The sequence below is a fragment of the Euphorbia lathyris genome, chromosome 3 (assembly GCF_963576675.1).
Source record: "Euphorbia lathyris chromosome 3, ddEupLath1.1, whole genome shotgun sequence".
Lineage (NCBI taxonomy): Eukaryota > Viridiplantae > Streptophyta > Magnoliopsida > Malpighiales > Euphorbiaceae > Euphorbia > Euphorbia lathyris.
The window spans coordinates 10,247,566-10,319,654 of record NC_088912.1 but is presented as its reverse complement, the minus strand read 5'-3'; the positions used below and the strand labels follow the sequence as shown (position 1 = coordinate 10,319,654).

The 72,089-nt window shown below is 37.4% G+C and overlaps 2 protein-coding genes and 1 non-coding gene across 4 annotated transcripts; 2 read left to right on the top strand and 1 right to left on the bottom strand.

The window, feature by feature from the left end:
- The first annotated feature begins 30,214 nt into the window (after positions 1–30,214).
- Positions 30,215–32,395, top strand: LOC136224839 (beta-1,6-galactosyltransferase GALT29A). The gene has a single exon (XM_066013267.1). It carries the CDS (start codon positions 30,960–30,962, stop codon positions 32,268–32,270), a length of 1,311 nt encoding a protein of 436 aa, XP_065869339.1. The 5' UTR covers positions 30,215–30,959; the 3' UTR covers positions 32,271–32,395.
- Positions 32,396–34,364: 1,969 nt separating this feature from the next.
- On the bottom strand, positions 34,365–44,476 carry LOC136224180 (protein ADP-ribosyltransferase PARP3). Of its 2 annotated transcripts, none has more exons than XM_066012446.1 (18): positions 44,378–44,476; positions 41,353–41,642; positions 39,945–40,143; positions 39,743–39,856; positions 38,880–38,937; positions 38,726–38,795; positions 38,415–38,589; positions 38,202–38,335; positions 37,845–38,106; positions 37,610–37,737; positions 37,466–37,542; positions 37,244–37,404; positions 36,959–37,168; positions 36,777–36,879; positions 36,625–36,707; positions 36,400–36,543; positions 34,815–34,997; positions 34,365–34,708 (listed from the first exon to the last, which is right to left on the bottom strand). In XM_066012446.1, exons 1-18 carry the CDS (start codon positions 44,381–44,383, stop codon positions 34,637–34,639), a joined length of 2,469 nt encoding a protein of 822 aa, XP_065868518.1. In that variant the 5' UTR covers positions 44,384–44,476; the 3' UTR covers positions 34,365–34,636. The 2 variants fall into 2 exon arrangements, with proteins under 2 accessions (XP_065868518.1, XP_065868519.1); XM_066012447.1 differs by having other exon boundaries at positions 37,869–38,106.
- Positions 44,477–48,804: 4,328 nt separating this feature from the next.
- TRNAR-ACG (transfer RNA arginine (anticodon ACG)) lies at positions 48,805–48,883 on the top strand. Its single transcript has one exon. It is a non-coding gene; the product is annotated as a tRNA-Arg (tRNA).
- Positions 48,884–72,089: the final 23,206 nt, after the last annotated feature.

The window sequence follows — 72,089 nt, the reverse complement described above, 5'->3', positions numbered from 1 at the left end:
TTCATCTCAAAAAGACTGTCTACCAAGCTTACGTCACAGATTGAAAAACATCAATCTAAAAAAAAATCACATGTCATAACCAAGCTCTAAGAATAATAGCTGTTATAAGTGACTGGAAAAGATAAACTCACAGATTGAAAATGGTATTGTTGTCGGTGTGACTGCATCTGAACAGTGACTGATAATGCTACTAGTGTAGATGAGAAAGTAGAGAGAGAAAGATGTAGAGATAGATAGATAGAGAGAGAAAAAACTTGGAGAGGGAGAAACAAATTAGTTTCTACGATTTGTATTTGGAACTATGAATTCCTAATTTTCAGACTAGCCAAAACTCAAAGCAACCAATAAATGTTTTTTTATACGTCTTGTGAGTTGTGATTAGTTGACAGTTAGAGTCGCTTATAGGCTATGAAGTCTTTATATATAGAGAATAATAATTATTTAGGATAGAACCGACTTTTCTATGATCTTGTGTTCATAGGGACGACTTTAGTATTATAGAGGCCATAGACGATGCCACATGCAAGGAAAGGGGACAATTGCCCTTTGAAAAACAAGTAAATCTGGTATATATAATTTTTACTATTAGTTTTAATTAGTCAAAATTACCTATTTACTGTTTCATTTTATTATTTTTTACCACGTTCTTTCTAATTCTAATACAATAATTATTGTACTTAATTGAAATAATTTTTAAATTGGAGATCGGCTTAAATGGGAGGCCCTAAGTAGAGACCTAGGTTGCATCTTCCTATAGGCACCTATGCTTGTTCGGGTAAATTATATCCATATCCATAAACATTAAACTTTACTCACGGTATGACTATTAAATTTCAAAACATAATATAAAAATCACTCAACTTTATATTTTCTAACATTATGACTCTTAAACTTCAATCAACGCCTTAAAATAATCTTTGTCGATATCAAAATAAAAAATGTCAAGAATTAATGATATTCTAAGCAACTGTGATTCTTCAAAATTTTCATTTTAATGTCATTTAAGTGTTGTTTGGTTCGGAGAGAAAATCAATTTTTAGAGAGAAAAAAACTACACAAATAGTGATTTTGGAAAATAAAAAATATAATTTCATGGTAAACAACTTTAATCTTTGAATATTTTTATTTTTAAGTTTAAAGGATCAATAAAATTTAGTAGCTATAATATTAAAAACTATAAATTTAACTGCATTTTGTTTCCAAAAAATAAAATAAATTTAACTGCATTTTATGTTATATTTTTTAAGTTTAGTGGCAATATCATCAGGGCCGGCCCTGGGCCTAAGTTGAGAGTGCGGCGGCCTAGGGCCCAGGGCTATATGACCCAAATTTTTTTAGATCTATAAATATATTGAGTAATTTTTTTATATACATATATTAATATTATTTAGGTTTTTTTTTTTTTGAAGAAAATACTATTTAGGTTTTAAAGGGTTCAAATAATTCACATTTTAGACTTTAAAAGGACCCAATTGAATTTTTAAATATAGGTTAAGAGTTAATTTTAAAAAATTATTAAATATTTTTGTGATTTTGGATAAATATAAGTATATTTTAGCGAACTTAATAATACATACCGTACAATTATTAATTTGTTAGAATATATTTTAAATTTTTACGTATAAATTTTTATTATTAAAGAAACTATTATTTCTTGTTACGCCAACGATCTGTAAATTGTCTGAATCGGTCTTGAATACCATAAAAATGAATAAAGTTAAATTGAAAAAGTATAATTTATCCAAAATCCACGTCAGCGACGTCAATAAAAATCCATGTAATGTATTTGGTAGTAGCAAGAAGGAGTATAATGGTGTGTTTTTTTATGGGTGTATTTTATGATGATGTGGCACCCATTTAAAGAAGAACTTGTTACAACCACTCTGATTGCTCTTAGGCATATTACTGTAAAAGTTAAATCATGTCTTCAAAAAACAAAAAGTTAAATCATATGTATCATTTTAATCAGCCAAGACATTAAAATATCGATTAAAGGTCAGCTAAAAAGGATTTTTTTTTTTTATTATTATTTTTTTAAATGCAAATGACTTCTACAAGTTTTGTTAGATTTAGGGTCTGTTTGGTTCAGCTGTTAGCTAATAGCTGTTACGGTTGCTGTTAGCTGTTTGCAGTTACAGTAAGCTGTTAGCGGTTGCTGTTAGCTGTTTGTTATTAGCTGTTTAATTACTAGTGTTTGGTAAAATTATATTGAACTGTTGCTGTTTGGATTTAAAATGTCTAAAATGGACATGTTTTAAATTAATCAATGATAAAATTATAAAAGGGAAAATGTAAAAAAATGCTTATAACATTTACGACTAGGAATAATTTTACTCTTAACGTCTAAAATGGTGCAAATTTACCCCTAATGCTGGCAGCTAAGAGCAATTTTACCCCTAAAATTGACAAGTTGGGTGCACATGTGAGATGTAGATGACAATATTTATGACCATGAAGACTGATAAATTATTTTTCAAATTGACCCAACTTATCAATGTTAGAGGTAAAATTGCTTTTGGCTTGCCAACATTATGGGTATAATTGTACTATTTTAGACGTTAAGGATAAAATTGCTCCTAGCTATAAATATTAGGGGTATTTTTGCACATTATCCTATTGTAAAATAAAAAATGTGTTACACAAATTAATAAAAATAATCTATATAAAAAATAAAAAATTTATTGAACGCAACAAAACCTTGTTTTTCCGGTAATTATGTTGTAGAAATATAAATAATGTTAAAGAATAAACATATTTTGTGGAAATAAGAAGGATAATTCTGTCAATAAAAACTAACTACAAACAGCTGTTTATGAAAAGCTCCAAATAGGAGCTTTTCGTGAAACGCTCCAAAAAGCTGCAGTTTCCAGAGAAAATGCTAAACGTTGCGGTTATATAAACTTAACCAAATGCTATATTTCCCGCGGTTTGGAGTGAAACGCTAAACGCTCCTCCGAAAAGCTGAAACAAACACCCTCTTAATATGAATTTGACATTTAAACTAACCATTTGCTTTTAGTTGAATTGATTTTCCATATGTATTAGAATTTTTTAATAAAGTAATTTAGAGTTCGAAGGGTATTAGATATTAATATGAATTACACTATTAAATTTTCAGTTTAAATCTTTAGTTTAATTGGTCTATGACAGTTTTAACGTCGGAGATCCAAGAATGAGTTTGGAGCAACTTTCAATAAAAGAGTTTGGAACCATAAAACCACACCCAATCATAAACATGTTTGTAAAAAGATCCCTATCAACATTAGCTTTAAGGAACCCAACAAGCAGGGGCAGAGACAGAAAGGGGTTGGAGAGGGCTTGGCCCCTTCGGCTGCCAAAACCACCTATACCATGGATGGTCGGCGCCCCCGGCCGTTGGAACTCTCCTACTATGCATGGTTCAACTCCTTATTTTCGACAAATTAATGCTTGGGGTGGTTAATTAACCCATTAAGTTTGTATTTAATTTCAAAATCCAACTTTATTAAATATAGGATATGCGATAAATTTCTTTAAATCTGTTCAAAATTACTCAATTTTAATTTTATAACATGTATATATATATACACATAAAAATTGGACGAGTTCGATTTAATAAACAAGTGTTTTTTTTATCTACACACGTGTAAAATTGACCCTTCCAGTAGATAAATCTTGTATTCCCACGGGCAAAAGGAGGCTTGGACCAATCGTTGAGACCAACCGTTGATAAAGGGATCTCGAATGAAACAATTTTGCTTGAATCTCACGATATTTCGCGAGAAAGCCAATAAAGAGACTAACTAAGACATATACGTATTGGTATTAATGGATTTTATTAAACAATATCGTTCCAACAGAGCCAAATACCCTAAAGAAAGATTACACAAGAATTTGTAACACGACTCTCGTTTATGATTAAGCAGTACCCACTTATAAAAAAATCAATTCTTCGTTTATATTATTTTCAAATTAATACAAATAGTCAAAACCGTTTCACAATGAGTTTCTCCATCGAAGAATTGTCAAGCAACAAGAAAGATTAGACAACTAGTGGTGAATAAAACATGTTAACATACACTAGTCATGAAGTCAGAGTTAGTAAAAGAAATACTATAGGGATACTCTCGCATCGGATCTCTACCAACTTCTGGACCACTTGTTGGTACTGGTTATATCGATCCATCTTAGTCCATTAGAAACTTAGAGAGTTGGACATCCGGCCTTCGTGAAAGGAGACGGATTTTCCATAAGGTGGAACCCTATGAACACTTTGAGTTTCGCAATTAGCTCATAGTGCGGGTTTTTTTTATAAGGCGATGAGGCCTTTTAATAGGAATTGGCTGACCGATGATTAAGATATGATAGATTTTTTCATAATAAATTTAGTCTTCAAAGTCAGTATAAGAAATACTATAGGGATACTCTAGCATCGGATCTCTGCCAACTTCTGGACCACTTGTTGGTACTGGTTCTAGCAATCCATCTTAGTCCATTAGAGACTAAGAGAGTTGGGCATCCGGCCTTCGTGAAAGGAGACGGATGTTCCATAGGGTGGAAACCCTATGAACACTTTCGGTTCCGCAATTAGCTCATAGTGCGAGTTTTTTTATAAGACGATGAGGCCTTTTAGTAGGAATTGGCTGACCGATTATTAAGATATGATAGATTTTTTCATAATAAATTTAGTCTTCAAAGTCAATTAGGACTTTAAACTATTAAAAGAATCAATCAAAGTCTAAACTAAGTAAAAATCATAAATTGAATTCTCATCCCAAATAAAAATTATCAATTGAGTCTTTATCGAAAATTATTCAGTTGAACAGTTTCAGATCTTTTTTCCCAAACTCATTTTGAATCAACACAGAGACCAGTACAATCTATGTCAAATAATCACGGTTTTTTTATTTTACATAGAATAACAATCCAATTGATTTTTTTTACTTAGTTCAGAGATCAAATTGATGATTTTAATAGTTTAAAGTCTTAATTTAACTGAATTTATAGTTTAATAGTTTAGTTCAGAGATCAAATTAATGATTTTTTTACTTAATTTATTTTTAAATTTTAATTCTTGCATTAAACTATGCCTTTATTATTTAACTGAATTTATAGTCAATTAATTGATGGATTATCTATAGTGTAAAATATTAAACTTTTGGTGTGTATATAAAATCTATAAGTGGTGGCGCGTGCACTACACGCATCCAGTCTTATGTTGACACTTGTCAGTACCTGTCTGGTATGTGTACATTTGCGACACGTATCCTTCCTCGTTCTAATCGTTTTTTGGCAGATTTTTGCTCCCAAAAATGTATTTATAGTGTAAAGGCATTACACCGTTTAGGTCCTTCAATTAAAGTTTTAAAATCAATTAGAATCTTAAACTATCAAAATCATCAATTAAGTTTCTGAATTAAGAAAAAATCATCAATTAAATCCTTATTTTATCCTAAAATTAAAAACTGCAACTATTTAATATAGACTATAATAATCTCTGTGTTGGTTCAAAATAGGTTTAGGGAAAAAATCTAAAACTGTTCAACCGAATGATTTTCGATGAGACCTTAATTGATGATTTTTGTTTAGAATAGGGACTAAATTGATAATTTTTGAACTTAAATGATGATTTTAATAGTTTAAAATTTTAATTAACTTTGAAACTTTAATTTAGGAAGCTAAATAGATAATATGCCTAGTGTAAAATATTCTTGTTTCTTTTGACTTGTTTCAATGAGCGGGATATTTTTGTGTTGACCTAAAGTTAAAAATAACCCTATTTAAGATTATTGTTCAATTTCATTCCCAGTTTCTTTGAAAATTTCACCAAGTAAAAAATTATTCATTAAACCTCAAAATTGATTTCGAAAAAGTGTGTTATGGAACTTTTGGAGAGAACGACTCACTGAGATATTGGAAATTCAATTTCGTCCTTTGGGGAATAAGAAATTGTTGACTTTGACTTCGTAACGAATGATTTTTTCGCAATCCATTTTCGATCGTATTTTTCAAACACCCTTCAAAGATTTTCATTATAGAACTCAAACTCCGGTGACTACAACCGCCTAGGAAGTGCCTAAGACACCTTGAGACCTCCTAGAAGTCGTCGAGGGACTGCCTAGGAGCCGTCTGGATGGCGATCAAAACAAAAAAAGTTCTTTTTTTCATTATTATATTTTGATTTTTTTTGTTTTATTATTGTTAGCGATATTTTACGAATATGCTAATTTCAACCTTGTCACGTGTGGTTAGGGTGCGGGCGTGCTAGAGAAATTATTTCTCAAAATATTAAAGACGGTTAAGTTTATGGAATTGCGCGCCAAAACTTGAAATCTTAAACGAAGCGATTGGCGAGGGACGCAAGGATTGAAAAAGTCCCTCTTGGGTCTCTCGCGCCGTTATAGAAACTTTGCGAGATAAATTGTTTTTATTTAAGCTAATGCGGGTAAATTGAAGACGAGAAAATAAAGGAATTTAAAGTGCGAAATTGACACAAGATTTAGTGAAAAATTGGTATTTTATTGATTGAATAAGCGTTTGAAACATGAAATTGAAAATGAATTACAATTGAAAAACTTCTATACTAAACATATAGCTAATTCAATTGAATTGGAAAAACAAATCAAATACGAGGAATTGAAATGCAATTAAATTAAAATTGGAATTCAACAACAAACTCGGAGCCACAATAGCTATCTCGGATTGATGTTGAATTTTGACGTCGGCGTGAGGTCCTTGGAGAGCTGCAATCGGTCGGGCCCGTACGGTATGTGCTTGGTGCAATGGCAAAACGTTGGTAGGCAAATGGGGCAGATTTAGACCTTAACTTCGGGAGCTTGGTTTGGGTGTTTAAGAATGCGGAATTAGACGAGTAAATAGTGTAAATTGAACTTCAGAATGTCAGGAACAACTTTGTATAAGGGATCGAAGGCTAAAACGGACTTTAAATAGACGTAATTGAAGATTGAAAATGACTGGACGAATCTGGAAAAATTGGGCAGAATAGCTAAACGAATTTGGGGTGCAAAGATTAATTTGTAAATATAGTTTCGGGACACGGAATTGGGAAATTAAATACACTTGATTGAAATTCAGGACGTTAGGAACAACTTTGTCGAAGGGATCGAAAGCAAAAAATAACGTTAAATGGACGGAATTTGGCTTTGAAAAAGGTTGGACGAATCTGGAAAATTAATTTGGAAAATGGAATTCTAATTGGAAATTGAGCAGAGTAACAGCTTAGAAATGCTAAATTGAATTGAAAAAACTTGAAAAGAGGCTATTGGAACTTGAATTAGAGCTAAAGAAAGCTTAAAAGAGAATCGAAGTTAAGAAAAGCGAAGAACGAAAAAGAAAAACTTGAAGAACTTGAAGAACTAGAAGCTAAGAACTTGAAAACTAAGAACTAGAAAAGAGAAAGCATTGAAATGGACCTTTAGGAAGGGGATTGTGTTTGTGTTGAGTGTGAAAAATAAGGAAGGGGAGGGGGTCTATTTATAGTTTTTTAGAGTGGCATTTTGGTAAATAATCAGTGGTATTTTGGTAAATAATCAGTGGTATTTTGGTAAATAGTCACCAACTAACTTAACCAAACCTAACTAACTCTAATTAACTAACTTAACCTCCTCAAACTGCCGTTAACTGCTTCTGGACGAGACGACACGCCCCGTGTATGCTCTGCTACGCCCTGCGTGTTGGCGGACATTAGGCCTAGTGCGTTTCATTGATGGTTTTCATGCGTGGCGTCTCTGGTGTCGCGTCCTGCGTGAAGGATTACGTCCCGCGTCTTGTAGATACGCCCCGCGTCTTCAAGCCTCTGATCTTGGCATGCTCCACGAATGCGTCTTACGCACGGCGTATTGGAAAATACGTCCCGCGTGAGAAATTACGCCCCGCGTAAGGTGAAGGACGCGCTGCGTGTTTGCGTTTTGACGTTGATTTCTCCGGACGCCTTGTTTACGCGCTGCGTATTGAGGACACGCCCCGCGTGGTGCCGGATTTTCCCACGGGTTGAAGCTTAGCTTATACGTGTATTATTTCTAGAAAATATAAACTATATCCTAAAAACATAACCTAAGCATTTATATACATAAAAAATAAAATTTATTTTATTTTGGGCCAACAATTGCCCCCCTCTTTTGTGTATAAATTGACTAGAATTGAAAATTTGTACACAAAAGAATGTATTTAGGATTTTTTTGATTTTTTTTTTTTTTAGTGAAAAATCCTTTTATTTTTTTGTTTTATTTTGTTATACCAATTGCATCAATCTCCTGGAGGCTTCGACTCCGTTCGAGTAGGTTTTGAATGGTTTCTCGTTTGCCCGGACAACTTCCATGTCCTCTCCTTTCCAAAATAGAAGGAGTTGGTGCAAAGATGATGGGATGCATGAGTTGGAGTGAATCCAATCTCTTCCTAAAAGCGCTTGATAGCTTGCAGTTGAATTTACTACGAAGAAAGCAACTGTGGTGGTGTGAGAGCCAATGGTGAGCTCCAAAGGTAGGACACCGTATGTCTTCATGATTTCTCCCGTGAAGGCTGAAACTGATGCTTCTGATGAGATTATGTCCTCCTTCGATTTGCCTAGGGCCAAGACCGTCTTCATTGGCATGATGTTAACAGCTGATCCATTGTCGATGAGCATTCTGGATATTGTTTTGGCATCTATATGAGCCTTAACATATAAAGGTTTATTGTGGCGAGTCATCCTTGGAGTGGGCTTGTCAAAGTAAACCCTCCTCATGGCGTCTTCGACGGACGCCTTCGGTGTTGGATCTTCTCGCTCTTTGTGCTCGAGCTTAGGGGCTTCCTTCTTAGTGCCTTCACCTCTAAAATTTGAAGGTAAGGTCAAAGAGGTGGTTGCACAATCTGTCTGGATGATGAAATCCCCCACACGGATTTGGATGCTCTTTTCTTGGTTTTTCCCTTTTTCTTTCGCATTATTAGAGTTAATGCTGGATGATTTCCTTTGACTATTTCTTTTCTTTGCCTCTCTTTTTCTTTCTTTTCTTTTCGCATTTTTTGAGAGAGGTCTTGGGAACTTCTTATGGTTGATTATCTGCCACTGGTCGATGGGTAACGTCTTTGGAGGCTTCACAAAACATGGTAGCCGTTGCTGCGTATCTTTCTTCTTTGAGCCCTTCGAACTCTCCTTCGACTTAGATGTTGATGATATCGCCCTTGGTACCCAAACTCGCCGGGTCCTTGGGTTGGAACACTCTTTTCCCTTGCCCCCCCACACTAGTGAAGTGGCATTGATCATGTTGGCTACCGGGAATGGATCATCATCGATCAACATGCTTTCCTTCTTTTCCGGGAATTGGAGTATCCCGCAGTTTATCCTATCCTGCACGGCATTTCTAAAACTAAAACAAGTTTGAGTATTATGGCTCCAGTTGTCGTGATACTTGCAATAGTCTCGTCCACGTATTTCTTCTTTAGTTGGAATCACATGTCTAGGTGGTAGTGTGATGAACTTTTCCTTCAACAAATAATCGAAGATTTCTTCCGTCTTTGAGACGTCGAAAGTGTACTGAGTGGTTGGACTCCTTTTGACTACGTCTGGTGTCTTAGGGTTCTTTAACAAACTGGGGCACGTCCGAGATCCGGTGTTTTCTAAATCGGCAATAGCTACCTCATGTGTTTGCATATTTTCTTGATAGCTCCCCATAGTGCTCTTTTTCCGCCAATGATCCTCCTTCATCAACTCTTCGTACTCAGATACTTTAGCTACCAACTCGTAATAATCATGGAATTCGATCCCTTGGAATTTCTTTCGGTTTTCGAATTCCAAGCCTCGTTGAGCAATTTTTACAAACTCGATTTCGGGAATGTTGATTCGACATCGATGTTGCATCTTCTTAAATCTATTAATGAAAATTTCAACCGGTTCCCCATGTCGCTGCACTATATGGGAAAGTTCTGCCACACAGACCTCGGACTCCGTTCGATAGAATTGGTTATGGAAAAGCCTTTCCATTTGTTCCCATCCATGAATGGACCCGGATGGCAAAGTGGTGTACCAAGAGAACGCTGGTCCTGTTAATGATCCTGGGAATAGGCGTAAGCGCAACATGTCGAAGTTCATAGCCATGCTCAAACCACTGCATTGAAAGGTGAAGCGTGCCACATGCTCTATGGTGGACTGCCCTTCCTCTCCTGAAAACAAGGTGAAATCAGGGACTCTAAAGTTGTGAGGTAAGGGATATAGTTGATCGTACTGCGGTGGATACGGTTTTTGGAACTCGGGTCGGTACACCTCTCTTACGGCTGGCCCATAAATCTCTTGGACGATGTTTCTTATGCATTGGGCTTCTCCCAAGTTGTTGGCGGGCTCCATGCGTGTGTGCATCGTCCGTTGTGGGTGAAAGCTGGTTCCTCTCCCATTGCCCCCCATATTACGAGTATGGTTTTCCTCATAGTATTCGGCATGGTTACTAGGCCCGATATGAGACCTAAAATGCTGTTGAGGTGGTGGGACCTGAACAGGTTCTGGGCTGATCCTATCGCCGCGTTCATTAAACCTGAGACTCTCCTCTCGGACTGGTGGCGGGATGTACCTTTCGCCAGCACCTGAGATCGGTGTTCCCTTTCCATTGTCCGCTGGTCCTTGAGATGTTGACTTTTGTGAGAACAGCTCGGCACATTTTTTTGGGATTTTGTCGATTTCTCCGGTTAAATCGACAATCCTCTCCTCGAGAGCCGGAACCTTATTGGAATTGTTTACCGCCTCATTGCTGGTTTTGAACAGGGTCTCATTGATAGCTTGCATTGCGTTGCATATAACCTCATGATTCTCTTTCATGGTTTGTGAAAATCCATGTAGGAATTGGCTGATTTGCTGCTCCATACTCGCTAATAGTGGTGTTATGTCGAATATGGGTGGGCCTTGAGGTGGTTGTTGGTTTGCACTTCCGCTATTGCTCACGGTCTCGGCTACAAAGCCTTCAGGCATGCCGGGCTCATTGTTCTGATCTCGGGTCTGATTCTGACTTTCTTCTGGATCGGATGGAATTGGATCCTTCCCGGTGTTCTTCCTTGGAGGCATTCTCTGTGAGTATTTATGGGTGAAAATGATGAAAAAAGTTAATGATCGAGTTTAAACAAGAAAGGACAAGAAAATAAATGAATACTTATTAATGGAATAATAACATAGCATGAAAGACAATTGGTTTAAGAACTGAATAAAAATATATACGTGGTACGAAAAGAAACAGGCTTTTAAAATTTTTGGCTAAGCTAAAAAAACAAAGGTCCCACTGGGCGTGCCAAAAATTGTTAGCGTTAGCTAATAAATTTTGGTATGGTAAAGTGGGGCGAGAAAAGTGCAATACGAGGTCCAAAAAAAAAATAAATTGTGTAAAAAAGAAAGTTCTAGGTTCTATATGCAATTTTTGGTAGCCTAAAAGAAAACAAAAGGTCCCACTGGGCGTACCAAAAATTGTTAGCGTTAGCTAATAAATTTTGGTAAAGTGGAAGTGGGATAAAGAGTGTGAAGAGAAAAAATGTGTGTGATGGGTTTTCAATTTTTGGCAAAGCCTAAAGAAAATGTCCCATTGGGCGTGCCAAAAATTGTTAGCGATATTTTGCGAATATGCTAATTTCAACCTTGTCACGTGTGGTTAGGGTGCGGGCGTGCCAGAGAAATTATTTCTCAAAATATTAAAGACGGTTAAGTTTATAGAATTGCGCGCCAAAACTTGAAATCTTAAACGAAGCGATTGGCGAGGGACGCAAGGATTGAAAAAGTCCCTCTTGGGTCTCTCGCGCCGTTATAGAAACTTTGCGAGATAAATTGTTTTTATTTAAGCTAATGCGGGTAAATTGAAGACGAGAAAATAAAGGAATTTAAAGTGCGAAATTGACACAAGATTTAGTGAAAAATTGGTATTTTATTGATTGAATAAGCGTTTGAAACATGAAATTGGAAATGAATTACAATTGAAAAACTTCTATACTAAACATATAGCTAATTCAATTGAATTGGAAAAACAAATCAAATACGAGGAATTGAAATGCAATTAAATTAAAATTGGAATTCAACAACAAACTCGGAGCCACAATAGCTATCTCGGATTGATGTTGAATTTTGACGTCGGCGTGAGGTCCTTGGAGAGCTGCAATCGGTCGGGCCCGTACGGTATGTGCTTGGTGCAATGGCAAAACGTTGGTAAGCAAATGGGGCAGATTTAGACCTTAACTTCGGGAGCTTGGTTTGGGTATTTAAGAATGCGGAATTGGACGATTAAATAGTGTAAATTGAACTTCAGAATGTCAGGAACAACTTTGTATAAGGGATCGAAGGCTAAAACAGAATTTAAATAGACGTAATTGAGGATTGAAAATAACTGGACGAATCTGGAAAAATCTGGGCAGAATAGCTAAACGAATTTGGGGTGCAAAGATTAATTTGTAAATATAGTTTCGGGACACGGAATTGGGAAATTAAATACACTAGATTGAAATTCAGGACGTTAGGAACAACTTTGTCGAAGGGATCGAAAGCAAAAAATAACGTTAAATGGACGGAATTTGGCTTTGAAAAAGGTTGGACGAATCTGGAAAATTAATTTGGAAAATGGAATTCTAATTGGAAATTGAGCAGAGTAACAGCTTAGAAATGCTAAATTGAATTGAAAAAACTTGAAAAGAGGCTATTGGAACTTGAATTAGAGCTAAAGAAAGCTTAAAAGAGAATCGAAGCTAAGAAAAGCGAAGAACGAAAAAGAAAAACTTGAAGAACTTGAAGAACTAGAAGCTAAGAACTTGAAAACTAAGAACTAGAAAAGAGAGAGCATTGAAATGGACCTTTAGGAAGGGGATTGTGTTTGTGTTGAGTGTGAAAAATAAGGAAGGGGAGGGGGTCTATTTATAGTTTTTTAGAGTGGCATTTTGGTAAATAATCAGTGGTATTTTGGTAAATAATCAGTGGTATTTTGGTAAATAGTCACCAACTAACTTAACCAAACCCAACTAACTCTAATTAACTAACTTAACCTCCCCAAACTGCCGTTAACTGCTTCTGGACGAGACGACACGTCCCGTGTATGCTCTGCTACGCCCTGCGTGTTGGCGGACATTAGGCCTAGTGCGTTTCATTGATGGTTTTCACGAGTGGCGTCTCTGGTGTCGCGTCCTGCGTTAAGGATTACGCCCCGCGTCTTGTAGATACGCCCCGCGTCTTCAAGCCTCTGATCTTGGCATGCTCCGCGAATGCGTCTTACGCACGGCGTATTGGAAAATACGTCCCGCGTGAGAAATTACGCCCCGCGTAAGGTGAAGGACGCGCTGCGTGTTTGCGTTTTGACGTTGATTTCTCCGGACGCCTTGTTTACGCGCTGCGTATTGAGGACACGCCCCGCGTGGTGCCGGATTTTCCCACGGGTTGAAGCTTAGCTTATACGTGTATTATTTCTAGAAAATATAAACTATATCCTAAAAACATAACCTAAGCATTTATATACATAAAAAATAAAATTTATTTTATTTTGGGCCAACAATTGCCCCCCCTCTTTTGTGTATAAATTGACTACAATTGAAAATTTGTACACAAAAGAATGTATTTAGGATTTTTTTGATTTTTTTTTTTTTTAGTGAAAAATCCTTTTATTTTTTTGTTTTATTTTGTTATACCAATTGCATCAATCTCCTGGAGGCTTCGACTCCGTTCGAGTAGGTTTTGAATGGTTTCTCGTTTGCCCGGACAACTTCCATGTCCTCTCCTTTCCAAAATAGAAGGAGTTGGTGCAAAGATGATGGGATGCATGAGTTGGAGTGAATCCAATCTCTTCCTAAAAGCGCTTGATAGCTTGCAGTTGAATTTACTACGAAGAAAGCAACTGTGGTGGTGTGAGAGCCAATGGTGAGCTCCAAAGGTAGGACACCGTATGTCTTCGTGATTTCTCCCGTGAAGGCTGAAACTGATGCTTCTGATGAGATTATGTCCTCCTTCGATTTGCCTAGGGCCAAGACCGTCTTCATTGGCATGATGTTAACAGCTGATCCATTGTCGATGAGCACTCTGGATATTGTTTTGGCATCTATATGAGCCTTAACATATAAAGGTTTATTGTGGCGAGTCATCCTTGGAGTGGGCTTGTCAAAGTAAACCCTCCTCATGGCGTCTTCGACGGACGCCTTCGGTGTTGGATCTTCTCGCTCTTTGTGCTCGAGCTTAGGGGCTTCCTTCTTAGTGCCTTCACCTCTAAAATTTGAAGGTAAGGTCAAAGAGGTGGTTGCACAATCTGTCTGGATGATGAAATCCCCCACACGGATTTGGATGCTCTTTTCTTGGTTTTTCCCTTTTTCTTTCGCATTATTAGAGTTAATGCTGGATGATTTCCTTTGACTATTTCTTTTCTTTGCCTCTCTTTTTCTTTCTTTTCTTTTCGCATTTTTTGAGAGAGGTCTTGGGAACTTCTTATGGTTGATTATCTGCCACTGGTCGATGGGTAACGTCTTTGGAGGCTTCACAAAACATGGTAGCCGTTGCTGCGTATCTTTCTTCTTTGAGCCCTTCGAACTCTCCTTCGACTTAGATGTTGATGATATCGCCCTTGGTACCCAAACTCGCCGGGTCCTTGGGTTGGAACACTCTTTTCCCTTGCCCCCCCCACACTAGTGAAGTGGCATTGATCATGTTGGCTACCGGGAATGGATAATCATCGATCAACATGCTTTCCTTCTTTTCCGGGAATTGGAGTATCCCGCAGTTTATCCTATCCTGCACGGCATTTCTAAAACTAAAACAAGTTTGAGTATTATGGCTCCAGTTGTCGTGATACTTGCAATAGTCTCGTCCACGTATTTCTTCTTTAGTTGGAATCACATGTCTAGGTGGTAGTGTGATGAACTTTTCCTTCAACAAATAATCGAAGATTTCTTCCGTCTTTGAGACGTCGAAAGTGTACTGAGTGGTTGGACTCCTTTTGACTACGTCTGGTGTCTTAGGGTTCTTTAACAAACTGGGGCACGTCCGAGATCCGGTGTTTGCTAAATCGGCAATAGCTACCTCATGTGTTTGCATATTTTCTTGATAGCTCCCCATAGTGCTCTTTTTCCGCCAATGATCCTCCTTCATCAACTCTTCGTACTCAGATACTTTAGCTACCAACTCGTAATAATCATGGAATTCGATCCCTTGGAATTTCTTTCGGTTTTCGAATTCCAAGCCTCGTTGAGCAATTTTTACAAACTCGATTTCGGGAATGTTGATTCGACATCGATGTTGCATCTTCTTAAATCTATTAATGAAATTTTCAACCGGTTCCCCATGTCGCTGCACTATATGGGAAAGTTCTGCCACACAGACCTCAGAATCCGTTCGATAGAATTGGTTATGGAAAAGCCTTTCCATTTGTTCCCATCCATGAATGGACCCGGATGGCAAAGTGGTGTACCAAGAGAACGCTGGTCCTGTTAATGATCCTGGGAATAGGCGTAAGCGCAACATGTCGAAGTTCATAGCCATGCTCAAACCACTGCATTGAAAGGTGAAGCGTGCCACATGCTCTATGGTGGACTGCCCTTCCTCTCCTGAAAACAAGGTGAAATCAGGGACTCTAAAGTTGTGAGGTAAGGGATATAGTTGATCGTACTGCGGTGGATACGGTTTTTGGAACTCGGGTCGGTACACCTCTCTTACGGCTGGCCCATAAATCTCTTGGACGATGTTTCTTATGCATTGAGCTTCTCCCAAGTTGTTGGCGGGCTCCATGCGTGTGTGCATCGTCCGTTGTGGGTGAAAGCTGGTTCCTCTCCCATTGCCCCCCATATTACGAGTATGGTTTTCCTCATAGTATTCGGCATGGTTACTAGGCCCGATATGAGACCTAAAATGCTGTTGAGGTGGTGGGACCTGAACAGGTTCTGGGCTGATCCTATCGCCGCGTTCATTAAACCTGAGACTCTCCTCTCGGACTGGTGGCGGGATGTACCTTTCGCCAGCACCTGAGATCGGTGTTCCCTTTCCATTGTCCGCTGGTCCTTGAGATGTTGACTTTTGTGAGAACAGCTCGGCACATTTTTTTGGGATTTTGTCGATTTCTCCGGTTAAATCGACAATCCTCTCCTCGAGAGCCGGAACCTTATTGGAATTGTTTACCGCCTCATTGCTGGTTTTGAACAGGGTCTCATTGATAGCTTGCATTGCGTTGCATATAACCTCATGATTCTCTTTCATGGTTTGTGAAAATCCATGTAGGAATTGGCTGATTTGCTTCTCCATACTCGCTAATAGTGGTGTTATGTCGAATATGGGTGGGCCTTGAGGTGGTTGTTGGTTTGCACTTCCGCTATTGCTCACGGTCTCGGCTACAAAGCCTTCAGGCATGCCGGGCTCATTGTTCTGATCTCGGGTCTGATTCTGACTTTCTTCTGGATCGGATGGAATTGGATCCTTCCCGGTGTTCTTCCTTGGAGGCATTCTCTGTGAGTATTTATGGGTGAAAATGATGAAAAAAGTTAATGATCGAGTTTAAACAAGAAAGGACAAGAAAATAAATGAATACTTATTAATGGAATAATAACATAGCATGAAAGACAATTGGTTTAAGAACTGAATAAAAATATATACGTGGTACGAAAAGAAACAGGCTTTTAAAATTTTTGGCTAAGCTAAAAAAACAAAGGTCCCACTGGGCGTGCCAAAAATTGTTAGCGTTAGCTAATAAATTTTGGTATGGTAAAGTGGGGCGAGAAAAGTGCAATACGAGGTCCAAAAAAAAAAATAAATTGTGTAAAAAAGAAAGTTCTAGGTTCTATATGCAATTTTTGGTAGCCTAAAAGAAAACAAAAGGTCCCACTGGGCGTACCAAAAATTGTTAGCGTTAGCTAATAAATTTTGGTAAAGTGGAAGTGGGATAAAGAGTGTGAAGAGAAAAAATGTGTGTGATGGGTTTTCAATTTTTGGCAAAGCCTAAAGAAAATGTCCCACTGGGCGTGCCAAAAATTGTTAGCGATATTTTGCGAATATGCTAATTTCAACCTTGTCACGTGTGGTTAGGGTGCGGGCGTGCCAGAGAAATTATTTCTCAAAATATTAAAGACGGTTAAGTTTATAGAATTGCGCGCCAAAACTTGAAATCTTAAACGAAGCGATTGGCGAGGGACGCAAGGATTGAAAAAGTCCCTCTTGGGTCTCTCGCGCCGTTATAGAAACTTTGCGAGATAAATTGTTTTTATTTAAGCTAATGCGGGTAAATTGAAGACGAGAAAATAAAGGAATTTAAAGTGCGAAATTGACACAAGATTTAGTGAAAAATTGGTATTTTATTGATTGAATAAGCGTTTGAAACATGAAATTGGAAATGAATTACAATTGAAAAACTTCTATACTAAACATATAGCTAATTCAATTGAATTGGAAAAACAAATCAAATACGAGGAATTGAAATGCAATTAAATTAAAATTGGAATTCAACAACAAACTCGGAGCCACAATAGCTATCTCGGATTGATGTTGAATTTTGACGTCGGCGTGAGGTCCTTGGAGAGCTGCAATCGGTCGGGCCCGTACGGTATGTGCTTGGTGCAATGGCAAAACGTTGGTAAGCAAATGGGGCAGATTTAGACCTTAACTTCGGGAGCTTGGTTTGGGTATTTAAGAATGCGGAATTGGACGATTAAATAGTGTAAATTGAACTTCAGAATGTCAGGAACAACTTTGTATAAGGGATCGAAGGCTAAAACAGAATTTAAATAGACGTAATTGAGGATTGAAAATAACTGGACGAATCTGGAAAAATCTGGGCAGAATAGCTAAACGAATTTGGGGTGCAAAGATTAATTTGTAAATATAGTTTCGGGACACGGAATTGGGAAATTAAATACACTAGATTGAAATTCAGGACGTTAGGAACAACTTTGTCGAAGGGATCGAAAGCAAAAAATAACGTTAAATGGACGGAATTTGGCTTTGAAAAAGGTTGGACGAATCTGGAAAATTAATTTGGAAAATGGAATTCTAATTGGAAATTGAGCAGAGTAACAGCTTAGAAATGCTAAATTGAATTGAAAAAACTTGAAAAGAGGCTATTGGAACTTGAATTAGAGCTAAAGAAAGCTTAAAAGAGAATCGAAGCTAAGAAAAGCGAAGAACGAAAAAGAAAAACTTGAAGAACTTGAAGAACTAGAAGCTAAGAACTTGAAAACTAAGAACTAGAAAAGAGAGAGCATTGAAATGGACCTTTAGGAAGGGGATTGTGTTTGTGTTGAGTGTGAAAAATAAGGAAGGGGAGGGGGTCTATTTATAGTTTTTTAGAGTGGCATTTTGGTAAATAATCAGTGGTATTTTGGTAAATAATCAGTGGTATTTTGGTAAATAGTCACCAACTAACTTAACCAAACCCAACTAACTCTAATTAACTAACTTAACCTCCCCAAACTGCCGTTAACTGCTTCTGGACGAGACGACACGCCCCGTGTATGCTCTGCTACGCCCTGCGTGTTGGCGGACATTAGGCCTAGTGCGTTTCATTGATGGTTTTCACGCGTGGCGTCTCTGGTGTCGCGTCCTGCGTTAAGGATTACGCCCCGCGTCTTGTAGATACGCCCCGCGTCTTCAAGCCTCTGATCTTGGCATGCTCCGCGAATGCGTCTTACGCACGGCGTATTGGAAAATACGTCCCGCGTGAGAAATTACGCCCCGCGTAAGGTGAAGGACGCGCTGCGTGTTTGCGTTTTGACGTTGATTTCTCCGGACGCCTTGTTTACGCGCTGCGTATTGAGGACACGCCCCGCGTGGTGCCGGATTTTCCCACGGGTTTATACGTGTATTATTTCTAGAAAATATAAACTATATCCTAAAAACATAACCTAAGCATTTATATACATAAAAAATAAAATTTATTTTATTTTGGGCCAACAATTATAATTAACTTTCGAACATTGTCACGTGTTGCTAGTAAATTTTATTTATTATTTTCGGATAATTTTTTTTAGTTACATTCTCTACTTGTTTCCATGATACTGAAGACTTTTTTTCGTAGTCTTCGGTTAATTATAGTATTTATGGATATTATATTTTACTTGTTTTAGTTGTTTTAAGGATATTGTTATTGAAATATAGTATTACATGTTTTTAAGGATATATGTTACAAATAAACATGTTTTTATATATTAAATCACTTTATATTATTATTTTCAGATAGTATAATACATATTTTAATTGTACTTATATAAGAAAATTTAAAAATATAAATTCGATTAATCCCTAATTAATTTTTGACTAATCTCTGATTAATCTTTAAAAGCTCTATTCACCCGACTAGTGTCTAACGTTTTTTAGAACACTGATATTGCTGATAGCCATTGTGCTCAAAACAAATATGGAGAAATTGGTCGCTTTTTCAGAGCCACACTTGGCCTAACAAATACCAATTCATTCATGAGACATAATTGATGTTAAAAATTAAATGAATATACATGGCATTATTTGATTGAATGAATGTATTGCATCGAGAGAGTATAGTAGAATTTCTCATCTTTGGAACCTCAATTATAAGAACGAAAAAGGACATTGACAGGGTCGGATGTAGGGGGTCAAAGGGGGCATTTGCCCCCCCCCCCCCCCCCCCCCCATTTTTTTTTAGTCCAAATGTTTTGGTTCCCTTCAAAACGACACCATTTTACCTTGTGGGTTATTGATATAAAAAGAAGGGTTAAGGTGTAAAAATAACCCTAACATTTTGGGTCAGGAGCAATTTTACCTCTAACGTCTAAAATGATGCAATTTTATCCCCAATGTTGGAAACCAAGAGTAATTTTAGCCCTAACATTGATAAATTGGGTCAATTTGAATAATAATTCATCAAACTGTCTTCTCGGTCATGAATCTTGCCATCTACACTTCACACATGCGTTATTTTATCAGTAACAAATCACAAACATATGTTGGGATGTGAAAAAAATATTAAAAATATAATGTCTTTTGTACGAATTAGACAAAAAAATTCAAAAAATTCACCGAATTTATAAATATTAATCTCCAATTTTATTATTAAATTACAAAAAATATTATATCTTTTTTTTTAGAACAAATTGATATGCAATTGGTAAATACAAAATGGTCATGTTAATCTGTTATTCTATTTGTCTGTATATACCAAATATAACGGTTAAAAATCTAGAAAAAAAATAGATAAAAGAGTCAACAAGTTAATATTGATAAGAGATATGGATCTTATAAGGTGTTTTTTAAATTAGAGGAACTAAACAGTATGTTAGGTAAAAATAAATGCACTAATAAATAATTTATCCTTCTAAATAAGATGAATGCAAATGGATATGTCAGGTCACAGTAGAATCTTTTTTATTAGAATTATTGTTAATTATAGTAATTATGACAGAGTTGTGATTTAAAATTTAGATAATAAAATTTCTTTGTCCATTTATAAATTAAATACTAAATTTTGAATATTTTGATTTTATATATTTACCTTAACGAAAACGGTGTAGGAGTTATATGCTCGTACTAATTCGAATTCAGGTAAATTATGGATTTGAGTTTTATCTAATGATGTTATACAGATAAAAGCCTTTTTTGATAAACCACTTAATTGTTTAAATTAAAATGTTAAGCACTTATTTAATTTAAGTGCGTTTGATAACGGTTGTGTTTCCACCACTTAAATTAGTTAATTGAGTTAAAAACCATTTATTTTGATAAGTCAAAATATTTAACTTATCATTTTAAGTTAAATATTATCAACTAATATTTTTTTAAAAAAATTAAATCATTCAATATTTTCAGCACTTATAATATTTAGCACTTAAAATTCAGTACTTATTTTTTCAGCACTTAATTTTCAATTTTATCAAACAGCATCTAATTTAGTAATTGTTTAATCGGAAGAAGTTGAACTAATAGTTGACTTAGGAATCACATTGTCTAATCCTTATAGAATAAGGAAACTTTAGCTTATATAAAAGTATCTAGGTTAGATATAAACACAGAAAACTTAAAGAACAAATTTTATCTCCATCTCTCTAGAAATCAGCACCTCTCTCTCTCCCTCTCTCTACAAGAAGACTTCATTTGTATATCGTGGATTAATCGTTCTTCCTCCCGAATAATTTTGGTATGGGAACAACATAACCGATAGTACAAATTCGTGGTTCGAGTTCATTAATTAACTACCTACTCAACGTTAATTTGTGCTTTAAAAAATAACCCAATAACCCGTGTTTGAACATGTATGATTAATTGACTAGAAATCCTTCATTGGTATCCTGACTAATTAATTTATTTTTAGAAATGATGATTTTATACATGTATATATTAATTGTATGTGTTAGGGTTAATTTAAATATGCTTAGAAGGTGTTTAATTAGGTTTCTAAAATCAAAGCGATTTTGGAATTTTAGAAAAACGATTTAATTAGAAACTGTTTTCGTCTGAGATTTAAAATTATTTTGAATCATTAAAAATACATGGGGCTACTGTAATTTATTTTTAAATTCCAGAAATTTTACGTATTTAAATCAGATTTAAAAACGTTTTTTAACTGTTGCATTTGGAGCAGCAACACAAAGTGTTGCATAAGAGAATAAATAATAGAATATTTTTTATATTAAGATAGAAATATTAGTATATATACACTACATAAAATTTTCATTACAAATATATTAATTAAATTTAAAAGATAAGTTTTTATTTATATAAAAGGCTTAATAGGCACCAAACCCTCTAAACTTGTAACTTTTTTTCACCTGATCCCCTTAACTTAGGGGACAACCTCTCAACCCCCTCAACTCTCCAAAAACATCACATACAGCCCCTTACACCCTTATGTTCGGTCAAAATATTGACCCGTATAGAAAACGCGCTTGACTATTGACCACACCAATACCACATGTCACTTTTTTATTAAATTTTTCCAAGTGATTTCATCTCGACAACCACTACCGCCAACCTCAGCACCTCGATAAGGCTGCGACGACAAACAGCGACAACACCTCGCATACAATAATCACTTGGAAAAATTTAATAAAAAAAAATGACACGTGACATTAGTGTGGTCAACAGTCAAGCGCGTTTTCTACACTGGTCAATATTTTGACCGAACATAGGAGTGTAATGGGCTGTATGTGATGTTTTTGGAAAATTGAGGAGGTTGAGAGGTTGTCTCCTAAGTTGAGGGGGCCAAGTGAAAAAAAGTTACAAGTTTAGAGGGTTTTGTGTCTATTAAGCTTATATAAAATAATGGAAATTTTGTACTCCAATGTGCAAAAATATATAGAGATCCAAAACATGAGATCAGGAAAGGAGAAGAGACTGTAAACGAGGAATTACCGATTTCAGTCATAACAAGCTCAACGGCAGATAGACGGACTATATTGAAACACATGACTAATAATTTTTTTTTTTGTTTTTTGATTTTATAAATAATAAATTATTTATTTTAAAATTAATTAATTTTCTTGTCACGAAATAAATTAACCGTGGCATAAATAATTTTATGCTGCGAGTAAATTTTTTTTATGGCACAAATAGATTTAGCCACGAAAAAATTATTGTGGTAAAATTCGTGGCATAAATATTTTTGCCATGAAAAACAATTACATGTGGCATAAATTTATCAAGTAAGCAAAAGTTCATGCTGGAATTTCTTTTTCCTGTGGCTAAATGGAAATATGCCACAAATTTTGAATTCTCATGATATGATTCATAGCGCAAGTGATGATTCGTTGTAGTGATGAGACTTCATTCTTAGATTGTGGATTCTTTCTGAATAACTTTGATATGAAAATAATGTGATCGGTAATATAGATTCGTAGTTCGAGTTCTTTCGCTACCTACTCAACGCTAATTTGCGCTTTAAAAAATAACTTGATAATGCGTATTTGAACCCTATGATTAATCGAGTAAAATTCCTTCCAACAGCTTTATTTAAATATTATATGTTAAATTTAATATTTAACCAATAGCATATTATTTCATTCAATCATGTGGGTAGAAGAGTACCTTTCATGTATTATGTAACCTTTTAATTAAAATATCAATTCTAAATAGGGTAAAGTTCAAATAAAACTCCGGTGATTTCACTAATTTTCAGATAAAGGACTGTGGTTTATTTTTTGTCAAAACAAGGATTGAGGTTTCAAACTTGGATTAATGCTATTAAAATCATCTTTAACGACCTGAAAATGAAAATTTTCAAGAATTAAAGTTGTTCAATTTCATATTTTCTATGGAACTACATTTTCGATTTTCGAAAATCATCCTTTTTGGAACTCTCTCTCTAAACACTAACTTTCTCTCTCTTTACCAAACATCATCTAAACAATCTCAAAATAAAAAAGTTGAAGAATTAAAGTTGCTTAGAACATTAGTAGTTCTTAAAATATGTCATTTTTGAAGTCATCAAATGTGATTTTAATAGTATCAATCGAAAAACTCCTTATTTTGTTAAAGTTAAAAACCTCAATCCTCGTTTTGACAAAAAGTAAACCACAGCCCTTTATCTGAAAATTAGTGAAACCACAGAGTTTTATTTGAACTCTACCCTTCTAAATATTATATATTTTCTTGGAACTAATTGTATATTGTTCAATGGAATCTTCAGTGAGAAACTATTTTTTCTAAAGTAGAAATTAATCAATTTTTACTAGTTTATTGGAAAATCAAGATAGTGTTTTTTTTGTTGTCATCAAAGATCTTGAGAGTTAAGTATAATTGGTATTTCGTATCACTTGGCGAACCATCAATTCGTATCAAACTATATTTCTATTTAATAGAAAAAAAAAAAGGTAAGATCTCTTATAATATAATATATGTGGAACCATATTACACATGATATAATATGTGAAAAATCTTCTATTTAACATGAAAAACCCAGATGCTTCAAATAAGTTACCGTATAATAGAATATGGGCTAAATAGTGACTGCGGACCGTTTGTGAGGAGAGCCGCGGGGTGCTTCCGTCGAGGTCGACGTCCCTATGTGGGGATCGGTCTCTGGTACACTCTGACGATCAAGTTAGTAAGTGTTCTAAACCAGGTACAAAGTAGTGGGCTAGGAGAGAGAATATGCATACCGAATGTGGGTTCCTTTGGTGGGTATTTATAGGCGGTGCTGATGGACCTGCTGTGCTGAGCCCATCTGGGGAGTTGGGGCTTTAGTGGTTAAAAGTTAATTCAAATAATAATTATGCTAAATAATTAAAATATCCTAACAAAATCTTGAAATGTCTTATTATTATTATTATTATTTAAATTTGGAATGTTCTCATTATGTTAAATAATTTAAATATATTTTATCTTATTTTAAATCATATGAAATTAAAATGGCACTTGTTTAAACCTTTTTTTGTTATTGAAATTTATTTATTTATTTTATTTTTTTTAGAAATGTTTGTAATTTCATTAAATAAAATATGAAGAAATACAGCAAACAAATATAAGGAATAAAACCTCACATGATTACAGACTAAAATAAATATAATATCCACGAAGGGATGAAAATGATTACAAAGAGCAAAAAGAGCCCATAAAAGGCACAAAAAACACAAAATAACAATATATTTCTCGTTAATCCAAATATGTAGAAAGACATCTGCAATCCAAACTTCATCCTTTAAACCATTCCGAACATTCGGATCTGAGTCTTTTTTTTTGTTGCAACCACGTATATTTATTGATCTACAGAAAAGATAAACCATTTCCGCTCTTGCTAAATCCGAAAAATGCATAAATGACAGAATAATAGAGAGCAAATACAGAATAATAAAGATAAACCATTTCCGCTCTTGCTAAAGAGTTCCGATGAAATATATGAATACAGACTAAAAAAGCAATAAAAAAAATACAGAAATCTAACCCGGTGTGAAGAGGAAGAAGGAAGATCTTTCATCATTCTCAAAGTATTTCTAACCCGGTGTAAAGAGGAAGAAGGAAGATCTTTCATCATTCTCAAAGTAGATCAAATACAAAGATTGATAGAACAATGGAAGAGAAGGAAGAAGAAAAAGATCATAAACTTTTTTAACTACTTTAAATATTATATTTTATATTATCTTTACTTGTATTTGGCTATTTTATTGGAAAATTTGTACATATCTTCTATTTGGCTATTCTTGGGTAAATTTCAAATAAACCCTTGTGGTTTCACTAATTTTTAGATAAAGGACCATGGTTTACTTTTTATCAAAACGAATATTGAGGTTTCACACTTTTAATAAAACAAGGACCTTTTGAATTAATGCTATTAACACCATCTTTAACGACTGAAAATGAAAATTTTCAGAAATTAAAGTTGTTCAATATCATATTTGCTATGGAACTACATTTTCGATTTTCAAAAATCATATTTTTTGGAACTTTCTCTCTCTTTACCAAACATCATCTAAATAATCTCAAAATAAAAAAGTTGAAAAATTAAAGTTGATTAAAATATTAGTAGTTCTTAAAATATGTCATTTTTGAAGTCGTCAAGGGTGATTTTAATAGTATCAATTGAAAAAGTTCTTATTTTGCTAAAGTTGAAAACCTCGATCCTTACTTTGAAAAAAAGTAAATCACAATCTTTTATCTGAAAATTACAGTCACTGTCTCTATTTTCAATGTAGAATTCAGTTCATTTCGCTCGTCGCTTAGACTGCATCCAAGCAGAGTCTAAGTAGCTAAAAATCGTATAGGGATCAAACAATACCTAAAAGGACTAATCAGAAAAAATAGGGCAGAACCATCATTTTTTTAAACTCTCTCTATATATTACTCACACCGTTTCATATTACATGTCTTTTTACAGAGTCGTATAGAAATTAACGATATTGGAAAAAAGACATTGTTACTCCTTATTTATTGATTCCAATATTTATTCTATAATAAATCCATTATTCTAATTAATTTCCGTAAACTTGTGTTTTATTAGCAGAAAAAAGATGACTTAACGTGTACCGATCATATAAAATGACATCTAATATGAAACAAAGAAGCATCTCTAGAAAGACATGTAATATGAAACGGAGCTAGTATCAAGTAAAAAAAAAATTAAGTGAAAATCAATAGAATTGACAAATATAAATACTTTCATTACATTATTTGAATGCACATTCAAATCATGTTTTTAATTGATAAAATAATTAAAAAAAAAAACAAGTTTAAAGGTATTATTAGATTGTAATTAAAAATAAAACCCTAGAGATGATTTGTAGATACCAAAGTTGACTCAAATATTGAGTTGAAGTTTAGGTTATAGGGAATGTGCTGTCTTAACTTAACTTAATCCCCAATTAATATAATCATATATTAATATTTTCTTGTAATTGTCATTCATTTCCCCTTTACCCAACAAATACTCTAGTCTTTCTAAAAGAAATTAAAAAGAAATCCTCTAGTCATTGTCAAGTGGTCCATTAATTATAACAAAAATACAAAATACAAAATAAAGATGAAATTTATAAAGATTCCCCACAATCTGTTTTTAATAATTCTTTATAGTTTTTCCAAAAAAAATAATAATTCTTTATAGAGATTTGATTACCTTAGACAAAATTTCAACTTTCAAAATTCCTATTCTCGCGTAGTTTGTTACGTCAGCTCTAAAAGGATAAGTTGCGTTGACATCGAGAAAGTTCCGTGAACTTTATAATTGCATAAAAGGAGTCAAAGTAGTGATTGCGGCGCGTCTAGGCACTTCAGAATGGGCCGGCAGGCGGGCGAGACAGAATGGGCGGGTATTAACCAAGCCAAGCCTAGTTCTCGCCGATAGGCGCTGGTAGCTTGCTTCCAAGCCTTGCTCAGCTGGTGGCTCTCTCTGAGCTAACACGGCAGAAATAATAGCAGATCCAAGATCATAACTGAACTTCTTTGCTCAGTTTGGCGTGGCAACCTTCGCTTCCAAACCCCCCAGATCACGAAGCGCTATTTATTGATTTATTAGCGGCAATAAAATAAATAGCTCACTGAGCGATGATTGATGCAGCCCCCACCTATGAAAGCTGAAGGAAGGCAATGCAGTAGAAATTCAGATGATTTTGATCCGGTTAATTAGTATTTACGGTTACCTTTCATCTTCCACTTTCTTTTCTATCGTTTCAACATTCCATCTCCCACTTCCTGTGTATCAGTTCATCTCTCCCATTCCTTTACATTTTACGGAATCACCTCCATTTTCTTTATCATCATATTTGTCTCTTCTTCCTCTCTTTATCTTTTGATTCTTCATCTTCATGTTTCTAGAAAATTAAGTCATGGTTCTTCATCTTCCTGTTTTTCTGCGTTATTCGTTGTTATTCTGCGTTTATGGTTATTGTTGATTTCAATGGTAAAAGGTGGAAATAATGTAAGTATCTATTATTTCATCTTCATATTTTTTTTTCCAGAAAATGGCTTCGCAAAATGAGTTTTGAAGCATGCGAAGAAAAAACAGGCTGAAAATGACGATTTTGATACGCAGAAAGCAATTATAGGAGTCTGCAATATGATTTTTTCACTTCGCAGACTTCACATTTTTTCTTTCTGCGAAGCAAAATCGTTATTTTTTTTGCTAAATTTCTCTTCGCATGCTTCGCAGTTTCGCTAACACGACTTAATTTTTGTGAAGGTGGTTGAATACAAAACATAAAATTCAAGTATCCCTTTAGCTTGAATACAAAAGCATCAATCACAGTAGGCGATGTTCTGGGATATAGAGGAGATGGTGTTTTGCGATGTGGTGAAAGAAAAGAAAAATCACCATTATCATCCCAAAAGGCCATTGATTCTGTATGACATCGTCGATTTTTCTTGCTCCTATAAAGCTTGTGGTTTAGGGTTTAGAGTTTGAATTATTGTTGCAATCTTGTTGTAAATTTTGATAATATTATGATTTTAATGTTAGAATTATTGTTGAACTCTTATTGTTATGATTTGATCTTAATGTTAGGATTATTGTTGAACTCTTATTGTTATGATTTGAATGGTATATACCAATTCACATTTTTTTACAATTTATGAAACTTGCGAAGATAATACTGCTTAAGAACATGACTTTTACTTCACATATTGCGAAAACTGCGAAGTAAAAAGTCATTCTGCGAATTAGTATTACTTTCGCAGACTTCCAAATTGTGAAAAATACGAAGTAAATTTCATATTCTTAACTAGTATTATCTTCGCAGTTTTCGCAATATACGAAGCCTGCGAAGTCAAACGGAAGAGAGAAAGAAGAAAGAGTAAGAAATTTCTAAGTGTTATATATATATATATATATATATATATATATATATATATAAAGGGTATTTTAGAAAAGTCATAAAAAATAGTCTAAATAGGTAATGAGTTGGATAATTGATCTAAATATGTAAATGGATCTCCCATTTGGTCCAGTTTTATAACTTTCTCTATTTTTTATTTAATCCATGCATATTAATTAATTTTTACAATAGAATTGTTTTTATAATACATAACGTTTTCATTCACATTAATTAATTAAATATATCTTTATTTAAAAGGTTAATTACAAATAGTACCATGTGATTACATGGATTTGTAAATGGATATTTGTGATGTGTTTCTTTATAAACGCAGCATATGGTTTGCAAAATTTTGTTTTTTTTACTTTGCCAACTCTAACCGATAACGACTTTAAAAGGAAAATTTTCAAAAATTAAAATTGTTTAGTATCATATTTACTATGGAACCATATTTTTAATTTTTCAAAATCCCTCTCTAAACATTAACTTTCTCTCTCATAAAAAATAATCCCTAAATAACCTCAAACCTAAAAAGTTGAAGAATCAAAGTTGCTTAAAATATCAGTAAACTCTTGAATTTTTTTATTTCAGGGTCGTTATTGGTCAAATTCTGACAAAATGAACCCAAATGCAAAATTTTATAAACCATAAAGTTGCTTTTGCAAAATTTTGCAAACCATAAGATTGCGTTTGTAGAAAATAAAAATAAATACCACAGATACCTATTTGTAAATCCGCGAAACCACATATATCTAATTAATCCTTATTTAAATTGAATCTTTATTTTGAGAATATAAAGTGAATATAAAGATAACAAACTATTTTAATTAAAATTAATTAAAAGTCTAATACATTACTAGCTCCTGAATTTGTCCATAAAATTAGATTGACTTCCTAAACTTTACAAGTGTGTCACGAGCTTATTAAAACTGATCATTTCGTATCACGAACTCATTGACTCTCTATAAAAGTAGATTAACTCTCTAAACTTTATAAGTGTCTCACTAACTCTCTGAACTTGCTTATACCGTAAACACTAAATAAAAATTCTATTCTATTCCAGAGGTAATTTTTTTGGGTAAAGTTCAAATAAAACTCCTGTGGTTTCAGTAATTTTCAGATAAAGGACTGTGATTTACTTTTTGTCAAGGATTGATGTTTCAAATTTGGATTAATGTTATTAAAACCATCTTTAACGACCTGAAAATGAAAATTTTCAAGAATTAAAATTGTTCAATGTCATATTTTCTATGGAACTACATTTTCGATTTTCGAAAATCATATTTTTTAGAACTTTCTCTCTTTACCAAACATTATCTAAACAATCTCAAAATAAAAAAGTTGAAGAATTAAAGTTGCTTAGAACATTATTAGTTCTTAAAATATGTCATTTTTGAAGTCGTCAAAAGTGATTTTAATAGTATTAATCGAAAAAGTCCTTATTTTGTTAAAATTGAAAACCTCAATCCTCGTTTTAACAAAAAGTAAACTACAGTCATTTATCTGAAAATTAGTGAAACCACATGGGTTTTATTTGAACTTTACCTTAATTTTTTTTCTCTTCTAATAGCTTTCAATCTATTATAAAAGTTAACATTACATGTTTAAGAGATCGAATTAATGAGTATTGAGAGTCACTATTATGATTTTTATATTTAGTTGTTACGGAATAAACAAGTTTAGAGAATTGGTAGACATTTATAAAGTTCAAGAAGTTAATCTATATTTATGGACAAACTTATAAATGTCAGGAAATTAATCTATATTTATGGATAAGTTCATAAAGTTCGTGATACGAAATAATCATATTAAAGAGGCTGATGAGACACTCACAAAATTTAGAGAACTAGACAATTTCAGGAAACGGGTGATGTATTAAACCATAATTAAATTTCTTAATTTTTATGCACTAATTTGAAAACACATTGTGAAGCAAAATGATTACAAAAAATAGAGATTTTTAACTAATTATGGGGTGCTTTGGAATTACATAACATGTGTAGAACTCAAGAAACAACTTGGTTGATAACAACAAAGAAATTCTAATTAATTCACAAACTTTTAATCTTTATTTATAAAAAAGATAGAAAATTTAATCAAATCTCAATCAATCTAAGATCCCAACTCAACATCATCATCAAACATTCAAAATGATAAATTCCCCAATTCAGTCACACAACCAACCAACCACTCACAAACCCTGAATCAACAAACTATCAAACTTTAAAATCACACCTTTGAAATGAACTTCTAGTCTTTCTTTCTCTCATTCTTTCTCTGTTCCTTCAAATCTCCATTTTTAAGTTCTTCTTCAAAGTCATGAAATTCCCATTTCTTAACCTAACCTCTCATCCACATTTCATTCCCATCTGTAATGCTTACTTCACTTTCTTGTAGCACTAGTTCATACCCACTTCTCTTTATAGTCTTTTTTTACTGTTTTGAGATTTGGGTACTTGAGATTTCATGGAAATTAGTCTGTTTTGAGCTGTAAAGTTTTCTCCTTGAAGTCAATCTGAGTCCTTGTTCTTCAGGGATTCATGTTTCCCCCAAAATATCACTAACCCACTTCTCTTTCTAGTCTTTTTCTACTCTTTTGAGATTTGGGTACTTGAGATTTCATGGAAATTAGTCTGTTTTGAGTTGTAAAGTTTCACTTTTAAGTCAATCTCAGTCCTTGTTCTTGAGGGTTTCATGTTTCCCCCAAAATATCAGTAACCCACTTCTCTTTCTAGTCCTTTTTTACTGTTTTGAGATTTGGGTACTCAAAGTTTCTTTGTTTGATTTGTAAATTTGAAGTTTGGATGCCAAAATTCATAGAATGTGAAGATGGATCTAACACTGATTTCTGTAAGATTCCGGTAGCTTATCTACGGTGGCCGGATTTAGCTGTGGCGGCCAGTTTCATTGCTCCAATGAAGAGGTCAGTCCGTCCATTCTTTAGTGTTCTTCTACTGATCACTTTTGCTATCACTCTCAGCTACCGGATCTTACTCCGCCGTGGAATCGCCGGAGGCGGCGGCGCCGGGAGCTTCTACTTCAGCTCAGTTGAGCTGAAAAACAATGTAATACCCCATAAACCAGCCCCAATCTTCAACTTAACACTCCTCAAATATGCAGCAATTCAAATTGGGGAAGAAAAAGCAAAACATGAAATTGAAAGCTTATTAGAAGGTAAATTAGCAAATCAAGGTAAGAACTTTGCTACTTACAGAAGGTTCAATCGCCATGATTCCAGAGCTAGCACTTCCAGAGGCATACCTGTAGTGTTTAGATCACCTCAATTTTACCGTTATTGGTTAGATTTCAGAAGGGTATTGCATGATTGGGCTAGAATTAAGAAATACCAAGCTAGTATTATGAATGAATTGGGGAAACTTTTGAAGGACCCAATTGATAAACACAATGGGGTTTTGGGGTCAAAATTGAAATATACATCTTGTGCTGTAGTTGGAAACAGTGGGATTCTATTGCAGAAAGAATTTGGGGATTTAATTGATAGCCATGAGATTGTAATTAGGTTGAACAATGCAAGAATTGTGAATTTTCAGAAACATGTTGGGTCTAAAACTAATATTTCCTTCATAAATAGCAACATTTTGCATATTTGTGGGAGGAGATTAGGTTGTTATTGTCATCCATATGGGGAAAATGTTCCTATTGTTATGTACATTTGTCAACCCTTGCATTTCTTGGATTACACCATCTGTAATTCGTCGCGGAAGTCGGAAAATTCGAAAAAGGTGGCGCCTTTGATCGTTACGGACCCGCGATTCGATGTGTTGTGTTCGAGGATTGTGAAGTACTATTCGTTGAAGAGGTTTATTGGGGAGACGGGGAGATCGGTGGAGGATTGGGCGGGTGTTCATGATGGTTCTTTGTTTCATTATTCATCTGGTTTTCAAGCTGTGATGTTGGCTGCAGGGGTTTGTGAGAGGGTTAGTTTATTCGGGTTCGGGAAAGGGAGTTCGGCGAAGCATCATTATCATACTAATCAGAAGAATGAGCTTAGTTTACATGATTATGAAGCTGAGTATGATTTTTATCATGATTTGGAGAATGGTTCGATGGCGATACCGTTTGTTTCGGAGCGTTTAAGTTTCCGCCTGTGGTGATTCATAGATAGATAGATAGATAGATGTTGAAATCTGTGTTCTTGTTGTTGTTGTTGTAATTTAAATACTTCCACAAGGAAATTAAAAGGAATATAATTGTTGAAAACTCTTTGATTTTGATGTTCTGATTTGATACAAATGTCTTTGTTGAATTCAAAATTCAGTTTAAAACTCCTGTATTGATTTCTCTTCTGCTATACCTCTGCGGTGCGGAGACGCGCCTTTCCTGAGCCATCGGCCAAGGTATAAGCATTCCACCAGTCCTACTTCTGAGGTTATATCTAAAGCTAAGACAATACTTATTACCGTCCGGGACTCCTCCCGATCCGTGTAGAAACTTGCACCACAGACCTGAGCAGGTCCCTGACTATGGAGACATCCTGCTGCGCTTTTCCAAAGCCAAAATAAAAGCCAAAATACCGGCGTGTATCAAACCTCGATCCACGTAGAAACTCGCACCATAGACTAGACTGGCTTCATAGAGTCCATGGAGCTCCTTCCTATGGAGAAATCTATGTCGGACCATATCAAACCTCAATGTAGAAACTCGCACCATAGATGTGAGCGGTTTCATAGGGCTCTTTCTTATGAAGACATCCTATCTTGTTCACTCCTTCCCAAAGCCAGAATGTCAGCCCGTGAATCCACCTAGAAACTAGCGGCTTCATAGAGTCCCGGCCTGGCCCCTTCTTCTATCTTATCTACTGCCTTGCTCCTTGGCTCCCTACAGCTCCAGCCGCTCGCTTCTCGGGTGGCTCGCACCCGGGGTGGTGCGGCTGAGCCAGAGTGGGCTCAGCAGTCGGCCTATGTTTCCGGGCGCACGCGTAAAGGCATGATTCGTTCCACAAATCTCACTGCACTGACCATAGTAAACTCCTTCTTGTTGTACCGAAGTAGAGATCTGATTTAAACGACCAGGTACAGCGGGGCTCCTTCCCATGGAGACATCCCTCCTCCTAAGCCAATTTAAGCTATGTGTCAATCCACTGACAGTGTACAACAAGATTGATCACTTAAGCTATGTACCTATTCAACTAAAGCACCCACTTGCTCAATCCCTCCCGGATTTGCCACCGCAGTGGTGGCAAAAAACGCTTGACAAACTACACTAGCTGCTACTGTCGACGCTTGACAAACTATGCTAGCTGCAACTGTGGTAGCTATGTACCTATTCCACTAAAGCACCCACTTGCTCACTAGCTATGTACCTAAAACTATGCTAGCTGCAACTGTGGTAGCTATGTACCTAGTCCACTAAAGCACCCACTTGCTCACTAGCTATGTACCTAATCAACTAAAGTACCCACATGCGGTAAAAAAAACTGTAAAAAAACTGTAAAAAAACTGTGGACGCTTGACAAACTACGCTAGCTGCTACTGCGGTAAAAAACGCTTAACAAACTATGCAGACAAACTACGCTAGCTATTTGCGGTAGGTAAAAACTATGCCGCTAGCACACTATCACCATTCATCATGGAATCAACACCCATTTCGGTAAAAAGCACTACGAAATCAAACGTTTTTGCGCAGAAGCAACACCCATTTCGGTAAAAAGCGAGATACCATTTCTCACTCAGTAAACTATGAGTGATACCATTTCTTACACAGTAAACTATACACACTATCACCATTCATATCATTTGTCATGGAATCAACGCCCATTTCGATAAAAAGCGCTGTGAAATCAAATGTTTTTGCGCAGAAGCAACACCCATTTCCATAACAAGCACAGTCGCCTCTGATACCATTTGTTAGTAAATTGCGCAGCTGAGTGAAACTACACAGCTGGCATGTCTCTGATACCATTTTATCAACGCGCTGCATCTTATACCATTTCACGGCCGAAGCTGAAGCAGCAATCTCCCTAATGGGCATGAGAACTGAAGCTTAGATGAATAAGATCTTCCTATTCATGGACATGAAACTCAGGGTTGCCGCAACCGATAGCTAGACATTTTATTCAAATTTTCAACCTCTGTTTGAATAAAAGCTCAACCATTTGTATCATCCTTTCATTCTTCACTAGTTTTTGTATAACAATTAGACAATTTGTTTCAACATAAATAATTATGATCAGTTAATGTCCAAACATATAAACAGAAATTCCAATTCTGGTTTCTGAGAGTTCATGTCTGCAGACATTTTATTGATTTCTGATAAGCTCCTAAACATGTAACCAGAGGACATATTTGGAATCAAAAGAGTTTGTTACACTAATTTTCATACTACCTAAAGGCACACTTCTTGTGATTCATATGTACAAGAAAGTCCATCACAAAAGGCCTAAACTGAGCAAAATCTACGCAAAAGACAGAACTACCCCTAACAAAACAAGCAAAAAGACATAACTACCCTTCTTCCCCAGTTATGGCTCAGTAGTATCCATTATCACATCCTTCTCCTCATACTTCACTCCCACCAGAAACTTCATGCATGTCTGCAAATTGTTTAAATTCAAACACAATTGAGAAAAGGATTCAATCTTTGCATCTTTGATTGATATGAAAAGTCTAGGAGGAGGAAGAAGACATGACTTGTTTTACCTGTTTCGGGTCGTAGACAGCGTACTCGTTGTATTCGAGGGGGCTATTCGTATGCTCCGATGTAAGCAGCCGGCCACAAGGAACCTTTATGCTGTCTTTCCACATGAAATGTTCTGATTCATCTGTTCTCTTCCTTCCCAATCCTTTCACTCCTATCTTTTTCTCTTCCAAGGTGTTCGTGTCCTGCACGGCATTAATCCGTAAGCTACATTGCACAGACACAGAAACGGACACCGCAAACGTTCATAAAATAGCCTTCACCTTCAAACAAAAACAAGACATGGACACAAAATGCGGAAAAACTACAGTAGCAGTCGGTATAGACCCGTATAGTCGGTAACACGAAATGCAGAAACGCTACTAAAGAGTAGCATTAGGTAATAAAGAGTAGCATTAGTCAGTATAGACACATAGTCAGTAATAAAGAGTAGTCAGTATAGACCCGTATACTGAATGGTAAACGCTACTAAAGAGTAGCATTCGGTAATAAAGAGTGCATAGTCAGTGTAGACACGCAGTGGCGGATCTAGGATTTAAGAGAGAGGGTCAAAACTCTATGTAATTTTTTTTTAAACTAATGTTTGTAGCCAAGAGCAAAAATACCCCTAACGTTTTGAATCGGGAGCAATTTTACTAAAATTGTGTAATTTTACCCCTAAAGTTTGTAGCCAAGAACTTCTAACATTGATAAATTGGATCAATTATATCAATTTGTTCTAAAAAAAGGATATAATGTTTTTTTTGTAATTTAATAATGAAATTGAAGATTAATATTTATAAATTCGGTGAATTTTTTGAATTTATATTTTTAATATGTTTACTGATAAAATAACGCATGTGTGAAGTGTACATGATAAGATTCATGACAGAGAAAGACAGTTTAATGAATTATTTCTCAAATTGATCCAATTTATCGACGTTAGGAGTAAAACTGCTTTTGGCTTCCAAAATTAGGGATAAAATTGCACCTTAGACGTTAGGGGTAAAATTGCTCCTGACCCAAAACGTTAGGAGTATTTTTGCACTTTAACCATTCTTTTTGGACTATTTTTTTTTTTTTGGACTAATTTTTTTTTTTTTTTTTTTTTTTTAAGGGATGAAGGGGGGCAAATGCCCACTTTGACACCCCTACATCCGCCACTGTAGACACGAAATGCGGGTGAACACACGAAATGCGGAAACGCTACTGAAGAGTAGCATAGTCAGTATAGACCCGTATAGTCGGTAACACGAAATGCAAAAACGCTACTAAAGAGTAGTATTCGGTAATAAAGAGTAGCATAGTCAGTATAGACACGTATAGTCGGTAATAGCCGGTAAAAAAGCATAGTCGGTAATAAAGAGTAGCATAGTTGGTATAGACACGTCCTACACGAAATGTGCTACTGAAGATAGTAGCTAATAAAGAGTAACATAGTCAGTATAGACACGTATAGCCAGACGCTACTAAAGACTAATACTAAAGAGTAGCATAGTCAGTAGACCCGTATAGTAGGCAAGTGTCAAGTGTCGGATGCTACTAAAGAGTAACATAGTCCGCATTTTTCGGCTGAAAATATGAACTGCAAGGGAAATACCAACAAACCTCTGGTGTGGAAGAAACCTCAGTGATTTGATCTCCAAGAGAAACAGCAGCCAGAACCAAGAACCCTTCTGGCCTATCTACAGCAGTAAAACCATACCGAGCAGCTTCTGCAGCAGCGTCCGAACACACGATCGCCTTCCCGAACTGGAATTCAGTTCATTCCATTAGCTTATACCAGAACAAAGCCAAATCGAAACTCAAGTACGAATATGTCATTGATCATACCATGTAGCCCGGGACAGGAAGAGAACAGGCAGCGGGCAAGAACCCGTCCTTCAAATGCCTCAGCAAGTTCGAGCTTCTCGTTCCTGCAATGGGAGGACGGGTTAGTTATCCAAAACTAGAAGTAGCATTAGGCTTGAAGAACGATCTCTTACCGCACCACAAGAGGACTTTGTTCGGCAGCTTCATAATTTCATCCATCGACGGACTGGCACTTGAATCGACAGCGAAAATATTCTCAACGGACACTCCATAATCCTAAAGTAGAACAACATCAAACACATTGTTTCGACAAGATAATGTAATTTCAGAAAGAATTCGAGTTGGTTGGTCTCACTATGTCTCCGACTTTGATTGGTTCGTAAGTTGTTTCGAGGTACTTGACAATCATTTTGTAGTCATCAGATTCTTTCTCCACCGCAGAAATTGAGCATTTCAATTTGTTATAGCAATCAGACAAAGGATCATCGAGGGTCGAACCCGACATGTCTCCAATAAGATGGGAGGCCACCGTTATGTCCCTGACACTCTCGTATGTTGCCGCAACCTACAGACAGGATACATCGTAATTACGTGTATGATTCGAAGGAACATTGGAATATAAAATTGGGAACCAATTTACATTATCTGCAAGCTCATCGTAGTCTCGGAGGATCATTGGCCGAGTAGATTGCATAAGAGTGAACCATCTCTGGCTGTAATCTGACCAAACAGCTTCCGCCTTTTGTCCGGTCGCTCTCATTGATTTCACTGCTTCAACAAACTGAAGCAGAAGCTCCTCACCTGAATATGATCAATTTAGAAGACAGAAACCGAGAATCGAATACCGACACGAAAAACTTACATCTCTTCAGGTGGATATTTGACAGCATGCCCATAGGCAAATCCGGAGGGTCTAAACCCATCTCCATTAGAGCATACCTATGTTCAAAAACAAACTTTCAGGTTCCGGTTCGAAACTGAGCAAACATTACGGGACGGGTCTTACCGATAAATCTCCTGGCTACAAAAGATCTTCATGAAATTTGCAATCTTAGGCGCCAGTTTGCAGTGCGAAACTGCAGCTCCTAGCTGCCTCAAACCGAGCCCGCCTTGTCTAACATCAACTCCATCATCCTATTCAAGAAATTTCTCTAAATCACGAACACTACGGAAACTACGGAATAGCTTAGAAATAAGTCGTACCATGTCAATAGGATAGAATTTTAGAAATCAAGCCATACCAGGTCAGTAGGATTGAGCCATACCATGTCAATAGGATAAAATTTCAATCGCTTCTTTTCGAACTTCTTCTCCTGCTCCCATGGCCCAAACTCATTACCGGTGATCTCCTGAAAAAGCCTTACGAACTCCTTGATAGCATCATTCACATTTACCCACTCTTCAACCCTCTCTTCGGCATTCGGATCATCGCCCACTTTCCCGTTCTTGTAGTACAAATGCACATTACTCTCCGGTACCGTAATTAGCTGCATTATACAATACCTGCACACACCGAAAACACCGAAAACGCATAAATATTGCTCTACCGACACTTAAGAGCCCAAGAGCATAAGGCTAAAGGATTCTTCCGTAGTTACTTGTTTATGTCTCGTCCCATATCACACATGGAGAATGCACAGTTGTACAATATCCCTTCTTTCTCGAATATCTGTCCGCCTCGTTCCTGCAATTTGCTGTCCTTATGGACTCCTCTTTTGCCGGATAGTTTGAGCTGCATTCACAGTATAGTATCTATCAAGGAACCCGAATCGAAAGAGACTAACTAATATAGTTGAAGAAAATGTTTATACTTGTGCCGAAAGGGACTCGATAGCTTCTTCGCTCGGATCTTGTTTGTCCCAAGGAATTCCTTTGCCATCCACAGCAAGATCAGAGACCATATCGTAAGCTTCCATCGGCTGAGGTTCTTGCTTCTCGATGCTGTCGAGCAGCCAATCTTCGCTAACTATAGGTATGCTCCTCTCCCTACCAAGAATTGTTTTAGCTAAAATGATGATCATATGGAAACGGAAACGCGAAACAAAACGGAAACGGATACCGGGGAACGTTATTTCTAAAGGGTAATGGAAACGCGGAAGGCGGGAAGTTTAGTACTGCTTACATTGCTTCAGTTAGCTTGGAAGAACCACCGCGTTCCCGCTCCGAGGGGGAGACAACAAGACAAGTCACACCTACAGAATAAGCACATGTTTTTCTCGAAATTCTCGATTTAAGACAAGAAACTAAAACCAGCTTGAAAATGACAAATTACGTACCCATGACCGAATTGGAGACTTCTCCTCCGTATTTCTCGATGGCTTTTCTCCAGTATTGCTGCATTGATCAATTGAATGTATAATATATAGTTATATATATCAACATGCTTGTTACGGGTTGTAACAATAAGAGACAGATGAATCCGTTTAACGTGTCAATGACATCGATTTGACGTGTCACATAAAACGATCATACACTAACAAATCATACACGTCAATGACATCCATGTAACGTGTCACATTAAACAAATTAAACTAACATCATTAAACAAGCGTCAATGTTTGACATGTCACGTTAAACGATCATACACTAACAAATCATACACATCAATGACATCCGTTTAATGTGTCACATTAAACAAAACAAATTAAACGATCATACACTGACGATGTAACTTAGTTTAACACGTCAATGACATTTGTTTAACGATGTTAGTGCGTTTAACGCGTCAATGACATGACATTTGTTTAACGATGTTAGTGTGTTATTAACGAGTCAAATTAAACAATCACACACTAACAAATAATACACAAATAGTGTGTTTAACGCGTCAATGACATGACATTCGTTTAACGAGTCAAATTAAACAATCATACACTAACAAATAATACACAAATCACTTCGTGATTAATGACTAAAATGTCAACTTGCATACTAAATTGATACGGAAAATGAACTTGAAAACCCAAGCCAAATTGACCATTTAGTAAAAAATAATGTATCGAATTAACGAATCATCACGCATTGCTTCACAATTCGAATTAATTTGACTAAGATCTAAAATGTCAACTCGTATACAAATAGAAACTAAAAATTAACTTAAAAACCGAAATGGACCCTTCATCTCAATACCGATACATACATGGGTTCGGGAGAGACGGCCAGATAAAGAGATCATCATCCCTGCAAAAGGCTTGGATGGAGCAACTAATTCCTGCCGAGGCCGGCGACTCGGGTCCTGGTATTTTTTGAGCAACTACAGCAAGAGAAAAAATTAACTTGTAGTCTTATATAAAGCTCAGAAACAAAGAGCTTAATTAATTAAAAGAAACTTAAATTATTACATCTGCAATAGGGGAGTTTAGGACGGAATCGGGTAATCTGACCGGCTCCTCTTTTCGGGGAGGATTCGATCTGGTCTTGAAAGTGCAACTAGACCACTCACTGTAAAATCCTTTGCAAGAATATCTTATGCCATCAAATACCAAATTGTTGTCACACATTGGACATTTCCCCAATGGACCAAGAAACAACAAATCTTGGCTGCACCCAAAAAATAACACAACATAAATTAATACAAATTCCACCAATTCAAGCATAAAATGGCTAAATTACTCGGCCCGGGAGGGTGTTTTTTTTTTTTTTTTTTTTTGCTTTTAGCCCTTCAAATTTAATTTAGGGGCTCGATAACAAAACAACAAATAAAACAACTAAACAAAACGGCTCGCGGAAAAATTTGAATTACATCTTTAATCATTACACGAATTACATCTTTAATCATTACACGAAATTCGACTAAATGTTTCACTCGCCTAAGTTTTGATTTAGTTCGAATATTATCATTTTTTTTTTGGCTTTAGCCCTTCAAATTTCATTTAGGGGCTACAACGACAAACAAAACAGCAAATAAAACAACTTAACCAAACCAACCCTAAACCCCACCGAAAATAAAATCAATTAAAGCCTAATACATCTTTAACCCCCGTGGTTGTCCAAAAAAATCAAATGTCCCTGTATTTGGAAAAATTCTATTTACCCCATATTGAATCTCCGAAACCTACCTATTAGTCTCTGAACTTTCTTAAAATGATCTATTAACCCCTGAACTTAGTGGGTAGGGATGTCAATTTCTCCAAAATCTCTCCTTACTCGGTCACTTGAATTTTAGGGGGTTAATATGTCATTTTAAACAATTTTAATAAATTGAATATTTTAAAAGGCGCAATTGATTTTTCTAGACAAATAGAAGAGGCTAGGAATGTATTAAGCCTTCAATTAATAATAAATTCAACAAAATTTTGCCTTTTTGACTGACCTAAGTTCTGATTTCGGACTCCGGCTAATTTTTTTTTTTTTTTACTTCTAGCCCTTCAAATTTCATTTAGGGGCTACAAACAATGAACTAAAATGACAACAAAACAACAAACGAAACAACTAAACGAAAAGACCCTAAATCTCACCGAAAATTAAAATCATCTTTTAATACAACAACAACAACAATAAAGCCTTAGTCCCGAAATGATTCGGGGTCGGCTAACATGAACCATCATATAAAACCGTGCAATCAAGCGTGTCAGCGACACAAATTCTCTCTCTCCACTCTCATATTCTCCTCAATCCCTAATAAACTCAAATCGTCTTTTAATAACTGCATAAAAAAATTTGACCAAATTTTAACTACATAGAATTTTAACTATATACGGAAACCGGAATAAATTGTAAGTTAAAATTAAGCGGAAATTTTTAACGAACCAATTAGTCATAACAGCGGAATCAGAGCCAGAAGAATCTTGGTCATTCATGTCTAGTATTTCCTTCATTTGAGAAACAGAGAGGTTGTCTTTAACAGCTTTACAAAAATCATCGTACTCTTTCGCAATGTCGGCCTTAGATTTGCCATTGACATCATGGTTAGTGTCGTTCTTCGATTTCTTATGATGATGTTCGCCATCGTGTCCTTTGTTCTCTGCTTTCTGCTTTCTTGTCATTATTTTTCCTTCCTCCGAAGCCGTAGGATGAGCTTGAGATCTTGTCTCATGAACCTAATTCAAAGTATTTCAAAGAAAACGAGTCTGTCACATTTCACTATAAAAATTGGATTTCAAATCATTTCAACTGAGAAATCTCAATCTCAAATTTTAATGCAAGTCCGGTCTAGCTGTTAGCTGATTACCAATTTGACGGATAAAAATTAGCTAATTACTAATCACTGTTGTCACAGTGAATAAAGATATGGTAAATAAATTTTTTATTTAGAGGTCAGAGGGTAGTAATTAAGAGTAAAAATGTCAAAAGACGGAGGACTAAGCTTTTACAAACCTCTTTTCATCAAATAAAAAAAACCATTGTAGTCAAAACCTCTAGCCGCTAATTTTAGCTCGATAATATAATAATTTTACCTAAAAAGTTCTTTACAAAAAATGGTCATAATACGATTTGCTACAATAAACCTCTAACATTATTAGGATCCGAAAATTCACAAACTACAGATAATATGGTAACTTACAAATTATACCATTAAATATAAGGATAAGGTACCAAAATAGATATATGGTTTTTGGGAAATCATAGATTTAGACTCGACATACAAAATAGCACCAAAACAATATAGACTTTTAAAACGTTTAAAAAGGTACCACAATTTAGACCTCGATAACAAGAGGAACGAGGCACATCGTTCATATTAATCCGTTAAGTTCTAGTTCTGATTGCTTTCTCGTGGGGAGTTGAGTTTTCGTGGAGAGGGAAATCGTTCTGTTATCAAGGCCTAATTGGTAATTGATATTTTTTAAAGGTTACGTCTATATTGCCTAGGGTCTATTTTGGTACCCTGTCCCTTAAATAAAGTGATGGGTTGTTTTTCTTTTTCTAAGAAATTATATACCAATTTTTCTTTTCCTATTTTTTAGTTTCACTCCAATTTTTGGATATTCTTTTCCTCATTTGGGGCCAAATGTGCAAACAATTTTATATCAAATTTAGGCAAACTTGTTGTCACTGACTTAATTGAAGTTAGCATATTTTACAAGTTAACCCAAGTTTACCCTAATACAATCAACTTTAATATCATATTCAGGAATCAATTGAAGTTAAAATATTTTACAAATTAACCCCAATACAATCAATTTTACCCCAATATATCAAACTTCTGCAAATTTGTCAAATATTTAGCAAATTTTGCAAATTAACCCCAGTACAATCAATTTTAATCCAAGACAAACAATTTAATATCAAATTTAGGCAAATTTGTCAAATATTGACAACTTGAGGGAATTAATAACCCCAATACAATCAATTTTAATATCAAATATTGCCTAATTTGACAACTTGAGGACTTAGTTGAAGTGCTATAACTTCTGTCACCATTTTGACCATTAAACTATTTTAACTAGATGTATTTAACCAGATTATCTTATCTTAATCATGCATGTTTTAAGGAACTTTAGTTCTTGAGGTTATTTAGGTGTTGTTTGGTTAGTAGAAAAAGTGAATTTTTAGAAAGAAAACTCCACAAAAGGTGATTTTGGAAAATAAAAAATGTTTTATGTAATTCTTGAATATTTTCATTTTGAGTTCCTTATTTTTAAAAAATTGATATGCAATTTGAGGTCGTTAAGTTAGTGAAAGTTGAATGGCCATTTTAAGGAGCTAGTGAAAGTTGAGTGACTACTTATGTTAAAAAGTGTAAAAAAAATTGTAAAGTTAAATGTTCATGTGGTCATGGTTAAGAATTGAATTACAGTGGCCACAATAATGTGAAAATGAGTAAAATTCAATGGCCATGAGTGTAATTTACCACACCCATATTTTACAAATTAACCCTAATACAACCAATTTTAGTTTAAAAAATTTAAGCAAGTCTAACATCAAAGTTTTAAGGCTTAATTGAAGTTAGCATATGTTACAAATTAACCCAATACAATCAATTTTACCCCAATACAATAAATTTTAATATCAAATATTCCCAAATTTCTCAAATATTGAAAAATTCAGGACTTAATTGAAGTTCACATATTTTACAAATTAACCCCAATAAAATCAATGAACCCTAACACAATCCATTTTAATATCACATTTAGGTAAAAATTTGTCTAATCTTGAAGAAGTTTTCAGGACTTAATTGAACCCAATTCAATCAACTTCACCCTACACAATCAATTATAACATCATCAGATTTAGGCAAATTTGTCAAATATTAACAACTTTCAGGACTTAGTTGAAATGATAACTTATGTGGCCATTTATCAAGTTTGTAAATAATTTTGTATATTCCAGCTAGTCAGTGTTTAAAAAAAAAAAAAAAAACCTAAAAAACCTCCTTTTGAACTAATTTCTAACTAATCCACAGTCATACTAACATATAAAACTTAAAATTAAATTCCACCTATTTTAACTAGATGTATTAAAACAGATTACCTTATCATACTCATGCATATTGATGATTATATTTAAATATAGACAGTGACGGATCAAGATTTACTGTTTCTTTCGTGATTTATGAATACTAAATTTGATGTTTTTACATTAAAAAAAACCCACACACAATTTTCATAGAATTTTTAGCGAGCGATTTTTGACGACCACTGGATGCCAAACCCGCCTCTAGATCCGTCTCTATAATATATACATAATTAAACGTATTATCTTTGTAATTAAATTATATTTTCTGATGGTTCTAATTAAGATTTCATTGCAGAAACAGTCTAAAAAAGTTGCTAAAAACATGATTTAAGAAGAAATTAATTAAGCAAATCAAAAGAATGAAAGAACAGCTAACCTTCATATCTTTATGTTGCTTAATCTCTTATTCTTTTGGAATCTCCAAAACCAGAAAAAAAAAAAACTAAGTTTTCAGACAAATGAGGAAGTGTTATGATGCTTCTCGGTTTTTAATTTAACATCAACCGCATTACTTGACACGTAATATGCTTTTTCTTGACACCTGTAACGGGTCTTGACACGTGTCCAACTGGGTTTTCTCCTCTCGGTGGCATGCTTGACACATGTGGTTTATCAGCAACTTACTGCTTGTTTTTTTTCGCAACTTGGCAACAATTTATGTCTGCATGACTAACACCTGGATTCGATAACATCAAACACAAGCTTTGTCGGTTGTTTTTGCGGTTGGAACTTGTAGTAGAAGAACGGCTACAGTCAGTTTGCAGATTGAGCTGGAGCTTAATTTAATGCAACATTGTGGTTATATCCGCGGACTTTTGGATGATTATTGTTAATCTAAACGGTATAAAATAATGTGTCTTTCGTGAAGGAGGTGGATGTTTTTTATAGAAGGAAATTCTATGGACATTGTGAGTTCCGTGAAAGTTTACAATGCGTGTTTATTCTAGGATGAGGTTTAAATATAGGGAGACTCTTCGCTATCGAATAACAGCAGATATATTTATGGGATGCTTAAAAAGAGATAGATCCCTTTCGGTGAGTTGGCTGGACAAGATTTGGGAAAAGTTTTGACACCACACGGAGTTTTGGCCTGACTCAGACCTAATCTCGTGATATTTCGTGTTATTATATTCTATTATATTTTTTAAATGTCACTATTAATAATAGTATGCTTAAAAAAATATAGGGATAAAGTGTAAAAATACCCCTAATATTTACAGCAAAGAGCAACTTTACATATAATGTTGGTAGTTAAAAGAAATTTTTCCATAATATTGACAGGTTGGGTAAATTCTGTGAACCCATTCTGATGCTTCAGTTAGCAAAGATTGTAGAAGGTTGACGACAATGAGCATATTGGTGACTATGATATCGCATGCCTCTTTAGGGTGCCTCACCTTTATTTTTATATATATATATATATATATATATATATATATATATATATATATATATATATATATATATATATATCTATATATATATATATATATAGAGTCAAGGGTAGTTGTTGTAATTTTGGAAAATGTGTGCTTTAGTCCCTCATCTGACATGTATCATTCTCGGATGTGGTAGATGTCCTTTGTGTAATCGACTCATAAAATCCAGGGGCTTTTCTTTCTCCATTATACTGATTCTGGATCAAACGGTGAATATTGATCCACATGGCCGGATGGTACTTTAAAGCATCTCGAAGGGATATTCGTTATTTCCGATCGAAAAGTCCCAATGAGTTATCTAGATTGTAAGGGAGCTATCGATCCACGTGGAGAAATTATTCATCAAATTGTTTTTTCGGTCATGAATTTTGTCCTCAACACTTCACATGTATATCATTTTATCACTCATTAGTAACAGATCACAAACATATCCTCTCCCTTGTTCTCAGTTACTCATCAAATGACACTCACTTTCTATCTTTAAGTTCGATCATTGACAAGGTTCAAAGAAAGGGAATCGAAATGAATCGTCTAGCTACTTCTATCTACGGGATTGGCTCAACAATCTCTATCTCGTTCCATGGAGTGGTAGAAAGTTTAAGCCGTTTGGAGTGCTGGGGATTGAACCAGAGCCGAGGGTGCACACTGACTGCCTTCTTAACTTCCAACCCCTTCTTTTCTTATCTTAAGCGCTTTGAAGGAGGCATTGGAGAGAAGTGGGCATGGTGGCACAGGAAAAGCTTTTTCTTGCTAATCTGGTGATATCGTAGTAAAGGTAAAGTAGCCGAGGAATCCATTTTTCAGTCCATACCAGGCTCCAGGTAGATTTAGGAGTGACCTTACTTTTATTGATTTCGAATCAAATTTTTACGATTGATTTATGGAAAATAAAAAATTTGGCGATTTAAGAGCCAATTTCTCATTATTCAATTATTCATTATATTTAGATTTGAGCTCTATCGTCCCATTCTCTAACTAAACTAGTCCCCAGACCACTATGTGCGATATCTATATATCTATCCTTATTGATTTCTTTCTCCTATGGAGTGTTAGGGTATTGCGAAGCTTCTCACTGGAATATACTCGAGATTAAGTACAAGAGACGCTTGGGTAGATTGGTGCTCCTTGAGGTATGCCCTTCCGGTGGGTTGTTCTCTTCTCTGTCTTTTCCATCCAGTGCCTGCACTGCGTCAGAAAAAATAGAGCGTAAAGGACCTGCTTTCGGCACCCGGCTAGGCCCCGCTTGTAATGGATCTTGGATCGCTTCCATTTTGTTCAATAAGAGTTGTGAGTGTGAATTACTCTAAAAAGAGAAAAAGCCGTCAAGAGTGAAGGAAGAATCCGAGTTGCATCCTAAAATAAGGAACATCAGCGCTTTCAGTCAGAGTCAGCCTCCTTCATATAACGATGCATCGGGCACTGCAAACGACATAACGATCTGGTCTAGCCAGCGTATCGGCTGCAGATTCATCCATCCCGACCGGCTTGTCGGTTAAACTAAATAGTATGCCCGGCGTATTGTCAGACGAAGAGCTGAAGGAAGGCGGTAATTTCAGTTTTAAATCTTAATGTAGACAAAAAAACATCGTTTTTCATAGCTCGGGACTGATACTGACTTGATGACCGGACTTGAAGACTAGGACTGGGCTTTATGACTAGAGCCGCATTCAAAATACACCAATTCGCTTGGCCGCCTACCAATGATGCCTTTCACTTTCAGACAGTTCCTCGCGCATCAAAAGACTTCTAAAGGGCAGGAGATCCAGGACTGGTTGGACCGTAGACCGAAGACAGAAAGAGGAGATAGATTGAGGACCGGGCAGGAATGATTAGCTTAAGGACTAATTGAACAGATTCGCTAAACAGAAGAGAGATATCGCGGGCAGGTAGCGTTACAGAAGCGATACCTGAAGACCGATGGCAGGGAGATCGATAGAGAGATTCGAGATGCGACCGATACCTCGCAACTACCTGAAACCTGAAAGCTTAGTAAGGAAGCCTCTAGGCTGATTGACCATTAATTCAGTAACAGTGAAAATTAGCTCTCCGGCGGCAAGGAATGAGAACGGAACCTATTGACAGGCACACTTCTCCTTCCGCACACAGTCGATGCTTCTTTTCGTGCAGCAAAGAAAGAGGAAAGGTTGGTCATAAATTTTGAGAGTTTGCGAATACACGGAAACGAAGACTTTCGAGAACAAATATTGGACCGGGAAGAAAAAGGGCTAAAAGTAAAGTCTAAGCGCATATGGCACGAAAAGGAAATCCGATTCAGATCAAGAAGGGCCCCTTGTTTCAAAGAGAGGAGGACGGGTTATTCACATTTCATTTGATGGTCAGAGGCGAATTGAAAGCTAAGCAGTGGTAATTCTAAAGATTCCCTGGGGGAAAAATAGAAATGTCTCCTACGTTACCCCTAATATGTGGAAGTATCACCTGCCCAATAGCAGAAGAACGACTTATCGCAATCTCAAGTACAATGGCTAGTTGACTCAAGCCAATCTCTTGATTCACATTCATGTGAAACCGTTGCAACCGATCCTACATACCAATCATCCGCTGCTTACAGTAATGGCACTAAGCCAAGATTTCTATGAATATGAATATGAATTCTGGAAAATACATAGCAAGAAGATGAGACAAAGTTCCTTATATGTGTTTTGGGTGTTGAACAGCCCAAAGCACATAGGGGGGTGGTCTCTTGGAGGTTTTGGGAAACCATACCGAAGAAGACCGCCACCAACCTCAAGCCATCAGGAATAAGACTTTAGGCGGCCCTGATCGCCAAACCGTACTGGAGTTCAGCAGAAGAACGAAGGAAGGTTGGTTATTAGTTTACCGTAGATATTGAATATAGAAAGTAGAGCTAGAAAAGAGCTCTTTCTTGCTTTACTAGGAATAGCTGTCGGCTGCCTTCCTGCCTAACTAAAGAAATTCTTTGGCTTGCGTGTCTACCTAGCTCGAGTTCCACTATTCGAGTGCCTAAGGTGAGTTTCCAAGGGGTTGGTTTCAATTGGAGATATTCCTCTTTTTAGGCCTTTTTAGGCTTGGTTATCAAAACTTAAAGAATTCGGGGTGATAAAACGCCAACGGACTCAGCTGGCGAGTGTGAGGCTATGGTGATGGAGCCGGTGCTGCAGTTGCCTGAGTTTGATAAGCCATTTTCGGTTGAAACTTTCGCTTCTGGCAGAGACCTTGACGGGCTGAGCACTTTTCCAGTTGGTACACAATCCTCTGTTCTTGGAGCAGAAGCAATTTGCTTGGATTTACACCCATCCCAAGGTATCATTTCTTAACCCGAAATGGCTGGGGAGAGGAAAGGTTCTTTTTTAGGGTACTCCCGGGAACAGATCCAGTGGAGACGGGGTGGGGCCTGTAGCTCAGAGGATTAGAGCACGTGGCTACGAACCACGGTGTCGGGGGTTCGAATCCCTCCTCGCCCACAACCGGCCAAAAAGGGAAGGACCTTTCCTTAATCATATGATTTAAAAAAATTAGAAAATATATTGTATTTTGTACGAGTTTGACAGAAAAACTTAAATATTTCACCGAATTTAAAAATATTAATCTTAAATTCCATTATTAAATCACAAAAAATATGAAATCTTTTTTTAGAATCAATTTACGTCCAGTTGGTGCAGAATAAGAAATACAATATCTTTGTTTTATAATAATGTTTAAAATTGACCAATTTTCCAATATTAGAGGTAAAGTTACTTTTAACTACTAACATAAAGGGTAAAATCACACTATTTTAAACGTTAATGATAAAATTGCTCATGCATGTAAACGTTAGGAGTATTTTTTGCACATTTGAAAATATATATAAGCAAAAGGTTACACTTGTTTAGACTGAGTGGAGATTTGATTTTGAAGGCCAAAGCTGGGCCGGAGCCTGATTAACTTCATAGAGGGCTGGGCTTAAAAATGGACTAATGGACCGCCAATGGCCCATTATATCTATATATGTTTTTATTTTGTTCTTATACTTTCCTTATTAAAATATCTTCTACTAAATTATTAAATAATTGTAAGGATGATAGATAAATTTTTATATTTTTTCTTAGAGGAATTTAATATCTTGTTAAGAAAATGCATTTTAAAACTCCAAATATTGTAATGAATATCCATGAATTTATTAATTAATAATTGAAGGAATTATACTATATAATTATACTGCTTCAAATACGGTTTATCGGGTTGTCTCTTGTAGTGTAGATTATTATTGAGTAGCAGCTCAAGAAACGAACCACAATATTGTATCAACAGTCACATAACTCTTCCACCAAAAATTGTCTGGGAGGAGAAACTATTGATCCACGAACTAAGTGCAAAAGTCTTAGAAAGATAGAGCAAAAGAGGTGCGTTGAGTAGAGAGAGAGGGGGGAGGATTTTTTGCTCTTGGATGTATCGTTAACTATGTCTGCATGAGCCTCCTTATATAGGACTATTCCTAATCAAAGTCAGACTGGTAGAACCTATTAATTCTAACTTTTAGTTAGATATTGTTTCTATTTATTTTAATTACTTAATTAGATACATTTGGATCCAAATTTATCTACTCGATCCGAATTAGTTACGTGTGGATAATTTCTATATCTCTCACTCACACATAACGTAACCTATTCGTTTGTCTCATCTCTTTTCATACTTCTAAATAGATCGTGCAACCAATATACCATCATATACCATTGAGAACTCTAGTAATATACATCGTTAGAGATATATAACATCTCAATTAACATGTACATGATAGAGTACTATACACTTGTTAAGGATATATAGACTCTTATAATAAGTATTGAAAAGGTTGCATACATTTATCCCAGATTTTATATCACATCTAATGTAATTACTTGGATCTCTACAATTTTTTTATTTTCACAATCATTCCATGTGTATAATGTGTTGAAACACATTTCCACATGATTTTGATTTGACAAAATTATTTAATCCATGATTAAGGAATAATTAAATTTAAGTGCTTTGGTTTAATTGTACTAATATGTTTGTTCAATGTTGAGTATAAATATAAATACAAATGGAAATAAAAAGTAAGACAGGACGAAGTCAACATGAGGATACATCACAAGTTGAGTGGAGTGTAACTCAGCATGATAAAAGATCTTAAGAATAAAAGCCTAAAGAATCAAACAAATCAACGAAGCTGAGTAGAACGCAAAGTCTTCTTGAGAATTGTGTCTTGCAGAACGAAGCTGACCATGGAAGCTGAGTAAAAGAGAACTCAGTATTTGCATTAGCAAACAATCGAAGACAACGGCTATCAAAGACAAGCTGAGTGATCTTCAGGACAGCACGGATGTTCCGTTTGCTAAAAGACAAGCTCCGACAACTGTCTGCACCAATAATAAAAACCTTGGAATTACGCAAAAGCCAATTTCGAGATGCATGGGTCAACTGTTCTGTCGCTAAAAGACAAACAGGCACAAGAAGACGAAATCTGTGAGAAGAGGACAAACCTGACGCCTGCGGAATTCAGACGACAGGATTGGCCTGCAAGTCTGAAGCTGACCAGAGCCTTGTCTCAAAAAGGAGCCGTTTGGATCAATGATAGGGTTTACGGCTAGGTAGAGCTTACGAAATATTTATTATGACAAGTGCGTTACGACTATGGATGTGATCTTCCTAAATGCTCTATCTCTACTAGACGCTACTACTTAGGGGCAAGTGTACCCCGTCGTATCAAGTAATAATCCGGTTAAGACCGGGTATCGAATCCACGGGATTTATAACTACAAGTATTAAATGACTCGGTTTTATACGTTATCTAAGCGGTGAATACTTTGAGTTGATTCGGGGAACAGCTACAAACCACTCCTAACTACGGGTGAGACCAATTTATATAACAAGAACTCTACGAAATGATATGGATGGCGATAAGTTATAAATATGACAAACAATGACTCCCAATATATATACGGTTGATGATTTACTCTTGCAATGACGACTACGTGTAGTGTGACCGACCCGTGAAGTACTTAGACTACGTGGTTCCTAGTCAAGGCGTGTCTAATGCTCGGGATCAGAAATTAGGGCCCGTAAGTTCCGTGGTTTGTCGATTCCTACGGTTTCCGGAGCGTCACTTCCGGTGAGGCAACACCTATATGAATCCCTAAAGATAGCCCGAATGGCGTCGGAAATCGCGTTCTCCTACACAATAATCAATTACGAGTATCAAAACAAGTAACAAACATCAACACATATATAGAAAAAGAGATTATGAATCATAAATTATAAATATGGAGAATGTAAATATGGAATACAACCAAGCCTAGTACATAGGAAGAGTACAAGCTAATTAGCAAGTGGAAAGGGAAGAATCCACCCTCGGAACTAGCTAACCGGACTCAATGCCGTCTCTTAGGACTTGGAGGTGGAACTCTCGAGCTTGGTGAACGGAGATGGAACGGAACTTTGACGGAATGCCGGAATCAACGAACAAGCTCTCAAGGTGATAGAGTTTTGCTATGTAAAATAAAATCTCAAACTATATAACAAGAGCTTAATCTATAACAAGAGTTTGTATATATCCAAAAAGCTTTTTCAAATGAGTGTTAGTCACTCCTCTTTATACACATCAAGCTAGGGGTAGAATTGTAAATTCACAAGATGCAAGTATGGAGCTACATTATTTCTGCAGTTTTCCCATGACACGTCCCGCGTATGGTGGAGGACGCCCCGCGTATTTGCCCATTCCGTCAGAAATCTCCTGCATGTGGACCAAATCCGGATCTTGTTGTCTCAATCACGCCCCGCGTATACTGGGGTACGCCTCGCGTGGTTGAGCTTCTGAGATTTTATTGCTTGAATTAGATCCTTTACGCCGCGCGTAGTCTGAAGCACGCCTCACGTAAATGAGTCTCTAGTTTTTTGGACTGAAGAACTTCCCATACACGCCCCGCGTGTATGGTTGTACGCCCCGCGTATTTTCAGTTGACTTAGAAGATCTTGCAGTCTGACATTCATGATTGAGACATTATTGCTTATCATTGCTCATACGCCCCGCGTGGCAGTGGACAAGTTCCACGTGGTGCCTGCGGATTGAGCAATTATTTCGGACTCTGTGTTCCACGCCCCACGTTTGTCGGTGGATTTTTGCTCCTTACTCGTACCTGAAATACAATTCTCGAGAGCCGAGTTAGCTTGACGTTTTATTTTCTAATTTAATCAAAAATAAGGAAAATTAACCGAAAGTACGGAATTTATTTTTATTTCATTATTTTATTAAAATTTACTATTTTTGCAATTAAACTTATTTATTTCATCTAAAATTAAACCGTAAATCACGCTAAAAGATAGGGACGAAACGCCCCTATCAAACCTCCTCGGACTTTAAAGTTTTACTTGTCCTTAAGTAAAAGAAAACGAAAGACAAGGGATTGAGATGATTAAAAAACAAACCGTCGGTTGGTTTTACCAAGTGCGTGATCCCAAAGCTAAAGTTTTATGCAAAGTTTTCGGCAAGTACCTACGCAAACAAATGAGTGACCAAAACTTGTTTGAAACCTCCATGATCAAATTTAATAGGCAATATTAACGGGGTCGATTATCTTTTTGAGAACCCGATAGTACCTTACCAAGGGATTTCACTCTTACGCTCAAATTTTGGTGGGTCGGTGTTTTTGCACTCTCCTTTGCACTTACTCGAAGTCACTTTGAGTTTGCATTTTCATTCGGGTTTTTCCTCTTATGTTATGGTTTAGGCAATATTAAAAACGAACCCGGAGGGGGTTGTAATGTGGGTGGCTTTTTAGTGGTTAATTTTTAAGAACTCGAGTTTAAACACCATTTTGATGATCGCAACGTGTTTTTATTTTGGCCTTAGCGAGTTCGTAAAATATATCTCGAAATTGCTCGGGTGGAGCTTGAGAATGCCTTTTGCTCTTTATTGTGTTTTTCTTTTTCTTTTTGTTTTGAGAGCGGCACAAAAACGATTTCGAAAGCTTATAGTGCTTACTTATCAAGGCCTTGGCTTATTTCGGATAGTTTTGGTGCGATTTGATTTTATTGGTATTTAAACACGAGGAAAAAGGGTTAAATGTTAAAAAGGGGTATTAACAAAAAAAAGTCGGTTAATAGGCTCGAGGGGGTTTCCTAGAGGTTAATGAAAATGAGAAAAATAAGTTAAGAAAATAATTAGCCTAAGTGGGCTCGTTTTATCATCTATTGCCATTTATACCAAAATAAGTGTACTTGACCCGGTATTAGGTGCAAACTCTATTGAATCGAGTGAAGTCAAAGCTCTCGAAAAATTGTGAAAGAAATAGAGTTCTCGTGCGAACTCTTTTAAGCTCAAAAATGTCTCACAAAATTTCGGGTTAAATTGTGTACGTTCAAGTTCTCGTCAAATTTTCAACCATCCCGTTTTTATTGCCTTTTTTAAATTTCATTATAGAGATAACCTGTGGGTTAGGACTCAATGTTTTTCTTTAGCACAAACCTAGGCATTGCATAAATTCTATAACTTCAGAATCAAGACTAAAATTTCTTACTTAAACCGATCCTTTGCATTTAAGAACAAATAACGGAACTTTTAATTAATTTCCGAGGGAGGGTAGTGTGTCGGAACAAATTTAAGAATCAATAAATTAGTTTAATTATTTTGTTGTTTATTTAATTTTTATTTTTGTTTTTGTTAGTGCAAAACAAACAGTGAGTGAGTGCGGGGTTGCACGGCCCTCCGTGTTATTAAAATGGCGTCTATTCCAAGGACTTCGCAAAAGAAAAGAAAGACAAAAACAAAAATAAAGATGGAATTTAAAGGGGACCCTTGAAGGTCAGGCCCTACGCGTGGCGTGCCCAGGGGGGCGCCCCGCGTAGTAGGTGCGTTTTAAACCAATTTTAGCCAGAGACCCAGATACGCAGGACGCACTAAGGGGGGCGCCCCGCGTGTTCCGAGCTCTGGACTAGTTATACAGGAAAAACGGCGGGGCACGCGGGGCGTAAAATGGGGTACGCCCCGCGTGAAGATTATTAATTGATGCATAAACAGAGAAAAATGAACACGAAAAGAAGAAATAAACAAAACGAAACACAAAGGAAAATCATAAATATATTTAAAATAAAAAGACAGTACAATAGAAACACAAAAACGACAAAAGAAACACACAAACAAAACGAACTAAAAACATAAACATGAAAGGGAAAAACATAAAACAAAGGAGAACATAAAATAAACAAAGGTAAACTAGGATGGAGGCGGAGGAGGATTCCCATTGATGTTGAAATGTGTGAAGAACGCGTTGGTGAAGGCGTCAAAATTAGCCCGATCCTCACGCCGTTGGGCCTCGATGGAATCGAAGCGAGTGGTGAAAGCGGAATGGTCCATGAGGCGATTAGCCTCAAGGGTATCGAAGCGGGTGGTGAGAGTGGCGTTGAAGTTGGCGAATTGAGAATCGTAGTGGGCACGATCTTGACGTTGTTGGCCTTCTAAGGTGTCCAACCGAGCATATATGGAGTTGACGTCATGGTTGGGTGGTGGACTAAAATTTAGACCCATGTCCGAGTCCGAATCCTCGTCCTCGTCGTCTTGGGGTTGGGCCGCCCTCGAACTTTCACCCGGGCCGGAAGTGGGGTGCTTGAGTGATTTGAAGGCGTTTTTATCCAAGGGCCGTGGTTCCAAGCTGGGAAGGCGGTCAAGGGAAGCTTCGCCAAGAGTGGAGGTGGCGAAGATGGTGATGAGATGGCCCAACCCGAGCTTTCCACGTTTCCGGGTGGGCATTTGATGGAGTTGGACGGCCACGAGGTAGGAGAGGTCATAAGTGAGGCCGTTTTCACAACAATAGAGGGCCAAAAGCTCGTGCTTATTGACCTTGGTGGACTCGGACTTCCCCGAGAAGTAGAAGGAGATGAACCAGTGGAGAAGTTGGAGGGTTGGATCGCGGATGCAGGCCGGGCGGAGGTTGGAGACGTCATACTCGTCGGACCCGGTGATGGAGGTCCAAAAATCATGAGGGGAGACACCCTCGGGCCAATGGGCTATCCCATCCTCTGCTTGACGGGTGAAATTGTTGCGAAGCCATTGTGTGTCGATGGAGAAAGGGTGGTTGTGAAGGCGGAAGTTGAAGAGGGCGGCTCCGGGAACATTATTAGATTCTAGGGTGGTGTAGAACTCCAAGACCAATGAGGGGTAGATGTGTTGGCGGGCACGAAAGTGATCGAGCCAATTGAGAGTACGGAGGCGGGCCTCGAAAGCACTGCCGACATCGTAGCGGTCAAGAACGCTATGTTCAATGTATGGAAGTTCCATGATATGGGCAGGAGAAAGTGTTTGGTAGGATTGGGCTTCTTCCTCAGTGAGGAGATGGAAAGGAGCCCGATATTGTCGGGTGAGTGGCGGTGTTCCTTCTCTAGGAGGTGGTGGTGGTGGTTGTTGTTGGGAACGAGAGGTGCGGGCCCGAGTGGACCGCGGGGGGCGCATGTCGGCTACGTGCTTGCGTCTTGCCATGGTGGTAGTGAAGGAGGAAGGAGGAGTTGTGAATGAGTATAGGGTTTTAGAGTGAGTGTGAGGGAAGAAGTGGAGAAAAAGGAAGGGGTATAAATAGGGGAGGAGTGGAATTCCAAGAGGTTCTCGAAATTCCAGGAGGGATACGCGGGGCGTGAAGGGGCCACGCCACGCGTATCATACCCTCTGATTTTATTTTACGCAAAATCGTCGAGGTACGCGGGGCGTGCCTGGGAGCACGCCTCGCGTATCGCGTCTCCTGGCCAAAAATTTGTGGGAGAAATGGCGCGGGCGCGGGGCGTACATGGGGGTACGCCCCGCGTGGAAAAAGGGATAAACTGTATTTTCGTGGCTTTTAATTATTATTTAATGTTTTTATGGTTTTTTTATTACTTTTTAATGTTTTTATGGTTTTTAAATTATCATTAAGAGGGTGGTTAAGGAAAAATTTATGATGAAGGGAGGTTGAAGGAATTTTGAATTTGAAAATGTGGGATGTGATTGGAGGAAAGAAGAGGTGGAGTGGAGAAGTGGGAAAGATTTTTGGGGAAGAGGAGAGAGTGATGGGAAAGGTGGAAGGAGAAAAGGCTGCCATGGGGAGTTGCAATTCGCAACTCCCACAGGATACGCGGGGCGTGCCCTCTGGGGCGCCCCGCGTGTCCAAACACGTGGCTTTTATTTAGCGGAAGTCCCAACGGTTGAAGGTACGCGGGGCGTGGTAGGGTAGACGCCCCGCGTTTCATGTCTTTAATAACGAAAATGGGGACAGACACTTGGGTACGCGGGGCGTACTAGTGGATACGCTCCGCGTAGGAATTTTTTTTTGGATATTAATGGGATTTGTTTTTCTTTTGATTTTTATTGAAACGAAACGAGACGGAAGGGAAGACAAGTGAAAAACAGAAAGAAAAAGATCATGCAAACGAATGAAGAGATAAAATTAAAAATAAAAATAAAAGTGAGGTGAAAAACGGAAATGATACATATAAACAAGGGGTTTGAGAAATCCAAACCGAGGCTATGTTTAGAGTCGGAGTAGCTCGACTTTCTCTTGCGGTGGCTTATTGCAAACTGTCCAAGTTGGAACTCGATGGGTCCGAACTTCTACTGTTAAGGAGAGTTACTGCGTGTCCGGACTCTTTATTTTTGCCCCGCGGGTTTTGCTCGGTGTTTGCCGAGAGAGTTCCTAATGGCCTCTCCTTTTGCTGACGATTCAAGTGGGCTACCTGGTGGCTAAGGTCCCTGCAAAACACCTCACTATCGGCAAGACGGGTTAAGATATCCTTTAACAAGGACGTTACTGACTGGCCATGCACGTTGTCGGGAGACTGAGTGCTCCGACCACCAGGTATGGTTTGTGATTGTCCTAGCCCATTTTCCCGATATTCTTGATCAAAGTCGGGTGGGGGCCTCAATACATTATTATTATTACCATACGACAAGTTAGGGTGTTGGTACCGGGGCCTCTAACCGTTGTTATTATTATTGTGGTGGTGTGAGTAGGAGTTCGGGTTAGGGTTGTACCTTTGATTGCCTCCTATGTAACTTACATTTTCGGTGTCGCCGGCGAAAGGGCTACCGGCTTGGCAATTAAGTCCGTCATGATCTCCACCACAATGATTGCACATCAGGACCTGTGCAACTTTGTTAAGGCTCAACTGGGCTATCAAAGCGTCAAGTTTTTTATTCATCTCCTCCATGGAACTCTTCGGAGCCTCTTTCTCCACGACGAACGTTTGATGTCTCGAGGGTCCGGCAAGCCGATCTTCTTGCCACTGTACGCTTTTCCTTGCGAGCTCGTGGATGAGCTCATATGCTTCACTGGCCGACTTCCTAAACAGGTCCCCACCTGCTGCGGAATCCACGGTAGCACGGTTAGTAGGCGTTAATCCATGATAAAAGGTACTTACCAAGTCGTGCTTGGGGATATCGTGGTGCGGGCAGCTTCGAAGCAACTTTCGGAATCTCGCCCAAGCCGCATGAAGGACTTCGTACTCGAGCTGCCGAAAGGTAGTGATGTCGTTCCTCAACTTAACCGTTTTGGAAGGCAGGAAGTAGTAAGAAAGGAACTCCTTCTCAAGCTCCTCCCACGATGTAATCGACCCTGCTTCCAACGAATGCAACCACTCCAACGCTTGTCCTGTCAAAGAGAAAGGAAACAACTTTAGTCGGACGGCCTCAACCGGGACACCATTTTGCCGAGAGGTCTCAACACACATAAGAAATTTATCTAAATGTTCGTTAGGGTTTTCATGGGGTTCTCCTCCGAACTGGCCAAGTTGTTGGATGAGTTGGATCATGTTAGTCTTGATTTCATATATGTTGGCCGGAATGGTGGGGGCGACAATTCCATTGCGGTTTTGAGGGCGATGCGGAGCAAGGATCTCCATCATTGAGCGCATGTCATTGCCTCCACCATTGCGGTTGTTATTCACGGGTTGCACCGGCGGCCTTTGGTTGACCTCGGGTTGGTTAGCTTCATTGTTGAGGTTTGCCATTTTCTCTCTCCGAATCCTACAAAGAGTATGTTCAATTTCAAGATCAATAGGAACGAGAGTATCACTCCGAGATCGGGTGTGCATAAAATAAATAAATGGAACAAATTATAAACAAGAAAGAATGTTGTTAGTAAAAAGTATATATAAACAATTTATACAAGGATAATGCTTAGACTAACAATAAAACGTTTTTGTCTAATATTGCAAGAAATTATAAATCCCCGGCAACGGCGCCAAAAACTTGATAGGGTTTACGGCTAGGTAGAGCTTACGAAATATTTATTATGACAAGTGCGTTACGACTATGGATGTGATCTTCCTAAATGCTCTATCTCTACTAGACGCTACTACTTAGGGGCAAGTGTACCCCGTCGTATCAAGTAATAATCCGGTTAAGACCGGGTATCGAATCGACGGGATTTATAACTACAAGTATTAAAAGACTCGGTTTTATACATTATCTAAGCGGTGAATACTTTGAGTTGATTCGGGGAACAGCTACAAACTACTCCTAACTACGGGTGAGACCAATTTATATAACAAGAACTCTACGAAATGATATGGATGGCGATAAGTTATAAATATGACAAACAATGACTCCTAATATATATACGGTTGATGATTTACTCTTGCAATGACGACTACGTGTAGTGTGACCGACCCGTGAAGTACTTAGACTACGTGGTTCCTAGTCAAGGCGTGTCTAATGCTCGAGATCAGAAATTAGGGCCCGTAAGTTCCGTGGTTTGTCAATTCCTACGGTTTCCGGAGCTTCACTTCCGGTGAGGCAACACCTATATGAATCCCTAAAGATAGCCCGAATGGCGTCGGAAATCGCGTTCTCCTACACAATAATCAATTACGAGTATCAAAACAAGTAACAAACATCAACACATATATAGAAAAAGAGATTATGAATCATAAATTATAAATATGGAGAATGTAAATATGGAATACAACCAAGCCTAGTACATAGGAAGAGTACAAGCTAATTAGCAAGTGAAAAGGGAAGAATCCACCCTCGGAACTAGCTAACCGGACTCAAGGCCGTCTCTTAGGACTTGGAGGTGGAACTCTCGAGCTTGGTGAACGGAGATGGAACAGAACTTTGACGGAATGCCGGAATCAACGAACAAGCTCTCAAGGTGATAGAGTTTTGCTATGTAAAATAAAATCTCAAACTATATAACAAGGGCTTAATCTATAACAAGAGTTTGTATATGTCCAAAAAGCTTTTTCAAATGAGTGTTAGTTACTCCTATTTATACACATCAAGCTAGGGGTAGAATTGTAAATTCATAAGATGCAAGTATGGAGTTACATTATTTCTGAAGTTTTCCCATGACACGTCCCACGTATGGTGGAGGATGCCCCGCGTATTTGCCCATTCCGTCAGAAATCTCCTGCATGTGGACCAAATCCGGATCTTGTTGTCTCAACCACGCCCCACGTATACTGGGGTACGCCTGATGCGTCCCCACCTAAGTTGGGATGAAGACTCACTAAGGGATAAGTGTACCCCGTCGTTATCAAGTAATAAATTTCTGGGTTTAAGTCCAGGTTATCGTCCACAGGATTTATTTCTGCAAGTACCGAATTACTAAGTCTCGGATGTTATCTAGGCTTAGGGGGTTTTGAGTTTGGTTTAATTAATCTACTCCTAGGTTGAATTACACTAATTCTAATTAAGTTATCTAATTCTAGCTAAGTTATTCTAAGCCTAACTAAATTACTCTACCCCTAATTGATCTTTTACCAAAGCAATTAACTGAATGAACATGAAGGAATACGATGATAATAATGATAGAGTGTTTAAACAATTGAATTGAAACTAAGTCGCTTATGTCCAAGGCGATTAACCCGACCTATCCTCCTAAAGTCCCTAGTTCGTGATTCCCTTGTAAGGCCGAAACTAGCTCTAAGGCTCAGTAATTTGGGCTTAATCTTCTATAGGGTCGTCAATCCTATAGGCACTGACTAGGTCAGATTCAGCTCGCAATATGTGCCAACCTAATTTTGGGATTATCGAATGAGTTAAACCAATCAGACAAAGCGTAAGACAAAGATTAAAACATCAAAACAGTTGAATAAACAAAATCTATATTATATATCAAAGATGAAGGAATTGTCACGAAGTTACAATAAACCTAGAATTCATAGCATGTATCAGAGGCTAGACAGAATATAAAAGAAGAAAAATCCCTTTCAGGGAACCTGTCTACCAATGCAAGCGTCTTTCTAGGATTTAAGGATGGAGCTTGAGTAATCCTCGGTGAACGGAGCTTCGGAGGTGTCTTCAATGGAGGTTTGAAGGTTATGGAGGAGGTGGAGAGGATTTCTCAAGGTGGAAGCTAAGCTAATTACAAAAGTAAAAGATCTCTAATTTACAATTGAAAATTCCTATTTATAGACGCGTCTCGGGCCTCATTTTGACCTAATTTCGTGTCCTTGTTGGTGTAGGAAGACGTGGGGCCGAACGTGGCTTCGTGGGGGCGGAATTGGTCTTTTTGACCAATTCCCGCAGGTCTGCTCGCCGAGCAAGAAAGGCTGCTCGCCGAGCAGAATTGCGACGAGCAGCCCTGCTCGCCGAGCAGGCGCCTGGTGGCCTGCTCGGCGAGCAGGCACACTGCCTGGGCAGTGCCGGGGCGCTGCCTGGGCTGCTGCCCGGGCTGCGTGCCGATGCTCAATTCGCCGAGCGGCTGCCGGGGGGTCCTGCTCGCCGAGCGTTTTCGCCCGAAACGCGCTCGATCCGTGCCGGATGACTTCTATACCCTTTTTCGTCCGAACTTACACCTGCACACGCATAAAAACTCCAGGAAACATTAGTCTAAAAGCCAAATTGATCCGTCAATCGCTTATTTTGAGCAAACGCTTCGTTTGGTGCGACTTTTGACGGACCAATTAGCTTCAAAAGATAACGGAATTCTAATATGCATGTTATTTCGGCCGTATTTGCCTAAATTGATCACAAAACGAGCCTAAACAACGAAAAGTAAATAGAACGTTTCCAATTTCTAACTAACTCACACAAAAGCATTTAAATGCGAGAATTGCTCGCTTATTAACCAAATTACTCTAAAAACCGTCCTAAAACCGTACCCAAAGATAGGGGTTTTTGACCCCTATCAAACTTCCTCGCACTTAAAACTTTACTTGTCCCCAAGTAAACTAAAAAACTAAACCCACCACCACAAGTAAGCTAGAAAACCTCCCGGTTTGACTGGGTGCTTGACACAACTTCGAACATCTGTAATTACATGGATTCGGAAATACAAAGTAGAGACACGATATCCAAAAGCCGCATTTCAATTATCATGGGTCATAGTTTTAAGCAAATGGACACATGTTCAATTAAACGAGTTTAAGGGGATTGCTAAGTAAAACACCTCACCATAGGTAGTTCACTCATTCACACAATTTTTGGTGGCTAAGGTGTTTACTCTCGGCTTATGTTCTTGCTTAGGATTACGCTGATTTTGCACGTTCATCCGAGTTCCTCTACTATGCTACATGACTCCGATGATATCAAAAACAGCCTCTAATTGGGGTTGTAATGTGGTTAGAGGGTTAAAGGTACAACAAAGGTTAAAAGCTCTAGCGCTACAAAAACAAGGTTAAAATGGCTTTAGCAAATACGGAGTGATTGAGCTTTTTATTCATCCCTTATTTTGGATTTCTTTTTGAGACGTTTTTATTTTTAGGAACTAGGGAATGAAGTTCTTCCCTTTTCTTTTCTCTTTTTTTGTGATTTTTTTTTTCTTTTTTTTTTCTTTTTTTTTCTGTTTTTCCTTTCTTTTTTTTTTCTTTTGGGATAGTGATGCTCATTCACCTCTTAGCCTTTTGGCTTGCTACTATAATGCCATAAACAACGATAAAGCGCTAGAGAAAAACAAATGCTCAATTCGAGCTTTGCAAAAACAAAGGTTAAGTAGCGAACCAAGTTGTGGTTCGCAAAAACGGGTTAGAACGAAAAAAAAATCTACAAACTACAAAAATGTCGGCTCAAAGGGGCTTCCTAGAGTGAATGAAAAAGAGAAAATAAGGTAAAGAAAAGGTTAATTCTAATGAGGCTGATTCATCGTTTATCATCTCAAATCATTGCATGTAGGTTCAACACAGTATTAGGTGCAAAATCTGTAATCTTCCACAAGTCAAAGCATTCACACAAAAATGTCAAGAAAAAGAGCTTTTCGATGTTCGCTCTTAGGCTCAAATTCAGCTCACAATTCTTTGGGTTTCAATTTTGTGTTTACTAGTTTTCCCCAAACTCAAGTTTAACATCACATGCCTTCAATTCTTAAATTATCTACCTAAGTAATGATTTTAGCATTTCTTCAAAAGTAGGGTCTAAATGCAAACCTTAGCTCATGCTTTTACAGATACAAGAGTTGTGTCCTACACCTAAACTAGTTGTCATGCAATTTTAGATTCGGTTCTCAGCCCTCAAAGACAAATAACGAAGTTCAGATTCGAAGGAGGTTCACGGTTTTAGGTCCTAAACATGCAAAAACATAAACAAAACACCAAAACGCAAACCTAAACTAGACACAACAACAACAACAACAACAACAACAAAGCCTTAGTCCCGAAATGATTCGGGGTCGGCTAACATGAACCATCATATAAAACCGTGAAAATCAAGTCGTGTCAGCGACACAGATTCGCTCCCTCCACTCCGTCCTATCCACTACCATATTTTCCTCAATTCCCAATAAACTCATATCACTCTCGATCACCCTCCTCCAAGTTTGCTTAGGTCTTCCCCTACCCCTCACCACTACATCCCTTTGCCACTCTTCGGTTCTCCTAACCGGCGCATCAAGCGCTCTACGTCTCACATGGCCAAACCACCTTAGTCGGTTTTCTCTCATTTTATTCTCAATAGATGTAACCCCTACTTTTGTCCTAATTATTTCATTACGCACCCGGTCCTTTCTCGTGTGACCACACATCCATCTCAACATACGCATCTCCGCCACCGACATCTTATGGATGTGGCAGTGTTTCACTGCCCAACACTCCGTACCATATAACAATGCTGGTCTAATTGCCTTCCGGTAGAATTTTCCCTTCAATCTATTAGGCATGCCGGGATCACAAAGGAAACCCGTAGCACTCTTCCACTTCGACCAACCAGCTTTAATCCTATGGGCAACATCTCCATCTACTTCTCCATCCGTTTGGATAATAGATCCTAAATACCGGAAGCAATCCGAGGCCTGAACAACTCTCCCATCTAGGGTGATTGTCCCTGCCTCCCTACTCCTACGGCCGCTAAACTTACACTCCAAATATTCTGTCTTACTTCGACTCAACTTAAAGCCTCTAGATTCTAGAGTTTGCCTCCATAGTTCCAACTTCATCTCCACTCCTTCTTTCGTCTCATCAACCAACACAATATCATCTGCAAACAGCATGCACCATGGTATACCATCTTGAAGTGAACTTGTTAGTTCATCCATAACGATGGCAAAAAGAAATGGGCTTAGTGCGGAACCTTGATGCACTCCAATCGTAATAGGAAACTCTTCAGTTTTCCCAACACTAGTACGTACACTCGTGCATACTCCCTCATACATGTCCTTTATGATGTCAATATATTTCCGCGAAATGTCTTTCCTTATCAAGGCCCACCAAAGTACTTCCCTTGGTACCTTATCATATGCTTTCTCCAAGTCAATGAAAACCTAAACTAGACACAACGCAACAAAAATTAAAAATTTATACAATTTTTGTAAGTTTGTCTACCCCTCCTCCTCACACTAAAATTATGCAATAAGTTCCAACATTGCATCATAAATCATGAAGTACGAGTGTAAAAAGTTAGGGTGGAGAAGAAAACTTACGGATTTTATCGCAATCGCAAAAGCTTGACGATTTGCGGTGGCAAATTTTTTTTTTTTATTATTTATTTATTTCAGTTTCGTTCGGGATTTAAAAAAAAAAAATCTCGAAGAAATTCCATATCACGGCCGAGCACCGCCGCTGGGCGCAGTGCCCAGCGGCCAGCGGCAGGCTGGGCGCAGTGCCCAGCGGCGGGCTGGGCGCTAGCGCCCAGCGCGCGGCGAGCAGGGCCCTGCTCGCCGAGCTGGGCGGCAGTGCCCAGCTCGCCGAGCTGGGCCTCCTGGGGCCAAAATATATTTTTTTTTTTAAATTTTATTTTGAACCTAAAAACTTAAAAATAAAAAATAAAAATAAAAATAAAAATAAATAAAATAAAATAAAATAAAACTAAACAACTAAAAAAATATTTATTTATTTAATTATTTATTTATTTATTTTTTTCTTATTTTTTTTTTTATTTATTTTTTTTAACGAACACTTTAAAAAAAACGTAAAAGAAAACTAAAAAGACTAAACTAAAGGATCAATGTATAATCTAAATAAAACAAACCTGAAAAGTTTTATTGAAACTTGGGTTGCCTCCCAAGAAGCGCTACGTTATAGTCGGTGAGCTCGACATAGAATTCCCGCCTAGGTGTATGCTTCTACTCGCGTTAGAAATTCAAATTCCTGAATAAATAATCCGTACCTACAAAACGGATTAAGAGCCTCTAATAAGTTTAATGAAAGCAGGAGGCCGAATTTAAACATATTATGAAAAAGTTTGGTTTGCTCCCTTTTGGATTCTCTTGGTAGGTCGAAGAGAATGAAAACTTCTGAGCATGAAACAAACCTAAACTTTTCTAATGTTTGAGGAAAAGGTACTTGAGATACACAAGTTTTGATTTGATCTTTTATCTCTACCACATGATTTAGAATTTCAGATTTTGAACCGGGGTTGCTTACCGCTTCCGATTCTTCACTTACCTCGAGTGATGCATGTGATAGTGGACTTGGTTCTACCTTTTTGTCATTCCTCAAAGAGATGGCTTGAGCTGATTCCCTTTGTGGGATTTCTATGTTTTCCTTTATGCTTGGGAGAGCATCTCGGGATTGCTTTTGCATCTCTTGGTTTATTTGAGCCAGTTGGTTGCTCAAGTCCTTGCAAACCTCCTCGTTGATTGTAAGTCGGGCTGATATTCCTTTCAAAAGGGACAGCACCTCATCTCGTGAGCTAGAGGGTTGTGGAGGAACTTGGCTTGCTTGTTCGTAAGGGAACATTCCCAATTCGTTTTCCCTGTGCTCATTAACAAACCTATTTGGAGGCCTCAATATTTTAGGGTTCCCGTAGGACAGATTTGAGTGTTGAGGTCTACCATAAAAGCTGTAAGAATTGGGGTTAGAATTATACCTTTGGTGATTACCCACAAAACTTACACTTTCATTGGTGTTGAGGCTCAGATTTGCCATCAAGATATCCATTTTCTCATTTAAGTCGGCCATGGAGGGATTGGGAGCCTCATTCTCCAGGGTATGAATGTATTGTCTTGATGGGATAGTAAACTTTTGAGCTTGCCACTCGACTTTTTCTTGCCAATTCATTGATCAGAGAATGCTGAGAAAAAGTGAAGTTCTAGCACCAAAGTTGATAAGTAACAGTATACAGATATGAACAAGTATAGAAACGTATAAAGAAATCATATATCAACAAGTATAAACGATATAAACAAAGATATTCACAATGAATGCCTAAACTAACAAATCAACCTTTGGTTCGATATTGCAGAAGAAATAAATCCCCGGCAACGGCGCCAAAAACTTGATTATTGGCGGTTGTCGGGTATTTATAGAATTAATCTACTATTCCCCGGCAACGGCGCCAAAAACTTGATGCGTTCCCACCTAACTTGAGATGGAGACTCACTAAGGGATAAGTGTACCCCGTCGTTATCAAGTAATAAATTTCTGGGTTTAAGTCCAGGTTATCGTCCACAGGATTTATTTCTGCAAGTACCGAATTACTAAGTCTCGGATGTTATCTAGGCTTAGGGGGTTTTGAGTTTGGTTTAATTAATCTACTCCTAGGTTGAATTACACTAATTCTAATTAAGTTATCTAATTCTAGCTAAGTTATTCTAAGCCTAACTAAATTACTCTACCCCTAATTGATCTTTTACCAAAGCAATTAACTGAATGAACATGAAGGAATACGATGATAATAATGATAGAGTGTTTAAACAATTGAATTGAAACTAAGTCGCTTATGTCCAAGGCGATTAACCCGACCTATCCTCCTAAAGTCCCTAGTTCGTGATTCCCTTGTAAGGCCGAAACTAGCTCTAAGGCTCAGTAATTTGGGCTTAATCTTCTATAGGGTCGTCAATCCTATAGGCACTGACTAGGTCAGATTCAGCTCGCAATATGTGCCAACCTAATTTTGGGATTATCGAATGAGTTAAACCAATCAGACAAAGCGTAAGACAAAGATTAAAACATCAAAACAGTTGAATAAACAAAATCTATATTATATATCAAAGATGAAGGAATTGTCACGAAGTTACAATAAACCTAGAATTCATAGCATGTATCAGAGGCTAGACAGAATATAAAAGAAGAAAAATCCCTTTCAGGGAACCTGTCTACCAATGCAGGCGTCTTTCTAGGATTTAAGGATGGAGCTTGAGTAATCCTCGGTGAACGGAGCTTCAGAGGTGTCTTCAATGGAAGTTTGAAGGTTATGGAGGAGGTGGAGAGGATTTCTCAAGGTGGAAGCTAAGCTAATTACAAAAGTAAAAGATCTCTAATTTACAATTGAAAATCCCTATTTATAGACGCGTCTCGGGCCTCGTTTTGACCTAATTTCGTATCCTTGTTGGTGTAGGAAGACGTGGGGCCGAACGTGGCTTCGTGGGGGCGGAATTGGTCTTTTTGACCAATTCCCGCAGGTCTGCTCGCCGAGCAAGAAAGGCTGCTCGCCGAGCAGAATTGCGACGAGCAGCCCTTGCTCGCCGAGCAGGCGCCTGGTGGCCTGCTCGGCGAGCAGGCACTTCCTGCTCGGCGAGCAGGCACACTGCATGGGCAGTGCCTGGGCAGTGCCGGGGCGCTGCCTGGGCTGCGTGCCGATGCTTAATTCGCCGAGCGGCTGCCGGGGGGTCCTGCTCGCCGAGCGTTTTCGCCCGAAAGGCGCTCGATCCGTGCCGGATGACTTCTATACCCTTTTTCGTCCGAACTTACACCTGCACACGCATAAAAACTCCAGGAAACATTAGTCTAAAAGCCAAATTGATCCGTCAATCGCTTATTTTGAGCAAACGCTTCGTTTGGTGCGACTTTTGACGGACCAATTAGCTTCAAAAGATAACGGAATTCTAATATGCATGTTATTTCGGCCGTATTTGCCTAAATTGATCACAAAACGAGCCTAAACAACGAAAAGTAAATAGAACGTTTCCAATTTCTAACTAACTCACACAAAAGCATTTAAATGCGAGAATTGCTCGCTTATTAACCAAATTACTCTAAAAACCGTCCTAAAACCGTACCCAAAGATAGGGGTTTTTGACCCCTATCAACGCCTCGCGTGGTTGAGCTTCTGAGATTTTATTGCTTGAATTAGGTCATTTACGCCGCGCGTAGTCTGAAGCACGCCTCGCATAAATGAGTCTCTGGTTTTTTGGACTGAAGAACTTCCCATACACGCCCCGCGTGTATGGTTGTACGCCCCGCGTATTTTCAGTTGACTTAGAAGATCTTGTAGTCTGACATTCATGATTGAGACATTATTGCTTATCATTGCTCATACGCCCCGCGTGGAAGGTAGGACGCCCCGCGTGGTAGTGGACAAGTTCCACGTGGTGCCTGCGGATTGAGCAATTATTTCTGACATTGTGTTCCACGCCCCGCGTAGAGGGTGATACGCCCCGCGTATGTCGGTGGATTTTTTCTCCTTACTCGTACCTGAAATACAATTCTCGAGAGCCGAGTTAGCTTGACGTTTTATTTTCTAATTTAATCAAAAATAAGGAAAATTAACCGAAAGTACGGAATTTATTTTTATTTCGTTATTTTATTAAAATCTACTATTTTTGCAATTAAACTTATTTATTTCATCTAAAATTAAACCGTAAATCACGCTAAAAGATAGGGATGAAACGCCCCTATCAATCAACAGACAAATCCAAGATACAAATCATTTCTTCTTCAGACCTCAACTATAAAAGGACATGATCATTCTTGGATCAAAAGAAGAACACAACAAGAAAAAAGAGCATACATACAAAGCACACAAAAACCAAAAGAGATCTTACACCAAATTTCTATTCTTGTGTAAAAGCTAGATTGATTCTCTGTAATCATCTAAAGTGTTTTTCATCCGAAAAGAACAAGTTGTATCAATTGTAAATTGAGAGTGTTGTGCTGAGTACTTGGTGTTAAGTGCTCAGTGGTAGAGAAATCTAGGTGTTCAGTTATAGCACTTAGTAGGAGTTGAGTAGACGAATAGAGGACGGTACTCTTGCATATTCAACTGCCTTGTAAACGGTTTGTGCTCTACCTTTAAAGAGCTCAGTATTGGATTTAAAAAGCCCGGAGGAATTCTGGGGACTGGACGTAGGCGGAGAGGCCGAACCAGGATAAGTCGTACCGAGTAATCTCTAACTCTCTCTCAATATAGATATATATATAACTGTATGTGTTGCTTGTGATATTTACTCGGCATATAAATTGTTTAAAGGGTAAATTCCAAAAAAAACCCCTGTGGTTTGATGTTGTTCCAAAAAAACCCTTGTGGTTTGTTATTACAAAAAAAAGGACTGTGGTTTGCGCCGTTACCCGAAAAACGGAAAATGGCTTAACGGTGTTAAAGTGCTGACGTGGCACAGGGGTAAAACGGGAAAATCGAATTTTTTTTTTATTTTTTTTAATTTTTTCCCTCTTCTCTCTCCTCCTTCTTCCTTCTCCCTCTTCTTCTTCCTTCTTCTTCTTCCTCCTCCTCCTCCTCCTCCTCCTCCTCCTTCTTCTTCTTCTTCTTCTTCTTCTTCTTCTTCTCTCCTCTTCCTCCTTCGTCTTCTTCTTCCTCCCTCTTATTCTTCCTTCTTTTTTTTTTCTTTCTTCTTTTAAGTTTCAGAAATTTCCAGATTTCTGGAAAATTTCCAGAAATCTGGAAATTTTCCAGATTTCCAACAGCAACAACATTAAAAAATGGCTTCTTCAGATCACCAACCATAACATGATCATCAACCCCTGGGTCAACTGACCTTATACCTTTCCCACTGTAAATTACACTACCTGACTCGTCTAAATACTCTATCTCCTCAGTCCATTTAGCAGAATCACCTTCTGTGTTCTTCCCAGAACAGTAATTTCTCACAAAGTAAGGGGTTTTACCATAACTATTAACAGAAATACGACGAATGATAAAATTGGGGGGTTTTGGATTTACAGAGAATTGAAGAAATTGAATTCCGCCCCAATATATATCTAGAGAAGTCCAAATTCACGCTAGTGTCAATTACTAAATTTGTGCAGGCCTAGAGTTTTCACCAGTTTAAGACTTTCGGATACTTACCGGAATCGTTAAGCGGTGTTTGGTATTTGATTGCTGAAACGGCCGAAGATATTTGCGAAGAGGAAACTAAATAGAGATGACGGTTGTGGATGTTAGAGCGTAGGCTGTTCGTTGTTGTGGCATAGAAAGGAAGAAAATGGAGAAGGGGAAGCTGCTTGAATGCAAACCAAATGGATTTCCAGATTTCGGAAATTTCCAGATTTCTTCGGAAATAGGAAATTAAAAAAAAAAAGAATAGAAGAAAAAAAGAAGAAGAAGAAGAAGGAGAAAGAAGAAAAAGGAAGAAGAGAAGAGAAGAGAGGAAGAAGAAGGAGGAGAGAAGAAGAAGAAGAAGAAGAAGAAGAAGTAGGAGGAAGAAGAAGAAGAAGGAGGAGAGAGAGGAAAAAAAAAACCGAATTTCCAACTTTACCCCTGTGCCACGTCCGTATTTTAACGGTGTTAAGCCATTTTCCGTTTTTCGGGTAACGGCGCAAACCACAGTCCTTTTTTTTGTAATAACAAACCACAAGGGTTTTTTTGGAACAACATCAAACCACAGGGTTTTTTTTTGGAATTTACCCTTGTTTAAACTGACACTGAGTAAATAAGAGTGCTGAGTTGGAAGCTGACCACAAAAGTGTCAATTCCCAACTCATATGTAAAATAGCTCTAGTCAACTTCTGACTAAAACTGTCTTATGCTACAATCGGCCGTGCTGACCAAAGCTGAGTTAACAAACTCAAGAAACTATATTAAGTTAGCTCAATTAAAAAATTAAAAAGTTATATTAGTTCCTAACCCCCCCTTGGAACTAATCACACGGGACCAACAAGTGGTATCAGAGCCATATAGCTCACTACTCAAAGATTTAACAATCTTGAGCTGATCCCGATAAATGGCTGAGAACAGCACTCATTTCCTTCCCGGGAACCAAACAACACAGATACTCCCCGAGGGATTATCAATTAGTCGGCCTCCCCTATTCTTTGGATCAAACTATACATTTTGGAAGAATAGGATGAAAAACTTTATTCAAGCCACCAACATGAGTGCATGGCTTGCAATAGTACACGGCCCATACGTGCCTTATAAAACTGTTGACAATGAGAAATTTGTCAAGAGTGAAACTGAGTGGTCAGAAGATGACCTTAAGAAATTACAAAATAACGCTTCGGCTATCAATATGCTTCACTGTGCTCTAGATGCTGCAGAGTATAATAAAATATCAGGTTGCGAGTCAGCACAAGAGATATGGAAAAAGCTCGAAGTGACCTATGAAGGCACAAGCAAGGTCAAAGAGTCCAAAGTAAACCAACACATGAGACTGTACGAGCTGTTCGAGATGAATGAAAACGAAGACATCTCGGAGATGAACTCAAGATTCACCAACATTATAAATGAGCTAAAAAGACTCGGCAAGAACTTCACTGAAAAAGAACAGGTGAAGAAAATCTTGAGAAGCCTGCCCAAAAGCTGGCAAGCTAAGAAAACAGATGTGGATGAGGCACAGGACCTGACCACGTACAAATACGATGAGCTGATCGGATCTCTGCTGACTCACGAAATATCTATGAAGAATTTCGAAGCAAAAGAAAAGTCAGAAGACAAGAAACATAAATCACTTGTCATGAAGGCTGACTCAACCGAAGCTGACTCATCAGACGATGAGGAAATGGCCATGTTTACAAGAAAGATGAAGAAGCTGTTTAGAAAGAATGAAAAGAACAGCAAGAGGCCATTCAGAAGAAGTGATAGGTACAAAGTTGAGTCCAGTGACAAATACAAAAAGGACAGCTCCAAGCCTGTCACGTGCTTTGAGTGCCATCAAACTGGGCACATTAAGTCAAGCTGCCCTAATCTGAGAAAAGAAAAGAAGGGAAACAAAAAGGCAATGGTGGCCACATGGAGTGACAGTGATGAGTCAACCTCATCTGAAGCTGATACAAATGAAACAGCAAATATATGCTTCATAGCGGATGACGCTGCTAACCGAACTCATTTTGAGCATGCTGACCTCTCTGAAGAATCTGAACAAGAGGAATACTCTAATGAGGTAACATCCTTACACATGCTTAGAAATGAAATGGTTAACGCCCTGAGTGACTTATATACACTGACTAAAAAGTGTAATAAGAAAATAAAAGCACTCAACAGGCGGTGTGACGAGATTGAAGAGGTCAAGCTTAGTGACATTCGATATCTTCTCCAAGACAACTCAACTCTGCATAGTAATATGGAAATCATGCATAAGGTTGTCTCGGAAGTCCAATCAGATTCAAAGAAACTGAGAAAGGATGTCACATCCCTATAGAGCCAAA

Coding starts and splice junctions, on each gene's coding strand:
- LOC136224839 (XM_066013267.1), top strand. CDS start 30,960: ATGCCAAAATTCATAGAATGTGAAGATGGATCTAACACTGATTTCTGT.
- LOC136224180 (XM_066012446.1), bottom strand. Junction 38,938..39,742: donor GCCGTCTCTCCCGAACCCAT/GTATGTATCGGT, acceptor TGATCAATGCAG/CAATACTGGAGAAAAGCCAT. Junction 36,544..36,624: donor TTCCTGTCCCGGGCTACATG/GTATGATCAATG, acceptor ACTGAATTCCAG/TTCGGGAAGGCGATCGTGTG.